We start from the raw sequence: 68,618 nt of genomic DNA, 5'->3' as shown, positions 1-68,618 counted from the left end.
TTTTCAGCATACAGAGCAACTGTAATCATGCTTCCAGAGAACTGGAAGAAAGACTGCATCATTCGTCAACCATGGGTGTCATGAAATGATTATACTTTTTTGGCTGTTGATTTCTCACATCTCTCTGCAAATGTCACTGGAGATTTCACACCAGTTTATTCCATTTCACAACAAATACTGTAGGAGAAAAAAATATCCCTTAATAGAGAAGTTTGAGATTTTCTCAAAGCACTCTGAAATGAAATTCAAAAGCAATTTGTCAGTTTATTGCGATCTTGGGCACACTTAGCCTGGGACGGGGCATGTTATTTACCTCTAGATGGTGCTCGCACGTTGAGATTAAAGAGTTCCATTAGCTTTTTCATTACAGCTTTCATAATTCTTTCAAAATCAACATACACCCTCTCAAAAGAGCAAGGAAAAAACTTGCTAGAATGCATACGAGTGTACCATATGTTAGTTTCAGATAACTGATATCCCCCAAATTGTATAAGGAAGTAATTTTAATTCTAGGAAAATCAGCACTGAAACCATGTAATACTCTTTAATATAAAGGTGCAAATTCTATAAAACTTTAAACCGTGTGATGAGCATTAGTTAAACAATACCTTCATGGTTAAATAATATCAGTTCCAAACAGGTAATAGTCCAGCATTACAAACTGGAAAACAAATGTAAAGGGATTACTTGTTTTGCTCAAAGTCTTGAAAATTGTGCTCAGAGTGTGTGTGTAGGTGATTTAACACTTGCTATTTTAAATAGAGACCACAGCTATTGATTTCCATGTTGCTAAAGTGTCCTTCCTTGATGTCTTTCCAGGGAGAAAGTATGACTAGGCTCTGCTTCGTAGCAGAGAATAAGTGTAGTGTAAGAGCACAGCCAAGGGCCTTCCAGCTGAGAAGCCGTATTTCTCCTGGCTGTCACAGCAATACCAGCTTGTACAGCTATGCAACATGTCCACATTTCATTCTCTTTCTGTCTACCACTGCCCTGGTGCTGGAATTTCTCCCTCACAGTTACCACCACTACTGGCTGCACAAGTGTGGTCTTTGAGTGTGTCAAACTAGTACAGGACTTGGGTCATAACTTTGGCATTTTAGCAATGAAGCTCAATACTTTCTTCTAAGAATGAATTCCGCTGTTGGCTGTGTGGTTTGTGTGGATCTGCACTTGCATATTTCTACTCAGCATTCTCCTTCACATTGGTGCAAATATTATGGCAGAAGGTAGAGGTGATTCATGTGTCTCAGAGATTTCTGACAATGTCCATTGTCTTTGAGCAGAAGGCAAGTTTTTACATCGTTTAGAAATGCTGTGCATTCTTTTGGGTTCTTCTTTATTTTCAACAAGCAACTCATCTTACTCTTGCATGTTCCTTCCCAGAGAGAGCTCTAACTGAGGTAGCATTCACCAGTAAGAGGCTGTCTTGATCCCACCATTTGCTTCCTATTTCTTCTGCCACATGCAGCTGTGACACACAGGAACATTTTGGTTAAAAATGAAACAAAAGAAGATTTTGGAGACCAGCACTGTCTTGCTGATAAGTCTGAAATTTAGGTTTACTCCTAGGGAATGAGTAGCTTTGCCTACTTTTTGTAGTAACTTAATATCCATCCTAAACTTTTTTCTGTCCTCTCTCCCCTGTTGTGACAACTATGCAGGATCCATCTTGTTCCTTTCATTCCAGGCTCACATTAGAGTAAGCCCTATTGCAACATACCATTCTTTATCCCTTCCCTTCTTTTCCTTGACGTTAAGTCTCTTTCATACAAGCTGTTCCAGTTCTAGGTAAAGCGGAGCACCCAGTTGTTCATGATGAAGATCAGGATGTCAAATTCTTTTTCAGCAGAGTCAGTGTTCCCACATGTAAAGAGTCTATTTATTTTCAGATAGCACAAGATCAGAGCTATAAATTATCCGAAGCTGGCATTTAGTGTGCCCTTTACCTTTAACATCCAAATGCATTGAACAAAAGCAACTGAGTCTCTAGTTTGTGCTAACCCCGGTTAGCAAAGAAAAGAAAGCTGAAACTTGGAGATTGCAACATGAGAGATTCTAGAAAATATTGTATGAAGCATTGTTTAATGACAGGAATGACTCAACAGCTGCTTTTCTAACCTTAATGTGACACTGTCAGTGAATAAAGCTATACAGAGAGAACGCTCAGGAATATTTGTTCACTGTGGTTCTAGTATTGGATTTTTTTCCTGTAAGACCTGATATTAGGAGTAACTTAGCTTCTGTTCTCTAGGATCTGCTTCATTAGCCACTTTTAAAACAGATCACTTTTGCTCTAAGTTTTTCTGCCTGCAATAATTTAAAATACTAAATCATTTAAACATAGTAAAATTGTAAAAACATTCCCAGCAAAGTCCCAAACAAAGTTACTCATGCATTAAAAAGTGTATGCTTCTTATGAGCATGATGGACATCTCCTTAACTCAACATATACAAATCTTTTTCATCTTTCAGGATTTAATCATGTCAGGAAATCAGTGCACATAGCATTGTGAAAGTCCATGCTCCAATATTAATATTTCTTCCAGGTGTGACTTTGATGTCAGAGGAGCTATTAACCTAACTTCTTTGTTTGAAAAGAAAAATCAAATGGAAGGTACAAATCTATTGAAGTATTTCCACCTCTCATAGTTTTATCTGTAGAATTACAGATTTAATTAACCAAGAAGTATTTTTCAGAAAACTTTGTTAAGAGTAAGGGGTACAGATTAGATTATTTTTAACAGTAATATCTTTAGCATGACATCAATCTATTGCAGGATACTCCGTAACAGTAATTTTATCAATCGTCTTTCAGAAATACTTTCATAGTCTTCTCTACATGAAAAACTAAGATGACAGATACCACTTATATGACTGAAGTGCTGATGCCACTTCCTTACCATGCTGCTTCCCAGATTTGCCTCTAAACTGGTCCTTGGAATATTATCCCAGGGTATCCACTGGCATAGCTGTTCTTGTGTTCCAGGCTGGAGTTTGGCCAACATTATGGCTTCTCTAATGGTGGTTTCTGTTTTATTAGCCCAACTATTTTCTCTGTCCTCATGTCCTCTTTGTCCTCTCTGTCCTCTGAGCTACAGCAGAGAACACACAGATGTCATGGGGTGAAAGGGTTAAATGTCAGTCACATATTTCTAATCTAGCAAGTAGACTTGGGAGCAAGTAGGCAGAAAGGAAGTAGAGGTGAGAATTGAAATTAGACTAGAAGGCTGTGTACAGCTGCACTTGTACTCACCATCAGAATTGGTAGGTCAGAGCCCATCATACAGTAGCTGTAATCCATTTTGCTAGCTGGGAAAGAGAGCACAGGTCTGAAGCAAGTATAAAGCTCATACATATAAGGCAGATGGACAGAGGTGAATTAGTAACTTAAAGATTTAAATTACAGTAAACACAGACTCTTTGCATCTCTGCCCACATACAAACATAATGCATTAATGTGTAAACTTCACGCTAGAGTTGCTTCTCTAGCTTCTTGCCTTAAGGTATCACATTGTGCAAAATATATACATTTATCTAGGTAAAGGCAGCGTGGTTCATGTCAGCGGCAGTTTCTTGCAGTTAACTGCTGTTAGGCTAACAAGTTGATTTAAAGTCAGTGGGAAAGAGGGAGCTGAGGCCTATAAATCATGTTGAGAGTTGTATGAACATGCTTTATGATATGCATAGCCATTTTCTGAGTCATCTTTGTGAATGGAAAGACGTTTCTTTTCTCCTCTCTTAAGAATGATGTTCATAATTTCCTTGAGAAAGATAACATTAATACTCCGTATTTAGTGTGACTCATACAGATATTCAGGTAGCCATTTCATTGGGTTCTATTTTCCTATAATCAGTACATAGTACAGAGCATAATTTATTGTCATTAGTATTGAGTTTTGTCATCAGTAACAATCCACAACATACACTTTGCTCTACTCGTAACTAGCACATTCATTAATATGACTTACAGTAGTCCTTTATGTGGATGGCTCTATCAGGTATATAACTTCTTATCAATAATAAATTGGACAGAACAAAATGAATTAAAGAAAACTGACGTTCCAGCTACTTTCCTGCTCTCTGGACAAAAACCTGCCCAGCACTCTCACCGTTTGCTGAGAGAAAGCAAATGTTTTCAAAAAGAATAACCTTTCAGACTGAGGCCAACAAAAGAAGAATACACATCTTGTGTGAGAGGACACACAGGATCAGTTTTAGACACACAGAGCAGAACTACCTCAGGTGCTGCACCATCTCTACAGAAGAGTCCTTAGATTTAAAGTCATACTATTAAAATGCTTGAATGTGCACTCAGCACACATAAGTTCAGTGTGACAAAGATATTCAGTTAAGCTACTGTGCTTCATGTTAGTCTTGTATAATTTTAGGGACAGAGATGATCAAAAAAATCAAGGTTTAATGCTATCACTGTAGATGCATCCATTTTGCTTGCAGAGCTCCTCTAATGTAATTTGGGCTATTGCTGGGCCGTGTGCTAGCCCCAAATATGGGAGAACTAAGATAACTGTAACGTAAACTATGTCCTCACAATCCTAGTTGTGCATAAGAACAAATATAACTGAAAATATAGACCAATATTTCAACAGCAGGTGCATCAATGCAGGGCACAACAGAATGCACAACACCCAGGGTCACTCTCTCTGGGAAGATTCATAAGTATGCTGTACATATTTCTTTTTTCTACACGCATCTTCTCTCCAAGGCTGTAGGACTTGGAGAGTCCTACAAGCAGCCTTTCCATGTACTCAGCCTTTCCATGTACTCAGCTTTTCTGTAGTCATGGCTATGTTTGCTGAAGCCATTAGATAAACTTAATGCTATAGTATTTCTATATGTATGTAGGGAAGAGTTGGATGCAGTTTGGCTTAGAAAGAAGAGCAGCAACTGTGGACTTAGGAGGCTGAATCTTATTAACCTTGGCAGGCTGTTAGCCTTCAGCAAGTCAGTTAACCTTTCTGTGTGTCATTGTTTAACTCCAGCTGGCAACTAAGCACCACACAGCTGCTCACTCACTCCCCCTGCGCTGGGATGGAGGAGAGAAGCGGAAGGGTAAAAGTGAGAACACTCGTGGGTTGAGGTAAAGACAGTTTAATAGGGAAAGCAAAAGCCACACACACAAGCAAAGCAAAACAAGGAATTCATTCACTCCTTCCATTGCCAGGCAGGTGTTCAGCCATCTCCAGGAAAGCAGGGCTCCATCACGCGTAACGGTTACTTGGGAAGACAAACGCCATCACTCCGAATGTCCTCCCGCTTCCTTCCTCTTCGCCAGCTTTATATGCTGAGCATGACGTCATATGGTATGGAATAGCCCTTTGGGCAGCTGGGGTCAGCTGTCCCAGCTGTGCCCCCTCCCAACTCCTTGGGCACCTGGCAGAGCATGGGAAGCTGAAAAGTCCTTGATTTAGTATAAGCACTACTTAGCAACAACTAAAACATCTCTGTATTATGAACACTGTTTTCAGCACAAATCCAAAACATAGCCCCATACTAGCTACTATAAAGAAAATTTACTCTATCTCAGCCAAAACTAGCACACTGTGCCTCAGTTTCACTATCAGTTAAACTAAAGTAGTAACCTGATTTCTTTATAAATGTTGTTGAGTCCAAGGAACCAAATATACTATAGCAAGGATAAATATTTGCAAGCAGTTATGTCCTGGCCATTGGAATGAAGTGCACTCTCCTCAACATGTGATCTTGTCTCATGCTTGTAGAGTGCAGCCCATTTGCACAGCAACTGGATCAGCTCTGCTTTTCTGCCTATGATGGGGAATCATTGGAAAGAGAACCATAAAAACACTACAGGAGCCTGTGATTTTACAAGCCCAAATAATTATCACATATCTAGAGTATGGAGTCTCACTGAAACTACAGTCACTGCGTGCTATTTACTTTCATGCAGAATGGATGAGTTAATAGAATACAATTTATAGCCCTGTTTATGTGTCATTCTTTTTGTAACACCAATTTCCCCAAGTTCTTTTTTTCTTAATGCGTAGAAGAAATATTTCATGCTTGTATAAACATCCACAATGAAATTGGTTTGTTTAGATATCCACAATGGAACCAATGTTTGCAATATGTGCAAACCAACACGCTCTAAAAAGCAGTCTCATGCTTTTTCTCATATGTACTATTTAATGAGTAGAGATGGCAAGTGTGATTATACATAGACACAAACACACACATGTATCTGTGACTGTGGCCTTGTTTGTATTAGCAGGTGCCATGGCACAGCAGGAATGGATCTGTAAAGTAAAACAGTTGATTCTGTGGGCCTGATTTCAGTCTGTATGTGTCTTGGGTGGGGGTTACTCCAGACTAACTCTAGTGATGTCAACTAAATTAGTTGTTGGGACACATGAGGAGGGCTCCCAGAGTAAATTTCTAGTTTCAGGTTGCTCCACTGCATGAACCAAAGCATGATAACTGTAGAGGATCAGGAGATTTACTTTGGAAGTGCACGCCTAATCTGAAGTAAAATGCTAATGTAGCTGCACTCTAAATCCTCACAACTCTTACTGCTTCTAAATTAACATCTGAAGGCTGTGCTGAACAAGATTTGTTTTGATCTACACTCTCCAGAGGAAGCCTAAATGTCACATGCCATCATCCTTCGAGCTATGAAATTATGCCCTCAGCTCTTAATAAGAAAATAGGTTTCCAGATATCAGAAAGGTAAGTGCTGAGTTCTAGGATACAATAAGCAAATCTTACTCAGTGGAGTTCCAAATACGCAGTTGACTTTCTCTGTTACCTTCAGTTTGGACTCTGGAACGTGGCTTTGGACATGGCATATAGGCTCCTTTTTGAATCAGTTGTGATATTTTTTTTTCCTCCTGGCAGAAGTAGTCAGCTTACTCTTGTTTTCTTACCTTTTAAGCCTGCCAGGAGAAACAAGAATCTGAGTCCTCCCTAACTTTGTCACTTCTTCCATCACAGAAGGATTTAAACAACTTTAGCTAAAGAGGAAACATTCTGTGAACCAAAAACCTCCTTATCCTCATGCAACAACTTGAATATCTAAGAAAATAACAAGTTCCAGCAACTTTCTAGGCTCTTTTATTGTTTAGAGCTTCCTGTATCAATTGTCTTCCCCAGGGTACTCTATGCCAAAGTTACATGTATATACCTTCCTTTTGTACCTGGCAACACTGAGAATTTCTCTGTGAGGGGGGAAGTTTTCTTCCTTTCACCTAGAATCAGCCTTAACTTCTTTATACTTACCTCAGTGTGAACTATGCCCATTCCATCACACAGCCATGAGCAAGAAAATATATACTGACCCATGACATTTTTCTAACTTTCCTTAATGAAAAGCTCCATGGATTTTACAAGAAAATTACATCAAGTGTTTTATTGAGACATTTTTTGGTAAGAATTACTAGAAAAATGTTTTCCTTCTAGAGAACTCCATTCAACAGTGATGAATCTTTTTCTGTGTTTTATGAGATATTTCTATAAACAATTACTGTTTTCACCCAAGATTATGTCTTTAATATTTACCAAAAGTGTGGCAAATAACAGCTTTCTGAGCGATCTGTCACACTCAAAGAAAAATATCTTCTATTTCAAGGGAGGAGTGCTTTATTTAACATGAACAGCCATCTGCACTTGGGTCACAACAACCCCATGCAATGCTACAGGCTTGGGGAAGAGTGGCTGGAAAGCTGTCCAACAGAAAAGGACCTGGGGGTGTTGGTGGACAGCCACCTGAATATGAGCCAGCAGTGTGCCCAGGTGGCCAAGAAGGCCAATAGCATCCTGGCTTGTATCAGAAATAGTGTGGCCAGCAGGACTAGGGACGTGATTGTCCCGCTGTACTTGGCACTGGTGAGGCCGCACCTCAAATACTGTGTTCAGTTTTGGGCCCCTCACTACAAGGAAGACACGCTCCAGAGGTGCTGGAGCGTGTCCAGAGAAGGGCAATGAAGCTGGTGAAGGGTCTGGAGAACAAGTCTTATGAAGAGCAGCTGAGGGAACTGGGGTTGTTTACCCTGGAGAAAAGGAGGCTGAGGGGAGACCTTATTGCTCTCTACAGCTACCTGAAAGGAGGCCGTAGCAAGGTGGGGGTCGGTCTCTTCTCCCAAGTAGCAAGCGCTAGCACAAGAGGAAATGGCCTCAAGTTTCACCAGGGGAGGTTTAGATTGGATATTAGGAAAAAATTCTTCACTGAAAGGGTTGTCAAGCATTGGAACAGGCTGCCCAGGGAAGTGGTTGAGTCACCATCCCTGAGGTATTTAAAAGATGTGTAGATGGGGGGCTTAGGGACATGGTGTAGTGGTGGACTTGGCAGTGCCAGGTTAATGGTTGGACTTGATGATCTTAAAGGTCTTTTTCAACCTAAACGATTCTATGATTCTATGAAGTATTTCAACAATATTCATATTTTCAAATCAAATTATCATTATCACAATCATTTTCAAAACACAGCATTTTCTGTTGTCATGTTGGTTTCACACAGGTGAGCCATCACTCTGAAAGTTTTAAAAGAAGCCATCAGATTAAATATGATCCAAGTGTGAGTTTTCTAAACACAAGCTTTAACAAATGGGAAAATCAGTATAAATGCTTCTTTAATGTGTTTTAAAATGTCAGTGGGAACAAATGAGTATTTTATTACTTGAAAGATGAACTCTTCAGCATTCAGCTGGGATTATATAACTTTAAATTGCATCTGAGCACAAGTCTTCCACCACTGTCTAGGTAGTAGAAATAGCCTAACTTGGGAATAAAAAAGACAGACCCTGAATCCCAGAAGCACCATATTGCCTGTCACAAGGAAATCACAATCAAAAAGGGTTCAGGAGCTGCAAATGAAGTGGCTTCACAAACAATACAGGATTCTGGTGAACGCTCCAGGGTATGGTAAATGTGTCTGAGGAACTAGAGGATTATGTCTAGAATAATCAGCCTGCAGCTCTTATTAAAAGAAAGAATGTAAGAAACTATGAAATTCAGACAGAAAGACACAAGTCCTAAACAATATAACATCCCGGAGAAACTGAAGATAGCAGTTCAGGAAAGGACAGAGGATGCTAATGGGTATGGTAAGATTCCTCCAGAAACTGGAATAAATGAATGTGTAAGAGTTGGTAATTTGGGTAATCTAGTAAATTTTGCAAAGTGAGTCTGACCCTCTACTAAAGGATAAGGCTGAACATATCAGATATAGTAGCCTTGACTACACTGAGAACTGCAGTATAAAAAGCTAGCCACTAATGCACCAGGGACTAACAAAAAGGGTTACTGCAGCTAGGACAAGCAAAGCAGTGCTTGTAAAATTAATGCCCTGCTATAGGATAAATCCTTGCAGAACCCCAAAACCAAATGCATTTGATGAAGAATTAGGATATGGCCCCAGACATAAATTATAAGCAAGATTAGCCTGCCAAAAAGTAACATAAACACAACAAGCAGTAACACCTTTGACTGGAGGGAAACAAACAACACTCATGAAGAAATACTGTAATGGCTGGGACAGAGTAACTGCGAGTTGCCCCAAAAGAAGATTAAAGAGGCAGATGAAAGAGAAGATGGGTGAAACCATATGTTGCATATGACATGTGAAAACCAAAATGAAAAAAAAAAGAAAATCCAACTGTTTCTCAGCCTGGAAAAGCTAAAGCCCTATAGCAGAAACTCAAAGTCTTTTGCTTAGAGTAGGGCTAAAAATAAGTTCTTTCATATTGAAAAGATGGTCCTGTATGTATAAACAAGGGAAGAAGAATAAAAGCAGATTTTCCATTTACATCTTTGGAGAACTTTTGGGTACATGAAGACTGGAAATAGGCTTTCATAACTATTCTGGAAAACTGGAAATTAGTAAAAAATACTAGAAAGGAGCTTCTCTGTAGGAAGAAAAACTTTAAAAGAAATGTGAAGGGAAAGCCATGGAGACCGTTTCAGAAGTCTATATTGAAGATGTGCACTGTGGTTGACCTCAGAGTCCCTGTCCCCTGACCGCATAGATAGAAAAGTTAACGAGTGCTGCAGCCTCTTTCTAATGCATAGTCCCTGATTTTATTCCTATGTAAACCAAGGCATGAGAAAAAAGTACAGAAGTGATGATGTATAGTCAAGTCACACACTGATGTGGAATCAGGATAGAACTGGAGCTCACATCTGTATTTGTGAGCCCAAAGGCATTCCCAGACCGTCTACACATAGACAGAAAGACTAAGAATCAGCCAAACCTTCTGTATGTCCAGAATGGAGCAAGTTTGATCACTGGGGAAAGCCTAGCACCGTTTCTTAGTTCCAGCTAACTCTGTTATCTATTTTTTTCTAGATTCTGTCATATTGAAGAGAATATGTGACTTTGTCCAGAGCATAGACTTTCGGGAGTACAACTCTTGATTATTTCTCCTGCAGCATTTACAATTAAAAGATCGCCAAAAGTGTTAAGTTTTTTTCAGACTTTCAGACAAAAGGTAGTCCTTTGACTGGGTAAAAATTGTGAAGGGAGATAATTAGGTCAGTGTCCCTTATAAGGTGACTATATCTGTGTCTGAGGCAACTGAGATATCAGATAGCCCAGCTGGCTGTGCTAACCCCAGAACTGGAATCAGTATCACTGCATCCTCATGGCTCTGCACTCAAGCTAATTAGCTGGGCGATGAGAGATAGGGCTTTTTCAGCTTGCCATGTGATTTATAATATATTATAGCTTAAGCTAAATGTCTTCACTCTGCTTGCTTCTGGGACATGTGTCTCTGTTAGCCTGCTGGGAGTTTGCTTAGGGGTCTTTGCATGCTACCTCCTGTGGGGTGCAGTCAGGCCCTGAGCAGACAACACTACATGATTGGGTAGGGCCTTGGAATGGAAAAAAGCCTGTAAGAGGGAGTGCAAGAAGAGCACATGGTTGCCTGTGCCTTCAACTGGAGGCTGCCCTGGTTTCAGCTGAGATAGAGTTAATTTGCCATAGGGCTCGCTTTCCTTACTGTATATTAGAGTCTGGGGCTCGTTAGTGGCTGCTTTTTGCTTTTGCTGCTTGCTGTGCTGCTGTACTGCTTATCACCTTACTCTGCTGTACCCGGGAACATTTTGATAACAGCAATGGCCGTGCGCCTGGGCTGGCAGATGGCCAGGGTAGCGCTGCTGTTTCTGTGCTGCTGTACTGGGCAGGCTGGAACTCTGGTGTGAACTCGAGTCGAAGGGACTGTGACCTGTGGATGAGTCCACATGGGAGCAGGACACCCTGAAGTGTCTGTGCCCATGGGTAAGCCCATGCCAGAGCAGGTATATCTTGAAATGTCTGTGGCCATGGTTATGTCTGTGCCACAGCAGGTATACCTCTGAAGGGATTGTGGCCCAAGGATAAGTCCACGCTGGATAAGGTGCACCTCGAAGCATCTGTGGCTGTGGATGAAGTCCATGCTGCAGCAGGTACACCTCGAAGCATCTGTGGCTGTGGATGAAGTCCATGCTGCAGCAGGTACACCTTGAAGCATCAGTGGCTGTGCATGAGGCCACGTTGGAGAAAGTTTACTTCTGAAGGGACTGCAGTCTGTGGATAAGTCCAAGCCGGAGCAGGGGCAAGGGGAGGAGTTCATTGCAATGTTAAACCCAATGGTCTGGTCCAAAGGGAGCAGGGGTGGAGACTGTAATGGAAATAACTTTAAATTGTTGTAACCCAGGATTTGAGTTGCATGTTGTGGGAATTACTATAGCAGGAACCCCTTGTTGCTAGCCAGGCTAGGAGCAAGGGGAGGAGTTCATTGCAATGTTAAACCCTATATCCTGGTCCAAAGGGACCAGGGGTGGAGATTGTAATGGATATACCTTTAAATTGTTGTAACCCATTATTTGAGTTGCATGTTTTAGGAATTACTACAGATGGAACCACCTGAACAAATGGAGGAGAAGCCTTACAAGAAGCAGTGCAAGTGCAGCAGTGACCCGACCTGAGCTGGCTTTGGTGCCCAATAAGTCCAAGAAACACACCACCTCTCCTGTCCTGAGTAACAACCATAAGAGATGGTGCCCAAAGGCATGGACTAAATGAACTCAGTGGACATCTTGTGGACATTTATGGACATTTTACAGACAATTTATAGGGGTGGTCCATAGACTAAGGGAATGATATGTGTGTATTATATCAAAGGATGGGAAGGGTGATGGTGGGTAATGAGAATGTATTGGATAGTGTGAGACCTGAGCATGACGTGAATGGTATAGAATAAGGGGTGGATACTGTCCTGATTTCAGCTGAGATAGAGTTAATTTTCTTTATAGTGGCTGGTGTGGGGCTATGTTTTGGATTTGTGCAGAAAACAGTGTTGATAATACAGAGATGTTTTAGTTGTTGCTGCACTAGTCAAGGACTTTTCAGCTTCCCATGCTCTGCCAAGTGCAGAAGTTGGGAGGGGACGCAGCCGGGACAGCTGACCCCAGCTGACCAAAGGGATATTCCATACCACATGACGTCATGCTCAGCATATAAAGCTGGGGAAGAAGAAGGAAGAGGGAACATTTGGAATGATGGTGTTTGTCTTCCCAAGTAACCATTACGCGTGATGGAGCCCTGCTTTCCTGGAGATGGCTGAACACCTGCCTGCCCATGGGAAGGAGTGAATGAATTCCTTGCTTTGCTTGTGTGCGTGGCTTTTGCTTTCCCTATTAAACTGTCTTTATTGCAACCCACGAGTTTTCTCACTTTTACTCTTCTGATTCTCTCCCCCATCCTATTGTGGAGGGAGTAAGCGAGCGGCTGCGTGGTGCTCAGTTGCTGGCTGGGGTTAAACCACAACAAGGCACAGGTCCATTTAATGACATTTCTAAGGGGAAGAAATAGATATTGATCTGCCTGTAGCTCTCAGCATAGCTGGCTACTAGTCTCCTAACTCACTGACAAGCATCTGATCCTGGTAAAAAAGCCACCAGGTCAGTGCTGTTGCTATGCTTTGAGAACTGTTTGCATCCTTATCTTCCCCCCCCATCAGTGATTTAACAGACAAGCAGAGGCATTTCATGCTACTACATGAAATTTAACCAGAGATCACAAACCCTAAAACGTCTTTACCTGCCACTCCCATAATTTCTGCCTGGTATCACCACTGAGTGCCAGAGCTGTGTTGCTCTATCCTGACATAGTTTGATTTTCTTTTCAAGATAACCTTTGTTCTGAACTTTCTTGTTTTGTAATTGTCATGGTTTAACCCCAGCCAGCAACTAAGCACCACACAGCCGCTTGCTCACTCTCCCCTGGGTGGGATGGGGGAGAGAAGCAGAAGGGTAAAAGTGAGAACACTCGTGGGTTGAGATAAAGACAGTTTAATAGGGAAAGCAAAAGCCATGCACACAAGCAAAGCAAAGCAAGGAATTCATTCACTCCTTCCCATGGGCAGGCAGGTGTTCAGCCATTGCCAGGAAAGCAGGGCTCCATCACACGTAACGGTTACTTGGGAAGACAAACGCCATCGCTCCGAAGGTCCCCCTTTCCCTCTTCTTCCCCCAGCTTTATATGCTGAGCATGACGTCATGTGGTAGGGAATATCCCTTTGGTCAGCTGGGGTCAGCTGTCCTGGCTGTGTCCTCTCCCAATTTCTTGTGCACCCCCAGCCTACTTGCTGGTGGGGTGGTGTGAGAAGCAGACTCTGTGTAAGCACTGCTCAGCAGTAATGAAAACATCCCTGTGTGACCAACACGTTTTTCAGCACAAATCCAAAACATAGCCCCATACTAGCTACTATGAAGGAAATTAATTCGATCCCAGCCAAAACCAGCACATTTTCCACCCCTTATTCTATACCATTTATGTCATGCTCAGGTCCCACACTATCCAATACAACCTCATTAACCACCATCCTCCTTCCCATGCTTTGATATAATACACAGATATCATTGCCTTAGTATGTGGACCACCCCTGTAAAATGTCCGTAAAATGCCTATAAGATGTCCACAAATGTCCACTGAGTTCATTTAGTCCATGACTTTGGTCTCCATCTGTTATGGTGGTCACTCAGGACAGGAGAGATGGTGTGTGTCGTGGAGTTATTGGGCATCAAAGCCAGCTCAGGTCGGATCATACCTGCATTTGCACTGCTTCTTGTAAGACTTGTCCTCCACTGGTTCGGGTGGTTTCTGCTATAGTAATTCCTATAACATGCAACCCAAATCCCGGGTTACAACAATTTAAAGGTATATCCATTACAATCTCCACCCCTGGTCCCTTTGGGCCAGATTATAGGGTTTAACATTGCAATGAACTCCTCCCCTTGCTCCTAGCCTGGCTAGCAACAAGGGGTTCCTGCTATAGTAATTCCCACAACATGCAACTCAAATCCCGGGTTACAACAATTTAAAGATATTTGCATTACAAGCTCCACCCCGGTCCCTTTGCACCAGACCATCGGGTTTAACATTGCAGTGAACTCCTCCCCTTGCCCCTGCTCCGGCTTGGACTTATCCACAGACTGCAGTCCCTTAGGGGTGTGCCTGCTCCAGGTGGAGCCTTATCTGTGACCCACAGTCTCTCCAGGGATATACCTGCTGTGGCATAGACTTATCCACAGCCACAGTGGCTTTGAGGTGCACCTGTTCAGTGTGGCCTTATCCATGGGCCACAATGCTTTCAGAGACAGACCTGCTCCAGCGTGGCCTTACCCATGGCTGCAATCCCTCCAGGGGTGTACCTGCTCTGTCATGAGCTTACTCATGGCCACACACTTTGAGGTGCTCCGGCATGACCTCATGCACAGCCACAGATGCTTCAAGGTGTACCTGCTGCAGCATGGACTTACCCACAGCCACAGATGCTGCGAGGTGTACCTTCTCCAGCGTGGACTTATCCTTGAGCCACAATCCCTTCAGAGGTATACCTGCTGCAGCACAGATATAACCATGGCCACAGATGCTTCGAGATGTACCTGCTTTGCTGTGGACTTATCCATGGCCACAGATGCTTCGTGGTGTCCTGCTCCCATTTGGACTCATCCACAGGTCACAGTCCCTTCGACTCGAGTTCACACTGGAGTTCCAGCCTATCCAGTACAGTAGCACAGAAACAGCAGCGCTGCCCTGGCCATCTGCCAGCCCAGGCGCGTGGCCATTGCTGTTATCAAAATGTTCCCGGGTACAGCAGAGAGAGATGATAAGCAGTACAGCAGGCAGTGAAAGCAAAAAGCAGCCACTAACGAGCACTAGTCTGTAATATACAGTAAGGAAAGCAAGCCCCAGGGCAAGTGCAGGAGCCTGCCAATTAGTAGCTAAACAGCAATAACAGCTATAAATTAAATCTAGCACATTCCAATCAAACCTGTCGTTATCTTGAACCCTTCAAGCCCCACATTGGGTGCCAAAAATGACTGTCGTGGTTTAACTCCAGCTGGCAACTAAGCACCACACAGCTGCTCGCTCACTCCCCCCGCACTGGGATGGGGGAGAGAAGCAGAAGGGTAAAAGTGAGAAAACGCATGGGTTGAGATAAAGACAGTTTAATAGGGAAAGCAAAAGCCATGCACGCAAGCAAAGCAAAACAAGGAATTCATTCACTCCTTCCCATGGGCAGGCAAGTGTTCAGCCATCTCCAGGAAAGCAGGGCTCCATCACACGTAATGGTTACTTGGGAAGACAAACGCCATCACTCCAAATGTCTCCCTCTTCTTTCTTCTTCCCCCAGCTTTATATGCTGAGCTTGATGTCATATGGTGTGGAATATCCCTTTGGTCAGCTGGGTTCAGCTGTCCCAGCTGTGTCCCCTCCCAACTTCTTGTGCACCCCCAGGCTACTCGCTGGTGGGGTGGTGTGAGAAGCAGAAAAGGCCTTGACTCTGTGTAAGCACTGCTCAGCAATAACAAAAACATCTCTTTATTATCAACACGGTTTTCAGCACAAATTGAAAACATAGCCCCATTAGCTACTATAAAGAAAATTAACTATCCCAGCCAAAACCAGCACAGTAATACTTGGATTGAGGATTAATTTCAAGATCTCTGTAGTGTATTTTGTCCTACATTACTGCTGGGTGCACTTAGCTGCATTGTAATTTAGGGTTTGGAAATTATAGAGCCCTACAGTGGTGCAGTTGTACATGATCCTTTGTTCACAGATGCATGGCAGAACTCACCACCTACACACTATGGCAAAGAACAAAATGAAACACCCAAATTCTATGCTTATAGTGTGTCTAGGTTAATTGCAAAACAACTACAGCTCCTTTATCATGTATAAGCATTTATAGAAACAATAGAGATGAGATCAGTGTAAATTCGAGTAATAGAAGGAGGGAGGGTGAGCAGCAGATTTGTCTTTGAAGTTGGTCAAGCCTTGGAGTTGGCTCTGCTTTGAGTGGGGGGTCGGACCAGATGAGGTTCCTTCCAACTAAAATTTTTCTGTGATTCTATGATTCCAAGAGATTCCAAGATACTGTAGCACCCAGCCTACTAAGGCAAGGAGAAGATACGGGAGTGAGGAAATAAGAATGGGAAATGGAGGAAATGAAAGAAAAGGTTAGCCTCTTTAAGACAATATGGAGGCTTGATTTATTCCAAATTCTGTCTACCAAATGGATTGCTGTACTTCAGGCAAAATTAATGGTACCAAGTGCTACAGTTTTCATTCCCATGAAATACCAAGGAATGTGAAGGCATTTAGCTAATGGAAATAGTTAAGGTGAATGCAGTTGATTGATATAGTATCAAGGAAACCAGGATTTGATAGACCAAATTCACAGTACAAAAATGTTGTAATTTTTTTGTAATTTTGTGCCGTAATTTTATTTTGTAATTTTGTGCCGTAATAGTTTTGGCAAAATCTGTCCTGCATTGAGCAGGAGAAAAAGAAAAAAAAGATTTAAATTCCAACTGTGCCCTGAATGTCAGATCCAGAGTATGGCCAAAGACTGGAGATCCTGACCCATTGTCGAATAAGCTTTTTTGCTTATGGATTTATGGAAAAAAGGATTTTTCTAATTTTTAATTTCTAATCAAGTTCCAGGTCATATCACTCAAAGAATCACATGAGATTCTAGAGTCAGTCTTAGGCAGGTGGAAATAAAGTAAAAAAATCTCAGAATGGGTACTGGGACCGTGCCTAAGAGCCAGAAGATGAGCACATACCAGATTGATCCTTTCTTCTTCGTGCTGCTATATCTGCTGCAGTATCATTTAGGGATAGTTTCCAGGCTCTGGCCAGAGATGCTGGCAGAGTAACCATTTCACAATAGCAATAGGAATCACTTCAACATAACACTTGCTTCATCACGATGTGCTTTCCTAAGGCAGGATTTGCATTTGTCCATACTTTAATGTGTGTTACAACCTGGTGTCTTTGGCAGGGATCTTGTTCTCATTCATCTGTTGAAGCTGTAATTTGCCATGAGTCTGAGGCTGTTCTTATGGGCTATTTGTGTTATGCCAGCCTGAAAACCTTGATGAAGAATAACAAAACTTTGCTCAGTAGCATAACTACATCACATGAGTGCTGACAGTGCAGCTGTGAGATAAGACATGTATTTTTCCTCATCCCATTCAAGGATTCACACTCAAAGGAAAGTTTCCATGATTCTTCATTTCCATGCCTCGTGGCTTTTCTAAACACCTTTCTCTACCTCCACTGTCTGAAAAGTCAGTGGCACATCACAAACCCATTCAAGATTCAGGTGTCATGTCAACAACTGCATTTGCTGTTGATGGCTAGTCTTCAGCTCTTCATCATGCATCTACACATCTTCATGTTTGAAATCCTTTTCCCTGCCCTGCTTTCTGTTGCCATTGCCCCCTTGCTGATGCCCTTCTTTCTTTTATTACTTTTCCTTTTTTGCTCTTTATCTACTTGCTTCTGCCATGTCAACAGCTATCTTTCCAAGTTCAGGGAAATTTCAGAGAGGTGCAACCAGGAACCTTAAGAAAATGACACTCCCTGTGTCAAAAGAAAGCCACATGCTTCTTGGGTAGCAGGATTACTCCATGGCCGTATCAGAGGGTTGCTAACCTCACAACAACTGCTGGGTTTGAGAGGACTGTTGCCTCAATAAATTTGAATGAACAAGGGCAGTGTTCTTGAAGACCAAGAATGTTAACTACACTTTGGGACCACAACAGATGCAGCAATGACAGAGAGCTTGAAGGCATCCTCAGGTGGGAACACTCTGCCAAGCTGGCAGCTCATCTGGGCTTCTGCACTCTCAGTCCCATGGTTGCTACACAGGAGAATGTGGAAGAGTGTGTACCTTCCAGCATTGCTCTGGGTATCCAATTCCTAATCCCACAGAAGACTCTGCAAGGGATATGTCTTTAACTTTCTCCCCACCACAACCAGCATCAGCAACTCCTTGTGTCAGCACACCTGATTAAAACCAAAATAACTGTAATACTTTTTGAACGTGTCTCTAGGGTGGAAAGCATGGGGCTTCTGGTGGAATAACAGCAATTAGCTCAGAGCTGTGGAGAAGTAATATACATTGCTGACCTGATCACAAGACTATAGTTCTCTGGGCTATCCCAGCAGCACAGAGTTTGCACAGGCAGTAGCATTGTATGAGCAAACTGATGGCCAGCAGTCACAATATACCTTGTCTGCACTCAAAGGCCTCACCCAGTAACTATCCCTGGGGTTAACTGAACAAGCAGGAGTTTATTGACTCCTGCTTGTAGCCTGCACTCTTCATTCAGTGCAGGCTACAAAAAATAAGGGATCCCAATTCTCTGCTCTCTTTTCTCCTCCTTTGCAGATGCCTCTTACCATTCCACATTGCTCTGCTACAAGCATCCACAGGAGACTTCACAGGAGACACAGTCTCTTAGGTCAGCATGCTGGCAATGGCATCAAGGTAACTTATCACTACTAGGTAGATCATCATCTTCAGAACATGACTTCACCCATCCTTCTCATCAGATAGTCAAGGCAGAAATAGCTCTGTCCCATTTCTTCCAATACTGAAACCTGTTCTTGAGAACCTGGGCACTGTGGGGACAGAGACCATAGGCAACAGAACAGTACCCTGTATTTGACAGGCTTGCTTTTCTCACCTCCGCATATGCCTTTGGTGAAGAGGGGCCTCAGCACTGATTGCTTCAGTCTTCTGATCTGCCCCTGTCATGCCAAGTTGCAATGAATATAATGCAACATTATCAATCAAAGGATAAAAGATCCAATAAACACCTACAAACTGCAAACTTTTGAAACAGTGATTATATGACTGAGGAAGAGATACTGTGCTATTTCACAGCTGAAATAATGTGTGCTGGTTTTAGCTGGGGTAGAGGTAATTTTCTTTATAGTAGCTAGTATGGGGCTATGTTTTGGATTTGTGCTGAAAAACGTGTTGGTAACACAGGGATGTTTTCATTACTGCTGAGCAGTGCTTACACAGAGTCAAGGCCTTTTCTGCTTCTCACACCACCCCACCAGCAAGTAGGCTGGGGGTGCACAAGAAACTGGGAGAGGACACAGCCAGGACAGCTGACCCCAGCTGACCAAAGGGATATTCCATACCATAAGATGTCAAGCTCAGCATATAAAGCTGGAGGAAGAAGAGGGAAAGGGGGACCTTTGGAGCGATGGCGTTTGTCTTCCCAAGTAACTGTTACATGTGATGGAGCCCTGCTTTCCTGGCGATGGCTGAACATCTGTCTGCCCATGGGAAGGAGTGAATTAATTCCTTGTTTTGCTTTGCTTGTGTGCGTGGCTTTTGCTTTCCCTGTTAAACTGTCTTTATCTCAACCCATGAGTGTTCTCACTTTTACCCTTCTGCTTCTCTCCCCCATCCCACTGGGAGGAAGTGAGCGAGTGGCTGTGTGGTGCTTAGTTGCTGGCTGGGGTTAAACCACGACAGCATGAAATGGCTTATTTTGGACAGAGTAAACATGGGAAATATATTCATTATTTTGAACCTACAAAATCAGAAACACTAAGCTAAAAATAAATTGCTTTGGAGAAAATACCATTGAGGCAGGATGTTCTGATTATATTAAAGGATATTATTAAAGTGCTTAATAGAACAACAGCAAAAATTATGAAGTAATCATTGTGAGCAATAAGACAAGAACTTGTATAGTTTATATAATTTTACAGGTAGAGAAACGACTCTTCTTGTTTCTGTGAGCTAGATGTTGATTTTGTGTAATCAGTCCTTGAGGACCAATTATGAAGCTTATGCAAGAAAAGGGTAACTAAAACAGAAATAGAAGGGAGAATTGACCATGAATTCAAAGGTATCCAATCTCAGGGTATGTTATGTAATTACTAAGCAAAAGGAGTAAGCAGATTTCAACATTTTGATATGAAAAAACTAGTAAGTAAGATAAAGAGGAAAAGTGAAGCACGAAATTAGCTGACACAAAAGGAAATGGCTACAAGTAATGTTGACATGTGGATATGTGTTAATGAAATTCACTGATAAAGTGAAGAAACATCATCAACACAAATAATTAACGATTCCCAATTAGAATTAAGACTAAAAGAGCCGTTGGCCTAGACTAATAGAAATGAGAAGAAATTTCATGTATATAGAAACGTGTAGTTTTGTGCTTGGGAACAAATAACAACACTATGTTCTAGAACCTCAACAGTTTGACATGACAGAAGAGGAAACCAAAATATACTCATCGAAGTCACACTTTTTATGAACTGCTGACATAAGGTAGTTAGGAGAAAAACAAATATAAGCCTAAGCTGCCATCAAGAGATCTGTTTTCAGCAGAGGTACGAAAATATTTTTGCTGTGTAAGATCTCAGTAAAACTTCATCTGGAGTATTGTATAAAATTATTAATTGAATCTAAAAAAGATGCGAAGATGGGATCCTGGAATGATTAAGAAAGAGATTCTCTACACAAGAGAAAGCTTGCAGAACATGGCTCTTCTAGCCCAACAAAATGAAATCTGAAATGGGATAAGATTGCTCTCTACAAATGTATCACTGTGGGAATGGATTATTGGATAAAAAAGCAAGTGTTGGCAGGGAAACAAAGGTGTATATTGGTAAATGCATTTAGACTGCAAATTAAAGGACAATCAAAAGAAGGTTAGAAGAAGCAAAATACAACTGTGTTAAAAATGGAACATAATCATTTTACAAAGGGACTTCTGTGGCCCAGTGCCTGTGATAGCTGGGCACCAGATCCATGGGCCCATTAGGCTCCCTTTAATCCTGTGTTCGTAACTGGGCTACCTGTCTTACAACTTTTTTCAGCCAGTCTGTTGTTCCTAATTGAGCAATAACTTTCACACCTTTAATATCTGGTTCCTTTCAACAAATCTATCCTGTACAACATTTGTTCTTTACTGAGCTGTTTTATTTTAGTCGTATGATCCAGATAGCCACATTTCTTAAATGGTGTGATGACCTAAGCCTTACACTATCAAGTTGTAACGAAGCCTCCGTCCTTCCTCTTAAAGGATCAGTTCACCCTACAGCACTCCTCACAGATATCAGCCATTCCTAGCAACTGTTCCTACCACCCACAGGTTTATTGGTATACTCAGTGTACTAAAATGCAATTAAATGTATTGATATGCCAAAATGCAATTACACCAGAAAATTTAAATGATAAAGAAGAGAGAAAATATCAAACATAAATATCACTAATATCGAGCTGACAGGACTCACCACGGTAGCCAGTACAGTTAAGAGGTGTTTTAATCAGTTTTTTCAAAATAAGGAGTATGAAATTAAGTTTCATACTTTGGATCTCATGACAGGTATTTCTGCTGCTTTTAAGTGCCGTATCAAGAATACAAAAGGAAGAATTATGTTTGTGTGTAGTCATGCAGCAAAAGAGAGTCAGCCAACAGGAACCTTATGAAGTTCAGCAAAGGGAAATACAAAGCCCTGCCCCTGGGGAGGTGTGCACCTAATGCACCAGTACAGACTGGGGACCAACCAGGTGGAAAGCAGCTTTGCAAAAGCAGCTTTGCAGAAAAGGCCCTGGGGATCTGGGTGGACAGCACATTGACCATGAGCCAGCAGTGCGCCCTCATGGCAAAGAAGGCCAGCAGCCTCCTGGACTGCATCAGGAAGAGCATTGCCAGGAGGTCGAGGGAGTTGATCCTTCCCCTCTACTCAGCACTGGTGAGATTTCTGGGGTACAAGAGAGTACGGGGACATACTGGAGTGAGTCCAGCGAAGGGCCATGAAGGTGATCAAGTGACTGGAGCATCTGTTCTGCAAGGACAGGCAGAGAGAGCTGGGACTGTTCAGCCTGGAGAAGAGAAGGCTCAGGGGGAACTTACCAGTGTGTGTAAATACCTGGTCGGAGAAGTGAAGAAGACGGAGCCAGACTCTTCTCAGTGGTGTCCAGTGATAGGACAAGAGGCTACAAACAGAAATACAGGAAATTCTGTTTAAACAAAAGAAAAAAACTTTTTTTATTGTGAAGGTGGTCAAACACTGGCACAAGTTGCCCAGAGCGGGTGTAGAGTCTCTGTCCTTGGATACTCAAAACCCAACTGGACACGGCCCTTATGAACCTGCTCTAGGTGGCCCTGCTTTGAGCAGGGGGGTGGACTAGACAATCTCCAGAGGTCCCTTCCATTCTGTGATTTGGTGTTTCAGTAATCTTTACTGAATATACATTGTAATCTTAACAGTTGCTACTGAAAACCAAAGAATTAGCACAATACCATGGAAAACATACAGAAGGTAGCAGAATGCATTCAATTGCAAACAATATATTCATTACCCATCCAGTTTGTACACTGATACCTAATATGTGTTAAATATATTCAGGATTAAATTTAAAAAAACACCCAGAACACTAAATAAGTATGCTCAATCAGTTAATTCATTAGTAAAAGACAAAAGCAGCACTTGACCAAAAACTGTATTATTTCTTTGGAGAGTAAAATTGTACGTTTCCTCTCATGAGGTGTTTGCTCTGTTTTGAATCCAAGGATATCTTTAAATATTCTAAGTAGCTTTAATACACAGCTGAAAATAAGTTCCTGGACTTTTCCTAAACCGGTTTAGCTAGTTTTGATCAAACCCTTGTCTTTGAACCATAGTATCTCAAATTAGAAAACAAACAGTTTTAACTGTATTAGTTACTGCTCATAGAAAGCCCCTGTTTTTGAGCTCCAGTAGAACTGTATCTTGGGTATCACATCATGTACAGAAGTAAGTTTGCAAATTCCAGCCTATATTACTGTGACTGGAATGCACTGTAGCTTGAGGATAAGAGCTGTTAATGCTCAGAACATCATAAATACACCCTTTATAAACACCCTCCATAGGTATGGCTGTTAACTCCTACCAGCGTGAGCACAAATGAAATATTGTGAGAGTGTAAGTTTGCTGAACAGAAACTGCCTGTGCACATACTTCTGGCAGCACAGAAAGTAAATTTTTTGTTGACCAATCCTTTCATTAAATGGGTTGCATTTACCAAGAAATAGAAGTGAGCATCCATATAGCCCTCACAAGTAGCTAGCTTGTGGTAAATACATGCCTTAGTTTATGCAAAAAACCCCACTCTTCATAGTATGTCCACAGCCTACTGAAATAAAGTTACATGACTATTGTTTGCATAAAACCAGTTCTGCTTCTGAGGTGTATAGTGACGAAGCTATACACAGAGAAACAAAGTTTCTATATGAACAGGGTGTTCCTGTAGCATGGCTGTCATTTCTAGTGATACTTAGGTTTTTGGTCTGGCACTTGTCCTCTCTCACTTCTGCCAGTGACACCTTTTTCAGTTTCCAAAGCAGGGAGACTGGGGAACTTGGTCCAGGCAGTGGATGCAAAATCAAAGATTTCTATGAGTTGGTCAATAAAAGGCACAAAGTTTTTACAACTGTTGGCCTTGCTTAAAATTGGAGACACACAATGAAGTAATCTCTGGAAGATTCCTGTGAATGAAATAATGTGCTAGTATTGCTTAGAAACGTGGACTGATTTAAAGACATGAACTGGATCTCTCTATTTTTTTTTAATCTTTTTTCTGGTTGTGAGTATACAGGCATCTGTTTTGTACTCTCACAGATAACAAACCAAGATTTGGCCTTGCAGGCGCTTGTAGTTATTTACCTATAGATTTCCATAACCTTGTGTCACACTACCTCTTTGTCTTGGGTAACAGAGTTTCAAATACTTTTTTTTTTAATATTAGCTAATGCAAGCCTATGTTGGTTTGTTTTTACAATTTATTCAGTGTTCCCAGACTAGAGCACGCTTGTGTTGATATCTTCTCAGTTTTTCCTGTGATGAAAAATTCACAATGCTACCTTGAATAACCAGTTTGGTAGGTTCTTTGAAAAGCAATCGTATGTTACTACATTAAAATGCAAATGCATCATGACACTACATCACCATGATGTTTTCCTGCTGATAAATAATTTAGGAGGGATAAATTAATTGTGACTTTGAAAGAGTAATCTGGAAAAAAATCAGATCATTATGTCTCGCAGTATCCCCACAATTTCTGAGGCTCTTGAGATCAGCGTTGTGCACTCACGCTGTATCATTGTGATACTCTGCTTTATCAAGATGTTTTGTCCTAGTGCAGTATAAGACTGATGCAGACAGATAATAGTACATTGCAACATGTTGATATTTTGAGTTCACTGAACAGAACTGTATACTGCACCGATGATCAACACAAACCGACAACAGTGTGCTCTGAATACTCTATTTTATGTTCTGATGGCATCTGAAATAATTTTGTGATACTGTGCTCTGCTGTGTTGCCATTAGGTCAGCTTGTGGTAATGCACATATTTGATGTATGGTGATGGCACAGTGATCTTGTCATCAGAGGTATGGAGGTCATAGAACCCACAAAAATGAAGAAAATCTGTGACTTTCATGCTGTACTTTGCCACTCAGTTAGAGACCACACTGCTTAGGTATTTTCAGCCTACAGAATACATGCTTGATAACTTTTACATGTATTTTTCTGGTTTTCCCCTATTCTGATACCAAAATTGCTTAATTATTATTATAAACAACAATTTATGTTGAGTGCATCAGTTAATGCACTGTCACTGCATTATAACTTATTATTAATGAGCTATGACAATCATCAGATGATACACTATTTATTATAGACAGGGTTTAAAGCCCCACCATTTTTTAGCTGTTTCCAAAAATGAGACTGGATAAAATACACTGCTGTGCCCACATTGAAATATTACTGGTATCTTCCCCATTACTTCCATTTGGTGTCACAGACACATTTTACAAAGTGACTTCTGAAAAACACACCCAAATTTAACTTCTATAGTAATTTGAGAAACTTTAATTTGCATATACCCAATAGAGATTTTTTAAAAAATAAATTTTCTGAAGAGTCCATGTGCACTGACTGCAATTCTGCATCTGCATCTTTCTGCTGCAGTGGACTCTTCCATACTGGGGAATCTGAAATGAAACAGCTTCATCCCTATAGTCAGTAAGGCTGCCTACCATGTGTCAGGATTTCACTAGAACAAAAAAGGAAACGCTGGTGCCCTAATAGCGTACAACAAAGTAGTGAAACCTTTCAGCGGGAATGTGGGAGATTTGGACTCAAATCTTTGCACTGCCTGAGTTGGTTTTCCTAGATGATCAGATAACGCTTCAGCTTCAATGAGCAGGTATTTTCCGAGGAATAGTGTCTCTGAAAAACTGTCCACTATCAGTTATAATAAAGAGTTTAGTGATTCTAAGTACTCTGTCAAGAAGTGCTTAGGTACTAGGTTTAACTAGTATGGAGTAGATACATCATGAGAGTACACATCTAACAATAAGGATAAAATCATTATTGAATCGCTGCGGATTATGTGAGCACAGCTCCCATTTTCATGGCCTGGATCAGGCAGAAGCCATTCTTAAACAGTAACATGCAGTTGCATAAGCAAAGACTGTACAACAGTTCTCATAGAATACTTTATATGCACTGTAATCTGAATTAATATGGCTTGCACAAGCTTATATGGGGTGTTTCCTAACTTTTGAATGCTTGATTATTCTTTTTTTAATCTGATGCATGTCCATCTGTGCAATATTTAGTTGTGAAACAGACGGCGTATGGGGACAGGGCATGGCATAATGGTGTGTTGCTTTGTAGCCTAGCAGTATTTACCTCACAAACGGTGAGGTAAGTGGAGTGCAATGATTTTTGTAGCACAGGTACAACGTGTATCAGTAATATGCCGATAACATTGACATTGCACAGGTAACGCTGCATGGGGTCCTCAGGCTTTGGCTTGGAGGTGCACGCTGCTGAAAATGTTTCCAGCGTTGCTGCTGTGGAAATGCCAGCCTAGTGGGAATGGCCCACCTCTGCCCCAGGCCCTCTCTAACTCCTCTAACAACTGGGCTCGTTTTTATGGAGGCTGTGGTTGCTTTATAAAGCCTCAATCGGTTTTGGGCCTTTGGGCCGATTTCATCCGAAATTGTATCTCAATTTCAACCGGAAGTATCTCAATATTCAAAGTTTTAGACATTTAACAGAAACAAGTGAAATCACTGTGGCAAGTGACGAGTCGTTGGGTACCCCTCTCAGGTGTCAGATGTACAAAGCAGCCACGCACATACGGGCATACGACAGCGTGATGGGCCCGTGTTTTGCTCACGGGTGGCGTGAAGCGCGGCAGAGCCCCAAGGAGGTAGGGCGGGCTCCTCCGGTGGCGGCCTGCGACGGAGCAGCTCCTCCGGGTGGGCCGGAGGTGGCGCGGCGCAGGCCTGGGGACAGCGGGGCGGCCGTTTCACAGCGCCACGGGGATGGAGGCCGCCGCGGGGGCGGCTGGGCACCTCCCACGCCGCCCCCACGGCGGCGAGGCCGCGCCTGCGCTGCCGGGGGCGCGGGCAGGCGGCGCGGCGGCGGCGGCCCCAACCGCCGCGCAGGGGGGCGCGGGTGGGCTTCAGGCCGGAACCACCGCCGCGGCCCCCCGCGCCGCCCCGCCCCGCGAGCCCCCCGGCACGCGCCCGGCCGCCCCACCCGCCGACCCGCGGCACTGGGTGGGGCTCCTGCAAGCCGCCAACCCCCGGCGTCCTCGTCCCTCCGAGCGGCGGAGCGAGGAGCCAATAGGCGGGCGGGTACCGTGTGCGCAACGGCCAACGGGAGCGGCTCTTTTAGGACCGCTGATCTGAGCCCCTCAGAGCAGCGGGGGACGGCGCGGCGAGTGGGCGAGAGAGGCTCGGCGGGGGTCGCCGCTCGGAGCAGGTAGCGGTCGTCCGAGCTGCGGCGGGAAGTCGGGGCGAGCCGGCGCGGCTGGGGGCCGCGGGCTGAGCCGCTCCATCCTCTCCTGCGGTCCGTGAGGGGGGCGCGGGGGGAGCCGGCCGCTGTCGGGCGTTTCCGGGAGGCTGCTGGGCAGTGAGGGCGGTGGGAGCCGCGGGGGGGGGGCGGGCGAAGGTGGGGGGGGGAGGGAAGCAGGCAGGCAGGCGCTGGGGACGGGGAGCTCTGAGGTGCGTCGTGGTGGCGGGTAGGCGGCCAGGCCGGAGGCGCGTTACAGGCGGAGGAGCTCGGTTGCTGGGATCGATGCTTAGAAAAGGGGGGGATCCCCAAACGCTCTTCCGGGCGACTGTCTCGGCACCGCCGCGCTGCGCTCTCGCGTGGGCGAGGCCGAAAGCCCTGGAGTCCGTGGCGGCCCGCTTCACCTGCCGCTGGGCCCGGAGCCGCAGGGTACCACCCATCTCCCCGCGCTCTTCCTCGCCCGCCCGCCTCTCCGTCTGCTTTGCCCTCCCGTCGCTGGATGGGCCTCTTGCGAGCAGCGGCGCGCCGGCTCTTCCTGCGAAGCAGCTCTGGCTTCCCCCAGCTCCGGCTGTACTGCCACGGTAGTTCCCCTTTCTCAGAGCCCGTGTAGTTGCGGCTAGTGCAAGGAAGAGCCTTACAGGAAAAGGCCACAAGTTTCTCTCCCGCTTAGAAGAATGTATGGGGAGTTTCTTCAAACAGGAGTCCCAGTTCAATGGGTCCATGCATCAAGAAATAGTAGATTGAGAGCTGTGATAGCTCTTAGTGCGTGCAGCAGCCCCTGACTCTGAGTAGAGGCTTGGAGTCCTTGTGGAGCAGAAGCTGCCTGGGTTTACAGAAAGACTTTCTTGAGTGAAGTTTAAAGTGTGGCTAATAGCAAAGATACACCAAATTGGTAGCAAACTTGTAATTGAAACCAGCTTGAATCCCATGGAAATAGAAACCTTTAATTTCATTTAACCTACTTCACAGCTTTAGCAACTGAAAGTCTTTAGTACTTTAATAACTGTTTCAATAATAATTAAACCAGAAGTAGAGCATGTAGGAGTTTTACTATCTGTGACATTTATCTATACTGTAGCAGGCTCGAATTTCTTGACCCCCCAACTTCCCTGACTTGTGTATCATGTCTGTGCTTCATATCTGAGATACATAATCTCCAAATTGCTGAAATAATGGTATTAGGTATGTATTTCTAGGCTCTCTACTCTTCAGCTTTTCTACCCTGTTTTTGTACCCTCCCCTCAAATATAGGTGGCTTAAAAATCAGCCCTTTCCCCACCCAAAACCTCCCAGAACTGAATAAGAAAGACTGACTTTGCAGGTTTGGTGGTGGTTTTTTTTTTTTCCCCCTAGCTGCTGCAGAACTATAAAGTAATATGCAAATCTAGATCTGTAACTTTTTACTGCAACTACTTAGTCTTTATTTACCTTATGCTGGACTGCAGGTCTAATGAAGATTTACTAGAGACAATAATTTCAACAGTAAAAGCACAGTGGAGCAATTGTTTTCCATTAATTGTGACTGCCTAATGTAGAGGTATGTTTTGTACATAAGTACTTTTCCTTCCTATAGTTACAAAAAACCAACCTGTTGACATCTTAATCATCCTAAGCAGCTGATACTTGTCAATAAAAAGTTAGCATTGAAGCAAAACTATCAGTTATAATAGCAAAGGATTTCTCCTCATTTGGTATTTAGTGTTACTCAGACTTTGAAAATGTATGGGATATCTACTAGCCAGATGTGAGCAGAGAGCATCACTAAGTGTCAGTTTTATACTGCAACTCCTGACAGCGTATGCCATGATTCGACTTGAGAGTCATCTTTGAAAACTGGGGTAATAGATGTCTTGAAATACCTGTACTAACATTTCTCCTACAAATGGAGAATCAGGCCATCCATAGAACCTCTTAGCTCCTGAGAGGCCAAACTGAATCTCCTCCTGACTACTATAAAGCAAAAGATCCTTTGTCATCTTCCTGTTCCTGAGTTCTAGCTCTTGTAGGAACTCAGAGTTCCTCACAAGCACCGTGCTTCCAGTGCTTGGAAGGGATGTATAACAAGCTAAAATGGTTATGCAGCAATTTGGAAAGTTTAAGCAAGTGCTAAAAAATATACTAGATGTTGTTGAAGATGTGGCTGTATCACTGCAGTGATTTCAGGTTTGGTTAGCTTCTCCAGCCAGAAATTGCATGTTTTGTGTGTACGTTTCAGTTGTTTGTCACAAAATAGTCAGTGTTTGAGGAGGGTCTGTGTTCAGTACAGTATGCCTGTTACTTATCTGCAGGAAGCAGAGCTGCTGGGTAACTTAAAGCAAACAAAAACTTCTGAAGAGGAACCAATATCATCAAAATTTGTACTTGGTTAGTTGGTACCTTGTCTGTAGGTAGAGGACTTACCTCATGTAATCCTTTAATGGCTGGGCATGGTTAGTACCTTCATGTACATCCATAGTGTTTCTCCCAGTTGCTAATTCTGAACCTTGCAGTAATACAGTTCTCCAGCTATGCTTTGTTTAGCCTCAACACGTTTAAAAGTTTGGGAGTTGCAAACAGTCCTAAGAAATACTGTCTCTCTGAAGAGACTAGGTATTCCTATTTGCCTTTTTTCTTTTGAGTGTCTCCAACCCAGGGTTTATAGTGAGGCCCTCTTTGTAAAGCTGCTGTTCTTTGCCTTTGTTAAGCTTTTTCCAAACTTTCTCAACGAATGTGTGACTTCATTGATGTACCCTATTACTTTCTTCCTTTGGGTGTGGTTAGAAAGAGTGCTTAGTAGACCTTGCTAAGCTGCCATTTGGTGTTGGTAGCTGTATATTCACTACATCATACCAACCTTTCCATGTCATTGTTCAGCTTGATGTTTGTAAATTTGTAGGGCTTCTTGTGCAATAGGCATAAATGATAGATCCAAATAACGCATCTATTAGCATAAACAGGAATTGAGCGTCTACATGATCAGTATCAGCTATAGGAGTGGAGTAAATACCTCTGTCCTTCTAAGAAGGAAGAGAGAAGCCTCATGCATCCTGTTTAACTGGCGTTCACTCTTATTTGTCTTGTTTGTAGGACAGGTAGGCAATCTGTTAGTAGAACTTGCTTTAACTATGTGTTAAAGCTATTTCTAAAGATAAAGTTGTGAAAATGAGCTTTTAACTTTTTGACAGGGTTTTGTTGTATGTGTATTGGAAAAAAGGAATGGTAAACTTGTGTGGGTTTGTGTTGGGTTTTTTTTAAGAAGGTGATTAGGCTGCAAATACAACTTGATAGAGCAGTTGTCAGATAAAGGAGTTATTCTTAGGTTTCAGAAGAATTATTGGGAATTCTGCAGGAACATAATGAGAGAGGAAATATCTTTATTGATTTGCATTGGAAAGCCATTGAATTGCACAGTGTTAAGAAGTTATATTGTGTGACTGCGGTTCTGCATGAAGAATTTTGAAATGGCTCACCTAAACATTAAGGAGTTAAGTTCTTGGTTATGGAGGACTTCACTGTAATTTTAAGGAAGAGTTCTAAAACTTGAACCCTTTACAGCTGTTCAACAACCAGCTCACCAGCTGTGAGTATGCTTACTATGGGTGTTCTTTACTACAAAGGCACTAGAAGTCAGGATTTGGGGAAACATGATCAAGGGCATTTGAGGATCTTCTTGCAGAAGTATAGTTAGTGAATTAGTATTAAACATTCACATGTATCTGTCAAATAATGAATTATGTCCTGTCCCCATCCCGTGTCTGTCCCCCCTTGCCCCCCCCCGGTAAATCTTTCTTAAACTGCCTGAAACTCTTCAGTTGAGAGGATCAGCAAGGTTGATAATTTTGGAATTTTTTTTCAATTGTAAAATGTATGGGAAAGTATGGAAGGAGTCTGGAAGTGTTGATTCCTAGGATTTCAAATTCATTGTGTAATGTCTGCTGTAAAATGTGACTCAAGCCTTCTAACTCTGTAATAATATGTATAATTTAAAACAAGGGAGGAATAAGAGTTGGGTTTTTTGTTCTTAATATTAAGTATTCTGATTGTAAATGCTTTGTTAATAAATGTAATTGCACATGCCTAGGCAATTGTAGTAAAAGACTAGCTCAGATGGCTTATATTGTCCTTCTAATGTTTTGAACAGAATGTAATTGCAGGTACAGTTTTTGGGTAGTTACCTTTGTCTGGTCAGATCAGTATGAGGAATGTGCATCTGGGTTCTAATTAGATTTGTCTCTTACCTGTGAAACTAAACAAACTGAGCCACTTGAGTGTTGTTTGTTTTCCCCTCCTGCCCCCTTCCTTCTACTTGGTTTTTGGCTTTCCAAAATACTTTGAACTGTAAACCTCCCCCCACATGCCCTCCCAGTGAAATTACAGTATCACAGTAACAACTGGAGCAATAATCCTGCTGCTAAGGCTTTTCCTAGTGATAACCTGGACTGGATATCAGTGTGCTTGTATGAAGGCTAAATTGATGCCTTGGCTTGCTTGCTTAATGCAATGAATAAGAATTGAGTGATCTTGTAGCTTCAGCAGTTCATGTAGTAGTCAACTGTGAATGTTACTCTGTTCATTATGTTGTAGGTGGGTTCTTCAGAAAGGTTTTGCTCTCCTTTCAAGGTTAACTCGAGCCATGACTTATGCAACTAGCTTGATAAACATTGAGGCTTTATCTTGTAATCCTTTCATAACCAAAAGCACAAGTGGTATTTCTAATGCAGATTTCTAATTAACTTAGATAAAATGATCTGGAACTATGATCCTGTTCAGTGAATCTTGAATCTGCCTGCCTCTTGTTTTCCTAAAACTTGTTTGAAGGTTCTTTGGATACAAGTGTTAAACATGTTTCCACATGAACTGGAGATGGGCTGTAGTAAATGTTGTTATGTGGTATGTGCTTTACTGTAATAGCTTAATTTCTAGATTGATCTATGCCTTCTGTGCAACTTGGAGAAATGAGGTTAATTATACCAAAAGATATTTTTTTCCCTCAACATGCACTTGAAGACTAAGCTCAAACAGTAAACAATTTGGAAAAACATCAACTTATGACCTAATTATAAAGGGATAGTAAAGGAGGAGAATTGTTTTTTAAAAGCAAGTCTACTTTATTTGTGGACATAAGGCTATACACTTAGTTACGTAAACTTTGACCTAACTATATTAGTTACTCTAACTGGTATTGGGTTTCAATAGAGAAATGGTTTAAAGTAGACAAATCTCTTAATTGGTACTAGGTTAGTCTCTTTGAACATCTTTGAGATTGAAGAACATAACTAGTTTGAAAAGCCTGTTGTTTTTCAGAAATTCTCTAATATACTGAGTGTCAGCCACAGGTTTGCCATATTCCACATACAGCTTTAGGTCTTCTGGTGGCACTTATACTGCAGTTGTGATGACTTAGGTATAATCTCTCAGATTGATTTTGTTTTGTTGTGTTTCACTTGTTTGTAGAGATCATCAATAAAGGCATGTTTGGTGTACATGAGGGAACTTACTATTACCCTGAATCCACTCCAGTTACTGGTCTGGAAGGTGGGTAGTGAGACACTTGCCATCTGGCATACTACCAGGCAGGAGGCAAAGACTGGCTACCTAATATTAGTGGACCCATTTTGGTAGTTCTTCAAAACCTAGTTGTTCTAATTAGCTTCCAAACCTGGCAATGTGTTTTTCAGCTCCTGGAGATGTGTTAAATTTTCTTGGCAGGTTTATCCTGCAGGGGACTGTGGCTTACAGCCAGTAAAGAAAATGACCTTGCAGAGAGTAGATAAGAACGTTGATGAAGTCTAAAACATGGATAAGCTTGTCTTTCTGCTAGCTGTGGGAAGAATTCCAAGTCTTCCACATGATTTTGAAGTTTGGAATAGGTATGCTTTAAGGTTAACTTACACCAAAAGCAGTTTATAACAGGAAATGCTCTGTTCCATCCCTTCAGTCTCTACTCATCTTCTAAAACAGTATCTTTCACAGATAAGGTTTCTCAATGGATATAACCTTGGACCGTGAAGACAAACTGTCATCCTTCGGTGATATGCTGGATAGGTATTGTCCAAATAGGGCATACCATTGACCCTTGTGGTGGTTGAAAGTGTGGACATTCTGCTGATAGCATTCATTGATTTACTTTTGTGGAAACAAAGCACCAAATGAAATGAGACCTGATATCATGATATGACCCAGACTTGTCTTTCTGGCAGTAACCTTGTTTACATGAGTTAAATATTACTTCCTTTGTTGCCTGAATCTCTCCAGTGCCTCCAGTTCTTAGATTTCTTTTTTTTGCTTGCTAGAGTGTCCTTGCAATGTGGCAATTGAAGCTCTATATGAGGGACTTCTGTAGTGACTTTTGTCTGGTGTGGATGCATGTGTGTGTGGTATTTTAAAAAAATATTTGGTGCATTCAGACTTGATGTTTAGGTGGACTTCATCTACTGAATGTACATAAATAAAATGTTTCTTCCACCTTACTCTTAGACCTTTTTTCTGTTGTACTGCTGCTAGCACTAGGCTCAAGCTGTTGGAGGGAAGGGGAGAAATTAGTTTGTCAGGCTGTATTTTTGCAGAACTTTGTGGCTTGTTGCTGAAGCTTGAGAGGTTGGGAAATACATGTTTTGTATTTCCTGTGAGTGATAATCTTAATATGATTGAATTTGGAGGGAGCATGTTGACCTAATGTTTGTCAGCGATAAACTAGAAAACAGACCGTTTAATCTCTAACAAGGACATACATGCATACTCTTTCTAGTTGCTGGATTTAGCATTTAAACATTCAGTGGAACTGCAGCAAGCTTTCCTGGCACTTGGAAAGCAAATCTTTAAGCATCTTGATCTGTGTTTGGACAAATCTGAGAATTGATCTTTTGCCTGTTAAAAACAGGCCTTCTTTTGAGAGTCAGAGACCTCTGTTTAAAGCAATGAGTTAAATATTGCTGCAGTAGCTCTGAAGGCAAACAGAGCTGCTGTTGTTTGCTCCATAATAGCACTTGCTCAGCCTTGGACACTAGAATTTTTTACAAGATGGGGAATGTTGGCTAGGATCCTGCACTGTGGGATTTTTTTACTGAAGTGCTTAGGAGCTCTTGGTTTGTCAAAGGACAGCACCCTTCAAATAAGTTATATCTTTAAAGTGTCACCATTGGTTTAGCTCTGAACCTGTGAATTCAGAAGTATCCTAGCATCAGTTTCTCTGTAGCAGCTTAACAGAAGCTTCCTCTACTAAAGGCTGTTTATGCCTACAAGTCACCTGGTAATTTTGATCATCCCTGTTCTAGAGCAAGAATCCTTTACAGAACTCTTATTACTCCTTTCAACTGCCAGATTTTTTTCTTGACTGTTTTTACTTATTAGCTCAAGAAAGTAGCTATGATACAGGGATTTGGATATTCCAAAGTATGCATTAGACAATTTTGTGTTTGATAGGAGTTACCTGCCTGCATATTTGAAGAAGTAGCTGTTAACAAGTCATTGGACACCTGGTGAAGATATGTATTGCTGATTAATAGCTACAATTCAGCTATTGCAAACATGCAAGAAGTTGCACTCTAAAACTAGATAAAATGATTGCTGACACTTAAATATCAACCTTAAAATGGTAAATTTGACTTTGCTATGTTGTCTTGCAAGGTTTGGTATCTTTTTCTGGACCTACTCCAGCCTGTTAGGTGTTAGAGGTCAAACTAAATTTCTACTGGGAACTGCACTTATTTCTTAATTATTTTTTTTTTAAAAAAACAGTTATGATGTAGTCCTTCAGTAATTTGCTGCCATAAATAACTTCAAAAGGTAACACAGGTAATATTATACCTGTGAGATAAGTCCCTTCTGAGCTTGAAATTAGGAGTTGCCAGTAATGCTATGCTAACTGGCATGTGGAGATGCATTTTCAGAGAAGGCAGGGAACGGTAGGTGGAGAATGGAAACATTCTTTCCTTTTCCTGCAGTTGAGGTAACCTCTCTTTCTAGTAGGGCAAAACATAGGCTGCTTATTTCAGGCTTGCTTTGTTCACATCTAGATTCCATACATGGTTTTTTATCCTTTGTTCAAATTTGGTGCTTCTAGGCAGTTCCCTCACAATACCAATATTTATTGCTATAGTTTTGGCAGCAATGTGTACTTCTGGAAAGGTCACCAATTCTGTTTTCTAGCTGGAATCTTCTAGAGGAATGGAAGTAGAGGACAAATGTAGTGTGGAAGATTGCTATGAATAAAGTCTCCAAGAGGCTAGTTGTCGGAGGGTGGGGTAAAGGGAAATGGTGTTGAGAGTTTCTCAAACAATTCTGTCAATCCTATTTAAAAAAAAAAGAAAAAATAGCCTGCAAACATAGAGATGTTGCTGCCTCTCAAGTGTGAATATGAGTATTTATGTATGCTTGTGGTTTTTTTAAGTGGACCCATTTCATCATTATACTTAATCATAGCTTTGGATCTGGATGTTTTGTAGGTCTGGTATTCTGTAAGAGTTTCAGGAGAATAATTATTTTGATCTGATATCAACCTCATACTCAAAGGAGCATGGTCAGAAATAACTGAGGCAGGAAACTTTCTGATCTATTCCGGCTTCTAGTTTTCTTTACATCGTATGACCCCTATATATTGTCAGATTTTTTTCAGTTAGCAACACAGATATTTCCACTGGCCCTGTGATTTTTTTTTTTTCATTGTTTAGGCTTTAGAAACAGATGTTGGACTGTAGCCCATATACTGGGTGGTGTAGCAAGGTTCTTGTGTTTACGTAGCCAAAGACTGTCTGTGCCCATGTGAACAGGTTTGCAGACTGGGGATACGGCATTATGTCAGAAGTAGTATTAAGCTTTCCGTGGAGGAAGGGCAAGTGAACTGATGGTATGAAAGTACTGTCATAGTCTTAAGGAGTAAAAGATATGAATTATGGCTAGGCAGGTAAATTAGTAACAAGATTATGTAGGAACCATAACAAAACTGAATCTTGGTGACAAAAATGGTATGGTAATGGTTGCATGGGTTTTCTCTTCCTTCTTTGAGGGAACAGAAGTTTTACCCTATATGTGGGAGCAAGCATGCAGATTTTTAGGAGGAAATTGAGTTGAATGGTGTATGCAAAGACCAGGAAAATGAAAGTTATGGTGAGGACATATTGAATAGTAGAGAGCATTAATTGTGACTTCAAGAGACGCAGTGAAGACAATAGGCCTGTATCTTACATTGAACAGGAAAAATGACTCATAAGCATGCTGTATCTTGCTCTCCATGCTTTATTGCAGGAGGTGTGCTTTGAAATTTGCATTAAAGTCTCTTAAGTATGTGGTGAAAGTGGTTTAATGTAAATAGCTTTTTCCCCTCCATCCAACTCTTTTGGTCTCATCAACCTTCAAATAAACAATTTTGGATGATGTACTGTGGCCAATGGAAATAGTAGTGCTTGTTCTGTTCTAAACTTGCTACTGTATCCCCCCATTAGTTTTTTAGATGCTTCACTAATAAGTGCAGGAGCTAACCTTGTCAAAGAAGGGAGTAAAAATAAGATTTGGAGTGTTGGACAACAAAACATAATACTTTGTACCCAGAGTGCTGAAACTGGGGCTTGTGCAGGTCATAACTCATTTCTGGCAAGTAATCATTTAGAACTTGTTCAGAGGCTTTGTCATGATATGAACACATGAAAAGCACAGCACAACTGCTTTAATATGGCAGGTACCTGTGGTGTAGACAAGTGTTCCAAAAATATTGACTGACTTTTCAGGCAAAAAATGCAGATTAAGCCTGTAGTTGTTCACTCCTAACATACCACATCTCATGTGTATTCCCTGATAAGTTCCTGCTTGCAGTAGCCTGCTGTTTCAAAAGAACTAAGCATATTTAGAAGTTGCATTCCTTTATTCTTGGGTGGTAGGTGAAGAAAGGCTCTCATCCTGTTTAGGTATTCGGTGTTGTAATTTTTACTTGCTTAAGAAACACCCTCCATCTGTGTTTAAGGAGACTCATTTTTGTTGGGGTTTTTTAGTACCATGGTTTTATGGAATCTGTCCCTTTTGGTAATGTTTTGGTTGTAATGGTTTGTGTGACGATCTGCTATAGGAGACTACAACTAGACTTTCATTATACCAGCTTGTTATTTTTATAAGTCTGGTTAGATTGGTACAACATGGTGGAAGTGTATCCACATGCTACAGTCTTCTACAGGAAAAGTAAGCTGTTTAGGGGTTATGGTAAAGATGTTGGTATATTGGACTTAATGGAATGGTTTGAAGTTAGTCTGTGGCATAGTTTTCCTGAGGGGAAAGAAATAATAATTCTCATAGTTAACTTCCTAACTGAAGCAAAACATACAACACTTTCGAGCTTTGTGCTGGATTTGAGTAACAATCCCTTGCCCTTCGTTTCATTAGGAGGCATGTTTGTGTGAGAATTCTAATCACTTATTTGGGAAAAAGAATACTTAATTGATGAAAAGGTTGGAAACCTGTATCATCTGTGAAACTGTATGGTTTTCTTGTAATCAATGTAGAACTAGCAGGTCTCATACCAAGAAACTGACTATATCTTCTCTCTGGCCTAGCAGTGTTTGTAGGAAGGCTCAGCTTGACATGACAGGGGATTTTGCTGACACAGGCAAAATACCAGGGCCAGCAATTGGCAGATGCCTGGCTCCCTGTCTTCTGTCAACGTATTTGAAGTATCTACTCGTGATTATATTTTAATGATACGACCTTTAATTTATGTGGAACAGCCACTTAGAGTGGTAAAGGACCATGCACATAGAGATAAAAATAGACTAAAGTTGAGCTATTCTACTAGACTGAGTGGGTGTCTAATTCCTTGAGCCACTGTTAACAGGGGCAGTTTACAAGAAGATTTGAGATGACTATAGTGACCCTGTGGGACTCTTTTGGAATGTGGTGGAAAAAAAGGCATCTTTACGTACTGGTTATAGGTTAAAAAAAAAAAAGGGCTGTTAAGTGTTTGTTTCAGGTATGAGGTTGAATGTTTGCATCTGTGCCATTTATATCTTCTGTGAATCTGAACTCCTAGAAGTTCTTTAATATACTTTTGTCTTTAACTTTTGTTAAGGTCATAATGGTTTCCATCCCTGAATACTATGAAGGAAAGAATGTCCTCCTGACAGGAGCTACAGGCTTCATGGGAAAAGTGCTTCTGGAAAAACTGCTCAGATCTTGTCCTAAAGTGAAAGCAGTGTATGTATTGGTAAGACACAAAGCAGGGCAGACACCTGAAGCACGAGTAGAAGAAATTACCAGCTGCAAGGTATGTGTCATATGCTCACAAAATACATTTTTGTCCTTCTTTATAATGTTCCCATTTCATTTTGAGACCAACTTTGGTTTGTCTAAAGCAAAATAATTGTCATTAAATGTTTTTTGTTCTAACAGAAATATAAAATCCAAGACGTGGCAGTGCTTCTATGGCTCGTTTTCAAGCTGTTAGTCTCTAGTAAAGCTGGTAGTGGAAAATTATCCTGTATTTAATTCAGGAGGAGGATGTAATGCAGAACTGAGAAGTAAAACACCTGAGTTAAAACTTGTTAAGAGAATGTGCAAGAGGTGGTGTGGACTGGGAGTTGTAAGATGGGGTTGAGTCCCTTCTGAAGATCTCAAGCAAGTCAGTTTTTCTCCTTGTGCCTTATTTTCTTTTCTGTAAGATGAGGCTTAGTACTTCCTTTTTCTGGAATTGGATCTACCAGTAAGCAAGAATATGTGATCTAACAGGTTGTTTAAATAGCTTCTGTTTATAAGCAGAAGAGAGATGTTTCTTAACAGATTCTATTACGGATTTCTGTTAGTCATAGAGATTACTATAAACCTGTGACAATAAAGGAAAGGCACTGAAATTCTGTGGTGTGGAAGTACCAAAGTGGTTATCTAAAAGACTTTCTGTGCATGCTGGGTGGGATACTTTCTTCCTGAAAAGACTCATTACCTTAATACTCTAGAGAGCTAGGCTGGGCATTTTACTACATGCAGAACCATCCATCAGAGTTGCCCATTTCTAATACAGAGTATCCTGTTTATGATGAGAAGGATGAACAGAAAGGGGAGAGATTTCTAGGATTAACTTGGTTAAAGCAGGGTTTGTTTACTTCTACCCAGGTCTTTCTCTTATGGGACGTGGGAGTTGGCAGTTTAATTTTTCAGGCTTAGGAAGTATGTTGAGATGCAATGTAATCTCTACAAAATGTGTGCTTAGGAGCTGCTTAAAGGGAATCAATAAGAAAGTATGAATGCATGTAGGCTAGGAGGGGTAACTTGTTTAAAGTAAGGCAGTGAATTTCTACGACTCTGGTTAAGCTTACAGCAGACATGAGGATGGCTGTGTCCCTAGTAAATTATTTTCTGTAACCATGTCAAAACTCTAGCTCATAGCTCAAAAGCACCTGCTTGCAGTCCTGTGCAGTGTCATAGAATGCAGCAGAATGAGTTATCAGTGGGGTTCTGTCTTAAATAGAGTTGCAAATTCTCTCTACATAAAACCCTCAATTTGTCACTCCATGAAACAAGGAAAAGATCTCCAAACTAAGCTCCGAGATGAGAATGGAAAAGTTTCTCAATCTCCTTTTTTGTGCATACTATTACCCAAATAAAAAGTGGGGAATATTCAGGCAGGGGGGAGAGTAACAGTAGTGTGGGCTGACTTAAACTTCAATAAGACTTAAGCCTCAGTATGGCTTTTGGGAATCTCATGTGTTATAAAAGGCTTTTAAATTTGAGTCCAAATCTTCTGCTTGTAGTCTGTTACCTCAGCAGGAGTTGGTATAATCTGATGTGTTTTATGAGTCTCGGTGAGTACTTATTGCTGGAACAGGTTCACAAAGTCCTGGTAAGCAGGGCTACTGCTTGAGGTAGACCTGCATCTTAGTCCCTAGAGTGAGAGCATAAAGGGATGGTGTTGCACATCTATGCAGTGATGTAGATAGGGCCAGATATTTGTTCTGTCTTCGTCATATGGTGAGACAAATTAGACTGAAAGTGTATTGTTTAACTGGCATTAATGTAATCAAGATTCCTCCAAAAGACTATGAAAATTTTGAAAAGGATATGTTGTTGTAAGTTGTCCAGTTGTAAGGACCCTGCCAGTAAATTTTCACCATTTGGATGGGCTCATTGTGTTCTACAGACACTTGGATATTCTGTTTCTAGAAGTGTTGAAAATCTAAATGGGTGAATGATAATTAAAATAAATTGAGCTGCAAATGGCAAAAAAATGTTGAAGTTTCTACTTCCTTTGGACTTTAGATATCTAATTCCTCTGTTAATTTGCCATATGTATTGCATGTGCTCTAGGTGTTTGTTCTTTGTACTGGTGTCAGTGCTAGTATGAGGTATGGAGGAATAATGTATGGCTGTGGATGTGAAAAAGGGCAGAACAAATAAAACATACTACGCCAAACCGGTTCTTTGTTTAAGTGCTTATCCATGGGGCTGCTTTTCTATTATAATGCATACCATGCATTAATATGGTTACAAGGTAGTTGCTTCAGTTCCCTGGAGGCAGGCACCATCATTTGAACTAAAACCATAGCAGGTTTATTTGCAAATGACAAAACTTCCTGCCCATAGGTAAGCACTGTTTGCTGTACGGTGTGAACTAAGAATTGCAGAGGCTTTAAATGCTGTCTTGGCAGCTTTGCCCTTTAAGGGGAAGCTGCATTTTTGGGAAATCAATTCAAGACCTCTATCCCTGGAGATGTCCCATATTCTCACTATAGCATTACCACTACTACTTTAGGTGGCCATACAGTGAGCTGCATTAGCTCTCAGTTGAGCTGAAAAAAAAAATTCAAAATCCTATCTTTTTTCAGCTGGGACCAGCAAGCTTGTATGCTTACACAGCCATCAGGCTACTTGCTATTTCCAGTGCGGGAGAAGCTATGTGGAAATGGAAAAGTTAGGAGAGGGACCAATCTCTTTGGTAGCGGTACAAACTTATGTTGCCTTAAGAGTCATGAAACTGTACCTTTAGGTGACTTAATTTATAGTTGAAAATGAATTGACTTCTTTCTGTAAGAAAATGTCTTTTAACTATTTGTATTCAGTATAACTGCATGCTTGGAGGGGGGAAAAGCACTGCTGTGATTTTAATACATTTTAATTGACTTGTGTTGAGTCATACAATGCTAAGATATTGGCCCTGTACAATTAAGAAGAGAGGAGGTCTGCTCTGGTGAAACTTTCAAGTGTGTCTTATTCCCGCAGTACTACTTTGCTCAGGAAAACTTGCATACTAATGAGTGTAAATAAGATGAGGCAAGAATTTTTCTGTGTGCGTTAAGCCACATGGTTAGAACCCAGTTAATTATGAGGAGAATATATAATGGATTATAATATGGGTGAGATTTTTTCAGTGAGAATAGTTGAAACACCAATTTGATTAGACTTGATCAGATGTTCTAACACAGTATGCAGCCTTTAACCCTGCCTTTTTCTTTTACCTAGCCAGAGAAACAATTTTTTTTCATCTGGAAGTTCCCCAAAACTGGCATAATTCCAGGACAGCATTTCTTGAATCACTGGAAATTTTTAAAGCTTGATGAAAGCTTTCTAAACCTAAAAAAAAAAAGCATGACTCGTGCAAGTCTACAAGAATTTGAATAGTTATTATCAAGCTTGGGAAGTGGGCAGACTTTTCCCTTTCCTTCTGTTGAAAGAAAAGAGATTACAGTATTTAGACTGCTACTTAAATTTTTTTAATACTCATCCCTATCCTTAAAACAAGATGTCTATCAATATTAGAAGAAAGAAGGAATGGTCTCTATTAGACATCAGGACTCAAAGAAATTTTAAGTGCAAATTGAAGCCTTACTACCTTCTATATAACACATGCAATGCTGCTTTCACTGTATGGGATAAAGTGTGCACAGCTTCATCGCTAAATATGTTCACGGGAAGTCAGTAACATGTTGTTGTAATATTCCTAACACACTTTCCTAACTTACCTCCTTACTTCTCAGGATCATCAGTATAACTCTGTATAGGCAGAAAATGGGGGGGGGGTTCTTCACTTAAATGAAATGTATCTCTTGGCTTCACTGGCTATTAGTTTGAATTTTTAATCCTGTTTTTTTGACAGCTCTTTGACAGGCTGAGAGATGAGCAGCCAGACTTTAGAGCAAAAATAATAGTAGTTACGAGTGAACTTACACAGCCTGAACTGGACCTTAGTGAACCAATCAAGGAAAAACTTTTAGAATGCATTAATATTATATTTCATTGTGCTGCTACAGTCAGATTCAATGCAACACTAAGGTAAGTCTCAAATTCTGTACACTCTGATCTGGTAAACCAATGATATGCAAAGGGAGGGGGTAAAGCAGGTATCTGCACAATCTTGTGACTATTCAGCCTGTCGGGCTACTTCATGTACTCTGAAGTTTGTGTGCGTGGTCAATTTCATGATGCCCTTTAAGGTAATCATCTTTCCTCTAAACTTATCTTAAGCTGTTGGGTTTTCATTTGTTCTTGGGAAGATGGAAGCATATTATTTAAACCTGCTTTGCCAGAGGTTAGAATTACACTATTCGACATGGAAAAGTTCATATCTTTTTAAAGCTTTAGGCAAAAAGATAAATCTATTATTAGTGCTTAAACTAAATAAATTGAAGTTGAAGAGACTAGGGAACGTGTTGCTACTCCAAGTCTTCCTAACATCATGTGGTGCTCTGATATCTGGGATGGGTAGAAAGGATACAAATAAGCTGTAGCTGTACATGTACTGTGCTCACTAGTAATGTTAAAGCGCTTTTTCCTGGTATGTAGAAGGGAATACAAGCTATTCCTTTAGCCTTCCTTGTTAGAAGGGGAACTCACATTTTCAGAGGATAACTTTTGGCAAAACTGTGGGGAAAGTTCTAGCACTTGTTCTCTACCTGCTGAACAAACAGGAGACTAAACACTGCTCAGCTTTCTCCATGTCTTCAGAAAGTCCTTCATTAAGAAGAATAGAGGTTTGCAGGGAGTAGGGAGAACTAGATGCACAGGGAGAAAGGTGAAAACTAAAAGTTGAAAACTTCCATGTTGTACAGAAAATCTATTAAGGAAATGCTACAGAAAGGAGTACCAGAAGCAAGAAAATATAATTTTTGTCTTTTAGCAAAAACAATTACTTGATTTAGTGTTTAAACACTTGAAGAAATATCCAGTTTGGGTAACTGACTCGGAGGAATAGCTCCAATTTTGAGGGGGGTGGGGGAAGTAAAGCAAGTTTGAGATAAAACACTTCTCTATTCAGATTTTCTTTGAGTTGTTACAGAGGTTGGCACTACCTCTCTAAGAATGCTGTACAGTATGCTGACATGTCATAAGGTAGCCCATGTTTATCACTGTTTCATGGTCTTGAAATGTTAAAGAGCTGCCAACCTGACAAAAGCCTAGAGGCACTTCAAAACAATTTGAAAGACTGGTGGAATGGGGTCTTGGTACAAAAAGCCTCTGGCAGTTTCTGCTTTCTTGGCAGGCCCAGTATTTTGTTTAGCAAAATAGAAAATGTGAGCATTTCTTGGATGCTCTGGCCTCAACTCTTTCATAACAGATGTGCTGGAATGGTTGGAGGAACCTTACAAATCTGAAGACCACCTAGAGCAGCCTTCATCAGATATTTAACAGGAATAACTAATGTAAAGTTCAAAATACTTGGCTTGGGGCCAGTGGTAGGAATAAAGTCAAGAAAGCAAAATACTTGAGCTTATTTTGGAACCTTTCCTGGTTTGTATTTGCTATACACTTCTGTATCTTAAAATGGTGCGTACAGCTCTGATTATGAACTCCTTCCTTTGACTTCTTGAAAGAGGTAGTGAAGACTGACAATAATACTTTCTTTCTAAGATAAAAGAAATTTATTGAGAAGTAACATTTTCCACTGATTTTAATTGCTTTGGGATAGTGGTCCCCTCTCTCTTGTCCCCCCAACACTTCAGTAATAATGTGTGATAAAGTAGTCTTAAACTTAGTGCTTATTGGGGGGGGACCAAGATTTCTTTGTTAATGTAACACTTCATTGCAAAGACTTTGATAAAGCTTTATTCAGCTATATTCTTGAAACTTAATCGATTAGTACACTGTGTACAAGAAAACTAGTGCCCATATTAGATATTCTCTCCAGCCTATAAAATTTGAATTGTATAAAATAATCATAGTAGTTGGTCAGTAAGCTGTGTTCTTGTGGTAATCGTAGAAACTTGCATACTCTTCTACAGTGTCCTTAAGGACTCTATTTTAATGAGAAGCAGTGAAGTTGGAGGATGAAAGTGTGGTTCTTGGTGGTTTTCCTTTTTTTTTCTTCTTTCCTGTAATCCTGTTGTGCTATTGAGCCTTGTGCTATCCTACAAGAAGATGCCAGTCTCCAACTTACTAGCCCTCTGAGCCTTCCGAGTTGTTGACCTAACTCAACTTGAACTAGAAAGTTTAAAACTGACTCGCATCTCATGTGGCAGCTAGGTGTTGTGTTGCGTTATTTCCTTCACCTTTTATTAAAAATATAGGATTGGGATTTATCTTGAGGAGATCAAAGGTATGCTTACTTTCCCACTCTCTTAATGGAGCATGAGGATGACAATAAGAATAGGGTAAAACTTAGGAAAATTATCCTAAACATTGAGAGATGGTCTAGATTAAGGCACTGGCATATTGTTCTAAGCAGAAAGTTAGGACACTGTCTATGATGCTTTTTTGAGAAGGGTGGAGTGTTTAGGAATACTTTATATACCTATCACTGAGGCATTTAGGAGTGAATTGACTAGTTATTTCTTTTTGCTTGTTTTTGTCTTGCTTTCTGCTAATCAAACTTCTGCTTAATCAACAGAGATGCTGTTCAGTTAAACGTGATTGCCACACTACAGCTCCTCTTCTTGGCACAGCAAATGAAGAATCTGGAAGTGTTCATGCACGTTTCGACTGCTTATGCATATTGCGATCGAAAACAGATTGAGGAAATTGTTTATCCACCTCCTGTTGATCCCAGGAAACTGATAGATTCTCTCGAGTATGTGTTATGTTTTATGAAGCTACTTCAGTAATCTGTGACCACTTGCTTCCTAGTAATGAAGTACCAAGAAATGGTTAGAAACCTGAAAGATGAAGGAATTAGCTTATGCTGTTCTGTAAGTCTGACAGCATGACTGATGCTTCCCTTTTCTGTAAAGGAGATGGGCTAAGGTTTTATGGTTGCTTTCAGCTGAGCTGGGTGTGGAGTAGTACTGAAGGAGTGGGATGCTGGTATCTATTCATGATGCCTCCTATATGCTGAGTGGCAAGTTTTGCAGCTGTATGAAGAGCTGAATCAGGAGCTATTAAAAACAAAAAAGCTGGTCTGTTACAAGTATGCTAGCACCAGCATTGTGAAGGAAAGGGATAAAAACAAGATAGTCCCCTACAGCAGCCTGCACTACATCCACCTAAATGCCATAGCAAGATCAGTCTGAGGTACTGAAATAATATTACTTAACTCTTCAAACACAACAGTAGAAGGAGTTCCATTGGGTATTCAGAGAGCGCAAACATTAAAAATCTGTTTCTGTACCTTTTTAGTTTTGATTTGGGCATTACTGGGGGGAAAAGAATTACTCGTTCTGTATTTTTTTCTGCGTACATTAGCTGTCCTGAGGTCTTATTTAGTAGCTGTCAAACCCTAACTGAAACAGGTGGCAAATATGGGATAAGTCAAGTGTAATGTAATAAATAATAATCTCATCTCTAAATCAGTCTCTCCCTTCTTCCCTGTCATACAAAATATCACCCCTTGTAAGAGAAGTACAAAACCAAAAATAACTAATTAAAAAGTAAAATATCTTCTTTAACTTGTTATAGATGGAAGAGCACTAACATTGAAGACAAATGAGCTACTACCTAGAATCCACATTGAGACAACCTGTTTTTATAATGTTGACTTTAGATACACTTTCAAATGAGATATTCTGAAATAGTAATTTTTGTCTATCTTTTCTTTTCACAAGCAGGATAAATACAACTTAAACTTTGGGCTTGGACAGCTGTCTCTATTTTAGAACTCATGGCAATGAGGGAAGGCTTTTGTAAACTTATGCAAGAGTGATCTCTCTAGCCAACAGCTGACTGAGACACAGAAACAGATTTGTGTCCCTTTCTGGGCTTTTCTACTTGTTGTGGCTTAGCCCCAGCTGGGAACTAAGCACCACGCAGCTGCTTGCTCACTCCCCCATGGTGGGATGGGGGGGAGAATCAGAAGAGCAAAAGTAAGAAAACTTGAGGGTTGAGGTAAAGACAGTTTAATAGGTAAAGCAAAAGCCACACACACAAGCAAAGCAAGGAATTCATTCACTCCTTCCCAGGGGCAGGCAGCTGTTCAGCCATCTCCAGGAAAGCAGGGCTCCATCACACATAACAGTTACTTGGGAAGACAAAACGCCATCACTCTGAATGTTCCCCCCTTCCTTCTTCTTCCCCAGCTTTATATACTGAGCATGACGTCATGTGGTATGGAATAGCCCTTTGGTCAGTTTGGATCAACTATCCTGGCTGTGTCCCCTCCCAGCTTCTTCTGCACCTGGCAGAGCACGGAAAGCTGAAAAGTCCTTGACTAGTGCAGCAACAACTAAAACATCTCTGTATTATCAACACTGTTTTCTGCACAAATCCAACACATAGCCCCATACCAGCCACTATAAAGAAAATTAACTCTATCTCAGCTGAAACCAGGACACTACTCCTCTTCCCACCCCAATTCATATCATCAAGGCAGTCTGATGCACATCAGCTTTGACTGTAATGGAACATTGGTGAACGAGAATAACAATGTTGGCTAAATTCCATTTATGTTAAGATGCTGGGTGGCTGAGGCAAATAAAATCCAAATCCTGTTCTGAAGTGGAGAGCACCACAGTAGCAATAGTTTAAGGCACATCTCTGTTGTGCTTGTATGCTATGACTGAAGGTTATTACAATTTTAAATACAAACTGCTGAATGAATTGAAGCAAGATGAAATTGCAAGACTCAAGTACTTTAAGTGGAGAAATATGGTGATCCAGCTTGCTTCAGAGGTGTGAGATTGCATAACACCACAAAGGTGGAGGTGATGCTTGTAATGCAGTGGCAGCACTTTCTAGATCACTTAATGCTAACTGAGGAGCAGCACGCCTGTGTCCCAAAGACTAACTTGCTGTGTCTGCACTTCATGTTTGAGAAGTTAGTTGATAGAATTAGGATTATAGTAAAGAAATGTACTATTTGCTCTGTAGTTGGTGGGTAATAAATGAATTACTTGGGCAAAAAAGTAAATAGCAGTATGCTTCTTTCAGTGGACACTGAATGTGTAACCCTCCTCTCTCTTACTGAGAAACTCGTTTTCATTTCAGTCTGTATCCCTTTTTCTTTAAAGGAGAAAAATTCATGGTAACTTTAACAACAAAAGAAAAAAATCTATATTTAATGAAGTTCATAAACATACATACTTTCTACAGTACACCATATGAAATAGTTCCAAAACACTTTGGAACTGGGCACATGTTCTGGTGAAAGATTTGTTGTTGTTTGTGCCATTTACATTCAAATGTTAGATTTTATGGTTTAACTTGAAACAAAATGAGCATGAAGTCAGTATAAACAGTCGTCTTTAAGTTGGTTGCAATGTCCTTAAACCAGCTTAACTATAGTGCTGCTGTAGGATCTCAAATACAACATTCTTCCTTAAGATCCCTTTTCAGAAGGGTTCTACATAGGCAGTTGCCATCTTAATTTAAATACTATTGTATAAGCAAAATGAGTAATAGACAGGCTCTATTCAGCTTGATTTTTCTGGCCTCTGGGATTGGCCTTCCCTAACTCTTGATGAAAGGTATTTTAGGAGGTGGTGTAGTTTAGCCCCAGTCTGCAATTAAGCACCACACAGCTGCTTGCTCACCTCTGCCTCCCCCCCGCCCCCCAGTGGGATGGGGGAGAGAATTGGAAGAGCAGCTTACTTTCACTCAATAAGAAAACTTGTGGCTTGAGATAAGAACAGTTGTGCTGGTTTTGGTGGTTACTCTTCTGATTCTCTTCACCCATCCCACCGGGGAGAGTGAGCAAGCAGCTGTGTGGTGCTTAGTTGCTGGCTGGGGTTAAACCACAACAACAGTTTAATAATTGGAACAACAACAAAAAAATAATAATCATAAATTGTAATGAGAAGAGAGATGAGAGAGAGAGAGGGGAACAAAACCCAGGGGGAAAAAAAAAACCAGTGATACAACTGCTCACCACCTGCTGACCGATGCCCAGCCAGTCCCTGAGCAGTGATTGCTACCCCCCTGGCCAACTCCCCCAGTTTCTATACTGAGCATGATGTCATATGGTATGGAATAGCCCTTGGGCCAGTTTGGATCAACTGTCCTGGCTGTGCCCCCTCCCAGCTTCTTGTGCACCTGGCAGAGCATGGGAAGCTGAAAAGTCTGTGACCAGTGTAAGCACCACTTAGCAACAGCCAAAACATCAGTGTGTTGTCAATATTATTCTTGTACTAAAATCCAAAACACAGCACTATACCAGCTACTAGGAAGAAAATTAACTCTGTCCCAGCCGAAACTAGGACAGGAGGCTATGTGATTTTAAAGTTAAGCGCAGTATAAGCTGTCAGCAGACATTTATTGTTTGATACACAGATGCTTGTGGAAATATTTTACAACTTCTAGCTGTTTAAAGTAGAAGGAAATATGTGACAGGCTAACTTCAGTGGGAGTTGGTATTAAATTCTGAAAATCAAGCTGAGATTTAAAGTGTACTAGTTTAGTGTTCGATACTGGGGTTGTTGCAGAAACATGAAATATAGAACTGAGTTTTTAATTATTGCTTAAATTTCTTCACAGAATTTCTTGTTCCACTGTGCTTATGCAGCTTCTAGGGGAATGATAATGCTTTGGTGGTTTTAGTGTGCTTTTTTCATTGAGTGGTGTTTTGCCTTGGGTGGTGTTTTGAAGAAGAGATTGGATTTTAATTTTACTTTCTGAAGTATTTTTAATTTATCTGGGTTATCTTTTTTACATATTGCTTTTGACCCTGTGCCCCCCATCCCTGGTGAAGCAGCATGCAGTAATTTACACTTGCCTCTTATTTTGTTTCTTTAGGTGGATGGATGATGGTCTAGTGGAAGATATTACTCCTAAACTGATAGGCAACAGACGTAATACTTACATATATACAAAAGCCTTAGCCGAATATGTAGTACAACAAGAAGGTGCAAAATTAAACACAGCCATCATAAGGCCGTCTATTGTTGGTGCTAGCTGGAAGGAGCCTTTTCCTGTAAGTCATTGAGTTTTCACCTGATGGTCTTGCCTGTAAACTGTAGTACATACTGACAGCCTGTTTATCTAGTGACCTTCGTAGAATAAAATCTTTTAGAGTATGAAGTTGTGGCTTGGTTGCTTCTGGATAACAACTCTGATACAAAACCTGCCAAATACAGTATTCTTATGTGGGAAGTTTAGGGGTAAGTTACTTCTAGTCATAGAACAATACACTTCTATCACAATGGGAGATACTATTTCACACATGAAATAAATGGTCAGCTTTTTACTTCATGATTCGGTGTATCTTCATCTGTTTTTACCTCTTCAAGATGCTTTGGTATGTCAATAGCTGCAAAGGATGACTAAGAAAACTGGGGACTGCAGGACATAAAGATGTTTTGGCTCTGCTTCTTTTAGTCAAACCCTGTAAGCTTTGCAGGGGATGGCATAAGTTCTATGTACTGTATGCTATATTGATATATGGCTTATATGCTATATACTTCCTCCTGTGTGGGAGCTTGGTGTTGGAATAGCTTTTCCAGTTCAAGACTGAATGTCTCTCAAGCCCTTAAAATCGATATAATTGACTTTGCATACCTTTTTGAGTATGTACAATGTGTATGTCAAACCAGTAAGTATATACTGTCTAAATACTGTCATTAAAGATGAGCAAGAATGTCTTCTGTTTGAAAAATGAAAAAAATAATAATCAATAGCAAAACTGCTTATCTGTTTTCTATGAGTTGCTAGAAGCTAGTCTAAAAATACTTGTAAACTTGAATACTTTCAACATAAACATATTTATACAGACAATGCCCTGCAGTTTATTCACTAAGAAATGAACAAGCTAGCATCTCACTTTGAAGGACCAGTGAATCTATGGGTAGATCTCTTGTCTGAGTCATAGCAACTCGTTGCATCACCAGATTTTGCTATGGAAGAACTTCATTTAGAGATATGGAAATTAATATCTCTTTCCTCTTTAAGGGGTGGAGGGAGAAGAATACACTTGTAGAAACTTCTGAAATTTTCGACTTGAAACTGCTGACTTCAGTATGCTCTAACCAAATCATTTCCCTCTCCCCTGTTCATAATAGGGATGGATTGATAACATCAATGGACCTAGTGGTTTCTTCATTGCTGTAAGTAATGAATATACTTACTTTTTTTTTTCCTCCTTTTTGAAGGCAACAAAGCTTCCTATGTCTTACTGGTGGGTCTTCTGTCTCTTTTTTGTTGTTGTTGTTGTTCTCTTCTTTAAGGCAGGAAAAGGAATTCTGCGAACAATGAGAGCTTCCAACAGTGCAGTAGCAGATCTTGTTCCAGTAGACGTTGTTGTCAATATGACACTGGCTGCAGCCTGGTATTCTGGAGTTAATAGGTATAACAGGTGACAATAGAGTATTAAGTATTTTGAAATTATATTGTGTATTTTAATAAATCAGTTTTCTATTGAACTTCTAATCAGTGTCCTGCTGTTCCCCCAGGACAAAGGAATCTAAGGTTCTAACAGTGTTAGTTGCTTAAAGTGTAACTTCCTTATGCCAAAGACGAAGACATCACCTACTGATATGTTGTACAAGCTATGCCTGAAAATTCTTTCCTGGGCCTTGTTGTAATCAATACAATCTGCAGTAATGTAGGTGACACTTTCTCTGAAAGAAAAGGAATATAATAGTTAAAGAAGGAGAAAAATACTGGAAGATTATATAGGAAGCAAAAAATCTAACACAGGACTGACTCTTTCTGCTTTATGTAAATGATGCTGTTGCGGGAAAGGATAACTTTGGGTATGTCTTTTTTCTGTGTTTTTAAAAGGTTGTTTGTATTCTAACTTGCTCTTTTGTCTTTTTTTCCCCCCAGACCAAGAAATGTCATGGTATATAACTGTACAACAGGTGGCACCAATCCTTTCCACTGGGGTGAAGTTGGTATGTCATGTTTCTTTTTTTTTCATAAGCCTTAATAGAAAATAAGGTCAAATAATAAAAGCACAGGCTATAATCAGTAGGTCATATTATGTAGCCATACCTCTCAATTTTGCAGTGTATTGTGCTTTTTCATTATCTTCCACTGTTAATTCTCTTCCCTTGTAGCATTATCACTGTTTCATTTTGTTCTTGGGTTTTGTTTTTTTTTTTCATTCTGTTATATTAAACTATGGGAGAACTGATTTTTCTGTTTTGATGCTGCCATGACCAAATCTTCAGAGTGTGGGTAGTGTGCAGAGAAAAGCATTGCTCAGAGGAGCAGTAGTGATGTTGGGTTTAATGCCAACTTTACTAAATACATATGGATAAACAGCCCACAATTAGATGTTTTGTACATCTGCATTATTGAGAGGTATGATAATACTTTTGCACATGTGTAGCTCTTTGTTATTTTTGGCTTAAGTTAATTGTTGGTTGAGGTGGCTTTTTTAATTTTCAGATAGCTACATGAGACTTCAACTATTCATGTACAGGGAAAAGTAATCTTTAAGAAAGTATGGCCACCTCTTTTCAACTCTTAGATATCCAGACTAGAGTGTAACTGACATGCCAAAAGCTTTGTAATAGTTTTTGTTATAAATAGCAATACAAGCTGACTGGCATGGTAAAGCTGTTTATTAGCTTTCAGTTTTTTTAGAAATAGAGTTCTTAAGATCAGATTATTATTTTTTTCTTTCAGTTAAGTACTTAAATCTATTTTACTTCTCTTGACTACTTTCTTCATGCTTTTTACTTGCTTTTGCCCATTTTACACATATCTGTATTTATAAACGTTATTACTTCAGTCAAACTTGGAATATTGCTGACTTAATTTATATCCCAATTTGAATCAGGGTATTTAAACACTGTCTATAACAACAGCATAAAGTTACAGGAGATGATTACAAAGATGAGGTGAATTTGAACATAACTTTTTAAGACTCTGATCCTGCATCTGTCATGTACATAATTTTCAGGTGTCAGCAGGAGTTTCTCATGGAGTCCCATCCTAATTACTTTTTTCTTAATACTTAAATATGGATAAGTTGTTTAAAAATGTCATTTGAAATACACTTCAGATGCTTGCGGAGTTCTAAGTCTGTTTTTAAATTACTCTTCACACAACAGATTAGAATAGTCTTCTTCATAGCCTTCTTCATGAAATAAAGATGACTATTTAAATAGCTTTACATGGTATATAAACTGAAATTGCTGTGAATTTTTGAAATCAACAGCTTCTAAGGTAGGGAAGAGGAACAGAAAGAGAGAAGCTACAATAAAATATACTGAAGATGAAGGCATAAAAGACCTCTTGATTATAATAAGAACCAGTTTAACAGTATTTTAGCTTAAGAGCTTATGACTTTGGTTTAGTTTCTGTGGATTGTAGAAGAGTTAGGGTGGCTATTTAAATAACATACTGAAGTAAATATTGTACACTGTAATGTACTTTGAAAACCATTAAATTTTACATGGTTATTATCAAAGCTGTTACACAACTTTTCTTTCTCAGAATACCATGTAATTTCTACTTTCAAGAGGAATCCTCTCGAACAGGCCTTCAGACGGCCCAATGTAAATCTAACTTCCAATCACCTTTTATATCAGTACTGGATTGCTGTAAGCCATAAGGCCCCAGCATTCCTGTATGATATCTACCTCAGGATTACTGGAAGAAGCCCAAGGTAACGGTGACTAGCTCTGTCTTGTCTGTTCCTCTGACTTTTAAACAAAGCTATGCTTATGCTATTATGTATATTGATTCCCCCCCCCCCCCGAATGCTTTGTGACTAAAACTCAGCCTTTTTTTCCTGAGAACAGGTCCTTGAATTCAAAGTGACTTTGAACTTTCTAGCAACAATGAGGATGTTTTTGTTGGATAGTTTGGGGGCTTAAGTAGTCCAGGTAAACAGAATTACAAGATCTAGCAAGTGATTTTTGTATTTGAATAATAAATATTCAAAATATGTTGATCCTTATTTTTTCCTCCACACATTAGGATACCACATTAATTTGAATTTCAAGATAAATCCATTAGAAGGTGCAGTAAGTTGCCCTGGCTTAAGATTCCATTCCATCCCCTTGAGTCAATATTGGATTGCAGTCAGAAATACAGTGCCTGCATTTTTTCATGATCTTTTGCTCAGATTGAGAGGTCATGAACCATGGTAAGGACGACAGGGCTAAAAATATCTTGCTGTTAAGGTGGTGGAGACTTGTGAAGAAGACATGGCATAGGCACTATCTAGATTTACTAACTATAAGCAATAACAATCCAGTGGTGGTGTTTCTAAGGGATTAACGACTGGCTCAACAATGTTGTCCAAGATATGTCTCGGATCAGAATCCTAGTCAGTCGTTAAACTCTAGGAAGTGGCTTGCATTAAGATTGTTGTTGCTATTATAAACTGAAAATGGAACGAGAGAGAGAGTTGTTAATTGCGGGTTATTCCTGTAGATGATACAACTTGATCTGCTATGTTGGTTTTTAGCATCTCAACATTCCATTCAGTTTATAATATTTACACTAGTCTCTGGCTAACTTCTTAAGTGGCGAAAATGGCATAGCCCTGCTAAATAGGCTAAACTAAATTACGTAGAAGGAATATAAGATGTCACTTCAATTTGTTCCAGATTTGCCAAGCCATATGATCTTAACTCATTGCATATGTTATGTTTTCAAAAGTATTTTTCTTCAGACTCTAAAATCTCCACTGTGGTGACAGTGTATTAACGCATGTGAGTATTCATTCATTGTCCTGTAGTCTAGGTCTGTCTTACAAGGAGGGGAAAAGTTATGTAACAGACTTGGCACTGGATCAGTAGAAGGAAGACATGTAAGTGGTTTGTAGGAGAAAAATTCTAAACTGCCTGGATTCTGTTGTTCCAAGCCTACTCAATAGTGTAATACAGCAACAGTAGTGGCAGGAGGCTGTGCCTGTATAGTAATCTTCCCCATTAAAAAGATGTAAGCTCTTCAGATCAAAAGAAGGTATTGAATGTACAAGTTCCTAGCTTTTAGATTCTTCTGCAGTTTTAAGTTATTCTTAATAAAAATTGATAGAAATTCTGTGACAGATGTGAAGACTTCATCACTCACTAAAAATAGTTACACTATAAATGCCAATCTACTGTCTTTCAAATGGTTAGGAAATAGTACTGCCAGAATCTTGTCAGTCTTTAAAAGGTGTCTATTCTTTTAAGTATTTGACCAGTAGGAGTAAAACAAGGCTGTGAATAATCATGTTGTTCAGAATGCTCTTTGCAGTTTTATGTTATAACACTGGGAATGTTGAATCTTGGTTTTGCTTTTCCTGGAATTCTTACTTGATCTCCAAAGATGGAATTTAGAACTTTAATCAGTACTAGTACAATTGGTGACATTAAATATGTATTTTCTAGCCTGTGAAGTATTACCAATAGGAGTATTCCTAATTAGTTTAATATAACAGTGCGTAGGTGAGTCTCCTATCATGCACAAGATTTCCAGTTTGGAGGAAAGAGGAGAGATTCAACTAAAACAAGCTGTTGTTCAGTCACTAAGGTCACTCAAATGCACTTGAAAGAAAAGCTTTTAAGTCTGATACACAGCCCACTTACAGGAATATAGCTTTCATTATATAGTGCTCTTTTTTTTTTTTTTTTAAAGCATTTAAAAAATGGGAGCCTGCAATAGGAGCAGTAGAAGCAAATAAACATAGATGCAAGCAAGACATGCAGTGTTAAATCCTAATGGGCTTCATGTGTTGTTTAATAATAGAAGAAATATGAGACTGATCTTTACTCTTGACTCTTTTCTAGTCTTCTGGCTCAAAAGCTGCTTTAACTGATGGGCTGGAGACAGTCATGGTGTAGGGATGTACTACTGTTGCTGTAGTCATTCTGTCCAGTTGACAGAATGGTTTTAATTACCAGGTGGCATGTACTAGGAAACTTCTAAAGCCTTGGAAACATTATTGGAGATTCTTAAACTCAATATAATGCTGTTCTGAGTGAAGAAGGGCTGGCTTAATCTACAATGTGACCTTTTCCACCATGATTCAGCAGAAAAACTTGAGCAGTATAGTAAAAATGTAGTAAAATCAGCACAAGAAAATTCAAATACTGTGCTAACTTGACTTCACATGGTCAATAGTCTGCCCTCTGTGCTGAGTCTGAATACACTTCCGAGGTCTTTATTGCATACAATGTAGGAAAAACTCTTAAGCAATGAAATTACTGTGTAGGTTTAACTGCACTGTTGTCATACTGTCAGGATATTGTACTGCAACTGAATGAGAAATTTTTAACAAGTGGAAGAAATAGATCAGGCCTATGACCCTTCAGAACTAAAGGATTATGTTAATTAAAAAGAAAATCTTTCTGTTCAGGATTTTTTTGAAAATTTATCTGTTGAAATCTTTCTTCAATATGAAATAATTCTTTTTTCCACCTTACTTGTGGAAGCAATATGTTTAGTGACATGGAAGTCTTTTTGCTGTTTTTGCATCTAGTTGAAGGTTACTCGATTTAACAATTCTCTGATAATATTAACAATTAAGGAAAGGGATGGAAGAAATAATGCATATAATATTTCTTCCAAATTTTATAGAAATAACATGTACAATGGAGATTGGCATAATGAAGATTTAATATTTTATACTAAATACTTAAGACTATTATAGCATTGTGCAATTACACAAATAGTGGTAATAATCCTTAGCATCCAAGTTTAAGGATAGTGTTGTCAGTAGCTTGCCATATATACTTTGTTGCGTAGCAAAGCTTATTAATTGTCTAATTAACTTTAATATAAGGCATAGTTCTGTCTTAACTTTGCATAGTGCTTAGCACAACAAAACTGTATGTTATTTGAAAACAATTTGGTATATTTGAAATCTTAAAGCCTTTAAAAATACACATGCAGATCTTTCCAATTACTCTGGAAGAACAGAATGTGGCATTAAATATTTAAAGTATTGCTGGAGAATATTTCATATTCTTCAGCAATTCATTTTTTGTTACTGCTTCTTAGAAAGCTGAAGGGAAGATGTGGTTGATGTATGCAGGGAGGTGTAAAGGACATAATTTCATATCTATCATTTCAATTTAAAGCTTTTAAAAACTTAACATGAAGCACCTTTCACATAGTTACTGTCTTACAAACCAGAAATGAGTAAAGAGTACACTTTTATTGAATAGATTAATATGGTTTTTCCTCTTGGAAGTACTTTTAAGTTGTGCACTTAAAGGAACCCCAGAGCTGCTGGGAAGGTAAGAATTCCAGTAGTGTGTCTTACACTTCAAAATTTACAGCCAAATGAAAATCTGAACAAAGACAAATCCGAAAGCTTGTTTTATGTATTTTAGAGGAGACTTTTTTTGAAAAAAATATAATTAACTATCTCTAATGCTTATGCAGAGACATGCAGATTGGCAGCCTGTAGATCCATGGAAGGATCAGTCTGTATTTAGCATCAGAACTGTTTTTAGCCTGGAGACAATAGGTTGTGTGTAAGACTTCTTCAAAACACAGTCATAGCCTTAAGCCAGGTCGCTTTCAATTGTCTGGTATAGAAACATGCCCACCTAACTTTTGGATAATTGAATTAACTATTGCTTAAAACTTTTAATTCCTGTGATGTGCTTCTCAAACTGTTGTAATGTATTTTGTGTTAATGGCAGTAAGGACTGCCTAGTAGAGGCAAAATTCTACTTAGTATCTAGGTGAAAGTCTTGCATGCTGTCACACTGACTAGCTGACTGCTGCTGATGTTCAATTCTTTATGATGATCAGCAGGTCTGACTTTTTTCTGTCTTCAGCTTATGAAGAAGGTGTGATGCAATGCTTGGTATTATACTGACTGGTTATATATGGCTTTGATATTTATGACTTGTATCCAATGGCTATCTCTGGAACAACCTGTGAAGTATATATTTCAAAACTTCAGGTTGAGAGATAAAGTTCCATTATGTGTATTCATGCTCTTTTTTGAGTTGTGTGTGTATTCCCATTTGCAGGAGGAATATGGTGCCATTGAAGTTATAAAACTTAGTCTGCCAGAGCTACGCAAGTGTCCACTAAATGACACTCATTGACATCTCTGAATATGAGAGGCTGTCACCATACTTCTTTTTCTTCTCAAAAAAATAAGTGTAGCTTCATGTTGATTTAGTGCAAACTAACAAGCTGTCACCAAGAAAGTTGGTCCTTTTCTGCCAACTTTGTAATTGATCTAGCAGTTTAGAGAATTTGGAGACATTTGATTCTTTTGGCTGATAGATCAAGAAACTAAACCTACAAACTAAAACCCCAATTTTCCACTGATGAATTGAATCAGCTGGTTCTGTGGCCAGTTGCTAAATCCAATTTGAGTTGGAGGGAGGGAAAAAAATCTGCAGCTGAGGTAGAACTCCTCTTTTTAGCCACTTGATTTTTTTTTTTACTTTAAATCAGCTTAGCTATGCTCTAAAACCATATCTGTAAGTAGAGACAGCAAGATTCCCAGCAGAGGTTAGTCTTTACATTAGTTTAAATTTAGTTTAGTTTTTATTTACAGAAAAGAGTGAAAACCAATGTCAGTGGCCAGTAACAAGCTCAAAATCTACACTTGTCTAATCAGATACTCATTTGCACCATTTAGTATTTTGCAGGGGCACAAGTTTTCTTAAACTGTAGCAGTCTAAACACTCTAACTAAAACTCAGCTGCTCTTCCAGCTTAGCATAAGAACACAAATTGGGGAGGCACAAAAGGGCAAGTCAACTAAGTTAAATAATCTTAAGACTGGCTGGGGACACACCTCTGCAAAAAGGGTAAGCATGTAGCCACCGTGTCCTCTTTGGCACTGTTTTTATCCAGGCCATTTTGCTATGAGGTCTTTCTGGCTTATCTTAATGTTCAGTTCAGTCTTGTTAGCACAGGATATGGTTTGGATGCACAGTCTATATTCCTACTTATTTTTTAATCAGAGGAACTCTGGTTCAACTCAGCTCCCACTGTTGCCACCTTCCCCAACTGGTGAAACTATAAACAGGTGTTTGAAAGCATCTAGAAATGTCTACTAATAAAATTAGCTGGTGGTCTAAAATTTGAATACAATTCTGAATTTTAATCTGTAGATAGGTTCCTCTGGGGGTTTAAGAAAAAATATTTGTGCTTTTTGTGCTTTAGAGATACTCTACTTTTTCAGTGGTCTCTGCAATTTGTATGACTCCATTTCATGAGAAGAAAAAGAGGCAATTTTGATATTCTCTTAGATGCTGAGATGCCAGCCATTAGTTGACAGTAGGGGACACTAATGTGATGCAAAATACTTTCTTTAGAATAATTTCTGGGACAATGTGCTATATCCCTTCTACAAGTATGAATGCATCAAGGCAGCTTTCAGAGAAAAATCAGTGTTTTTTTTTACTTCTGTGAACTTTATTGAACAAAACTTACCTTCAGAAAGACATTTCCTGTTAGTGCTGGGTTGTTCTGCTTTTTTTGCCTCCTGCCCCCCCCCCCCCCCCGCGCTTAAAATAATCAGTGTATCCTGCTATAAGGATCAAATTGGAAGCAGTTCTGCAAGATGGAAATACTTCAAGCACCCAAAGCAGGAATTTAATAGCATTAGGTTATGTGGTACTGGTTAGTACTTATTAAAATTAAGTGACCATATGTAGCACTGTAACACTTGAAACAATTTTCTTGTCATAAATGTGGGAACTTTACATCTGAGACACTGGATGACTCACATTTTTTGGGTCCACTTCAGGTAGTCTGATCAAAGAGAAACTTGCCCAAATTGATCCTTATAACATAATTTCTCTGTATTCCATGTGATGGTTTTGTAGAGTTGCTTCCTCTGCATAATAAGGGATGATGGAAGGTATTTCTGCATATTTTGAAGTAGCATAGAACTGATCACCTAACTAGCAGGATCTGCTGTGGTCTATCTGTGCCCTTAAGTATTTTCCTGCCCTTTGCTACAGAAGCAGTAGGGTTAAGGGGCTAAGCCATATTTCTGGTGGTTTTAAGCCTTGATCTCTTAGTGACCATAATAAACCTATTTTGTTTTCTTACAGAGATCTGGTCTTGCACAGTGTGCAGGAAGATCAGGGAAACTTACTCCCTTGCTTAAAGTTGTCATGTGCATATGTTCTGCACTGTGCAATTTGACTCTTTCATCAAGTCACATTGTTCAGTGCAGCTAGATATTTCAGTATGCTGAAGTGAAGTGTGTTCTGTGACTGTGTCCTAAAATAAGAGTTACCAGCAGAAGACAACATTTTACTTTCTCTTCTTTTTTTTAGGGAAGAAACTTACTATTGCACTGGGAAGTAGGACTAGGAAAAAAGCACTGTCCTGTAATTTCTGATTCTATATAAATATTGGACAGCCAAAGTCCACTTTAATAATATGCAGAAACAACCTGTTGATCTAATATAACATGCTTTCGGTACAGAGCAAGATGGGATATGTTAACATAGGGGTGTGGGGTTGGAGGGTAAAAAATTTACAATCTTACTGTCTGGTTTTGTTTGAACTAATCTTTACCACTGTAACCTGCACATTCCATGCCTTGGACTGTAGGATGATGAAAACAATAACACGTCTTCATAAGGCCATGATGATGTTAGAATACTTTACAAGCAATTCTTGGATCTGGAATACTGAAAATATGACTATGCTAATGAACCAGCTAAACCCCCAAGACAAAAAGGCAAGTAGCTCTGTGATGTGGGTGTGGGGACTGAAAGTGAAATATAAGCTCATTCATTTAAGATTGAATAAGGACATGAACTGGTAATGCTCCTTACTATAATGTAGAGCTAAACCTAGTACTAACTCAGCACTGGAGATTCCTGTCACATCCTTTCAGTTGTGCCAGGGCTGTGTTATGAGCTCTATCAGTGATGTGATCAGAGATGAGGAAGGGCAGGAGCCCCTTGAAGGAGAGCTTATGTAAAATATGGTTGTCTTTGGAGTGGCCTGATCATGTGATCTGGTGTTGCCCATATATCAAGCAAGTGGCCAAGCTGTTACGGTTTTACCTATATCATGAATAAAACAAGGCTTTACTTCCTGACCACTACCTCTTCTCTGAGGAACAGGAGGTAGGTTTTGAGGGACTCTTTTGCTTGTTTTTAAACTAGTAACAACTTTTATATACCCTTTTCATGGTTTGGCCACAGAGCCCATGTATTCAAAGAAATGTAAGTGTAAATTCTCTCACTTCTTTCTGAAGTACACTCTTGCTGTGTGACTAAAACTGCTCTGTACAAGGAGAAAAGTGTAACAGAAGCAGGATGACAGAATAGTCCTGAAAGCTGTTGAGGAAGAATGAAGACTGTTGTTGAGTGTAGGGTCTGAGTAAGAATGAATGAAAAAGCTCAAAGGAAAAGTCTTCATCTTCCCACTGTGTGTGGTGGTTGACCATCTATGTGAGTCTCTATTTTTGTGCTGTGTTTACCAATCCCTAACAGAAATGCCTGGATGTGGCTAGCTGGTTCATCCTGGTGACTAGTACTGACTGAAGCTACCTTTTTTTCCTGTATGTGTGCCTGTGCTGCCAGATTCCCCCCTCCCCACCCCTCATATGGCTGGGAAAAGTTATGCAAATCTTACTGGATTCATTCCAAGTTATTCAAAATATATTTGTGCAATAGTGAAGCTGTAATGGAATGGAGTTGTTCTTCCCTTCCCCTCTCCCCCCCCAGTGTGTCTCACAGGAAGATACATGTAGGCATTAAAATAGAGAAGTATTGCAACTGAGATCAGTTTCTGTGCCCCCCACCCCCCGCATTTAACTGAACTTCCATTCTGCTATCATTTTTTTGGTTAATATTCAGCAGGATAAAAATCATAAAAATCATCAGTTACAGTTTTAAAAACTCAAACTCCCTTATGCATTTGGAACAGTTTTGTCATCTTTAAGATGTCTTTCCTATTCAATTGTTTTCCAGAATCTAGTTCTATAGTTAAGTTGAAGAAAAGCTGCCAAAGTTCTAAATAAACTGTCTAAAGTAGGAAATAGAATACCTTTTGTGATTCTTGTGTGGAGAAGATTTCCACCCCTTCCCCCCCTCTCACCTCCCCCCAGCAACCTGAGTTTGGGAAAAGTTTAAAAAACAAAACCAAAATAACCCCAGAGCTTTGGACTGTTAGTATTTTTGAATAGCTGAATTTTCGATAAGATGTGCATACAGCAATAAAGAACTAGTTGAAATAACAGTTGAAACTTCACTTTCTTTACTTTTACATTCTTGCTATAATGATATATTGTGGAAAATAGTTTGACTGAGAGAGTCTGATAACTTACATGCTACACAGCCTTCTAGTACTGGTATGTATTATGTCATGACTAGAACTAAATGCTGACCTTTAACTTACAAACAATGCTAAACTACAAAGACTCACTGTGAGGGATTGTCTTCAGAACTGTAATGGGTTTATTTTTCATCATACCTTGTAACACACCTGCCATGCTGTTGAGCAGCTTATTTGGAAGCATGGACTTGGGGATTTAGTGTATGTATAACAACTTCTAAAGCTGAATACAGTTTCGCTGCGCAAAACTGTTTACTTATCTCTTGTTCCTGTAATGATCTTGGTTATTCTTTTACCTGAAACAAAATTGGCAGAGTTAAAAGCCTGCTAGGAATATCTTGGTATTTATTGGGACTTAAATGGCTGTTATTGTAGAATCTTGAGATGAGGAAATCAATACATCAGTGAAAAACCTGTGTTGTGAATTTACTGTAGTAACTTCCTCTCCTGAGGAAGATGCTCACATGGTTCTTTTTAAAATATAGCTGTACAACTATAAGCACAGCTAAAAGAACTCTGCATTTATCAAACAGTGAACTTGGCAGTGTTCAAAGCAGTGTTTATAGCATATTAGAATTATTTTGTTGCTTAAAAGGAAACAACATAATATAAAATAGTTATTTCTAGAGTAGAATTCCTTACAGACAGATGAAATGGGAGAGTAGTGCACTTGGAAGTGGAGGGAAGAATATTACTGCTGAGGAGGAGAAATAAGGCATGAAATGGTTGAAATTTGAATGAGATGGTGTAAGAAGCTGGTGGTTGAGTCAGAAATGGGATCTAAGTCTGGATCATTCTTATGATTAAGGACAAGATAACTTTCTTGCATCAAAGACAAACTGGAATTATCTGGTATAAAGGCATTTATTTTCCTCTGTTACATATAGCAGGTGAATTTTTAAGCAACTAACAGTGAAAGCTTTTATTTTATGCAGACATTTAATTTTGATGTTCGACAACTACATTGGGCAGAATACATGGAAAATTACTGCATGGGAATGAAGAAGTATGTGCTGAATGAAGAAATGTCTGGCCTCCCTGCAGCTAGGAAACACTTGAATAAGTAAGTATAAATTTTTATTTTCCTCTGTTTATATTTTTCGTGTTTTCCTGCCCTTGTCAAGTTTTTCTTTTCCATGTTATGACTTAATTGTTCTTTATAGCACCTGCTTAGGTCCTCCATAATTCTTCTGTTCCAGTCCAGTGATCTGAAGCGTTTTCTAAAGAAGTGAGATGTCATCTTTCTTGTTCTATTTGTTGCTCCTGAGTTGCTCTCAGTATTAATAGTTACAGTATTAGTCTGGGATTATGGTTGTAGCTCTGATCAGTAGTGTATACTGTAATCCAGGTTTCTGATTTTACCCAAGTATCTTTTGGAAGGTAAAAAGGTACACAGTAACACAAGGTCAGAATGGCTTGTTTAGTTAAGGAGATTTAATAGAACAATAGTTGTTTCTTCTGGGAATGTGATCTTTTGAAGCAGGTGAGTAAACAGGCATGGACTCTCCACCTCAGAGCAGGAAACTTTGATGTGGTTGCTCTAAGATGACTTCTCTTAGCCTTTTACCTGTGGCTTAACTCCTCCAATTTGAATGCATTGTTATTGTCCAGAATTTTACTGGCACAGTTGCCCTTGTTTTGTTCTTGGCTGATTCATAATGACAGTTGTAGACTTATTGATATGTCTCTTTAAAGAGTGAAATAAAAGTGATTTAATCACAAAGAGAAGTGATCTAGGTCATTACTTGTGTCATTCTTCTAAAGACACGGATTTTAAGTTGTAGAGTGGATTGGCATCATATGTTACAATTTCAAATATACTTTTGAAAGATGGTAATCTTTGATAATGGTGAGGATGGCTGAAGAGGTGTCCCCTTCTGATTTTTTTAAATTTAGATGCTGTTAAAAAAATGCATAGGAGTTATACAGTTGCTATCCTATGTACAAAGGATCATACCAAAAATAACCTGAGAAATAGTCTTGTATTGCAACAGCATCTGTTTGCTCCCAGCTTTCTTAAGTGGATTGTTTTGCAAGAGATTTAGATTCTAACATGTATTTACTCTGAGGTGTTAAGTTGGTCACTTCTGTTACTATCTAGCTCTCAACTCTATCTAATCCGAACTTGAGTCCATTGCTTCAATATCAAACAGATGTGGCAGCCTAGGGAACCTGGCTTCTCTACGAAACTACCGAGTAGAATTTTACCTCAAATAGAAAAGTGGGCTTTACTTTTGTAATACAGAAACTTAGACTGTTTTTTCTATGAATAAGGTATGTAGAGGAAGGTCTGGTTTGGTAACCCCCAGACTACCTGTAAAACAAGATAAGGGCAGTGAGTATTTCCTTAAAAAGAGCTGCCTTTAAAATACAAATTGTCATGATCCACTGAACCAAAGAGATTGCTCTGTTTCAAAGAAATCTGAGCAAATTCTGGTTGCCGTTTGTCTTGAAGCTTCCACCTTTACATGTGAGAAGGTTGCCAAAAGTCACAGGTGCCCTAAAAGGACACTCAGTTTCTCCTAATCTTTAAATATAGTTCCCTGAGAAGGAATGAGTTTAAAATTGCAGTGAAGACTCCAGGCTCTGTGGCTGGAAAATCCTATGATGTGGGGCTGCTTTTGTCAGCAGCAGTTCAAGTTACTTCTACATATATATCAAGTTTTAAATACATGGAGGGGAGGAGGGGAGTTCATAGTGTTAAATATTTCCTTAGTTTTGGGGTGGATGGCAGCCTTCTATAGGTAAGTTACTGTGTGTGACCTTGGCTTTAAGAGTTTTTTATCAAGCAGCTGTAAAGCAGAAGTACATGTGGTTAGCTACAGGGCTGGCTCTGTTCCTTAGTTTTCATGTGTTCCACTTTTCAGCAGTGAACTATGGAAAAGCCTTTTTTGTTTGGTCCTTCAATTACCAGTTTACTTCCGTCATTCACTTAATACCACTGATAATGTATCTTGAGATGAATAGATGAACAAATTAAATTCCACAAATTAAAATTAATTTTTAGAGTGTTCTTGTTTCCTGTAAGTATTGGTACCTTGGCTTTTAATTATTTATTTTGTTTTTCCTTAGGTTAAGGAATATACGCTATGGCTTCAATACCGTTCTTGTGATCCTGATCTGGCGTATCTTTATTGCAAGATCACAAATGGCAAGAAATATCTGGTACTTTGTGGTTAGTCTGTGTTACAAGTTCCTCTCCTACTTCAGAGCCTCCAGTACTATGAGATACTGAAGAAGATAATTTAGCATTAGGACATCTATGCATATGGTGGTCTAACTGCACAGAGCCTGTAACATGTAGTCATCTCACGTTTTGTAAAAGCATAATTTCATCTTAAATTGGAGTATGAAATACACGGTATGTTATATGTAATGTTAGTTGTGTATCTTCCTGAAAACAGAGGAAAATAAAATGGTCAAGTGCCAGGTTGAATTGGCATTAGACAAGCATTTAAATAACTTTAACTGTTTAACCTGGGGAAAACATTTTAGACCACTGACCAACGTAACTGTGCAATTTGGAACGTGTTTGATTTAAATCTGCCTTAACGTGATTTTTTTCTTTTAAGTTTTACTCCACATTGAGCAAGATAGATATTGACTTAGTAGTTGCTAGTTGCTGTAGACCTATTTATTTGAAATTCTTCTAAATTACAAAGGGTTTTACAAGTCGCAAAAGTGTATAAATGATGGTGGATCTCCTGAAAAAAATTATTTGAGGACTTTTTGTAATTTGTCTTTACTTTTTGCCACTTCTTCCCTTCTCAAAGTAGGGATGCAATAATGGTGCCTACTTTGCTTTGAAAGAAAAAAAGGAGAAAAAAAAAAAAAACAGCCTTCCTTAATTACTGAAAGGCCTTTTGTCTGATCTGGTCTTCAGAATGCACTTAGGGATTCAGTTCTGTGCTCGAAACTGGCTGCATCCAACTTGCATTTATGTCAGCATGAACAATTTGCTTCTCTGAAAGCAGAATTGATCGTATCATTGACTAGATAAAAGGAAATATAACCCTGAGGGGGGCAAAAATAAAGTCATTGACCGTCCTCTTTTTTTAATGATTTTTATTGAGAACACAGAGCCAGCACTTGATTGTTACACTTCTAACTTCAAAGGTAGATGTATTTGAAAGGAATTTATTATGCTCAGTTGCTATTTGTATTACTGGTAATAGTAGTTGGACAAACTATAGGCATTTGTTAAGCGATATACCTGTTTTTAAATTCTAAGCAATGTTAGCAAATACTTAATGAATTAATAATTTTTTAAATCTCTGAGCTATGAAATTTGATGCGTGGACAACACCAAGGCATAAGCACACTTTCTCATCCCTGCCCCAACAAAACCTCTCGTTTCACTGGGCAAGCAGAGCAAGATGCACCTTGCTTCAAAATGAAAGTATGTTAACAATTCTTCCATCTATCTTTTAATTTAAATTATTAGGTTTAAATCTGAAGAAATCTGTTTTTTCTGCATGTTACTTTGTTTCAGTAGGGAAAACATTTGTAAAAATAGCAAGTTTTAAGAAAAGATTGAATCCTTGTTTAAGGCAATACATGAAGATCCCTTTAAATTTTGGTTGCACAGAATTCTATCTGAGAACACTGTAATGTTCCTCTAATTGATGCACTGACCAGCACCCTTGCCCAGTGTTCGTTCATTAAAATTAGTTTATACTGATGAATATGTTCTTGAATCTGCTTGGAAAGGCAAATAATGACTTAATTACACAAGAGCTACATTATACTTGCCCTTCATAGTTTTTTGTCCTATTTGAATTAAGTATGTAAAGAACTTATTTTGCTATTCTTGTGAGAACTCTTAAAGAGAACACCTTTCCTGCAGGTGTATATCTCATTTTGAAAAGATAATGGCTTCCTTGCTGAAGCTAAATATTCTGTAGTAAGTAGTTAAGTTGTAATTCCTTTTTAAAATTACCTGTGTATATATAAAGCTAGTGATGAAAAGCCTAAATGGTCTAGGACCACACCTTGTGTGAGAGACCTCTGACTGTGGCTGAAAATAAATTATGGCTTCCATGATTGAAGATGTTACACTTTAACAAATACATTAGGTGTATTACATCTTTAGTTGCCTCCCCAAGTATCTTACTAGACCTGAAAGTATGCTTAAGCATCCCTGCATTGTAGACTTTTTTTCCGAGGTGCCTACTATCCACCCTTGTCCCATGTTGGCATGTGGCTGAAGTTTGCAAAAGACAAATACATCATATTCTGAAAATGATTCTGTGAAGCAATTCACTTATGAATTTTGGTTGTTTATAACTGTTATACATGATACTTTTAATGCTGATTTGTTAATACCAAGAACTATGAAGCCAGTGAACTGATTATTTCTGGTCCAAAACACTGCTTAGAAATCTATTCTTTTGAATAAATAACAAAGAAAAGGATTACTTTAAACATAAGGATATTTAACCTCTACTCTTTAAACATTTTTCCAATTAGAAACCCAAATTTTTTCCCTCTTTGGAGACCGTGGTTCTGTGCACTATTGGTATGTTACACAAATTCATCAGTCATCCTATTTAACTGACAATAGATTCAGTGTCACATTTATTACATTAGTTTTGTCACTTCCTGTGGTCAGTCTGTGAAATTCTATCTGAAACTATGGGTTTTTTCCATATCAGAACCCTGTTCTCTTGCAGTTCTTCATACCAGTGTTTGCACATAACAGGTGTTGATCAAAAATATACTGGAACTATATTTTGATACAGTAAGCTAGACTCACTGTACTGACTAGCAAGTTACAGGAGGTATTCCAGTTGGTTAAATAGGAAGAAGAACAGTCTGAAACAGCATGATCACTTAACAGTTATTGGTATTTAGATTTGCAACCAGGGAAAAAATTACATTTTCCTGTAATGTTTTTCTCTGCTGTAGGAACAGATGTTTGGAAAGAAATGCTAAATCTGTGAGCTTTTATAAGACATAAACAGAAATATTGGGTGCCTTTGTTTGTAAACCAAAAATAAACAAATCCCTTGAAAGTGTTGTTACAGTGTTTATTGTATTTTTGCATGTTTTTAGTCTAATTTATGGAAAATAACTGGATAGTGTAAATGCCATCTTAATACACATGAACATGCTCTTTCCTTTGTGAGAAACTTTGAAAATCAAGTTAATGACTAATACTGCATTTTAAAAAAACAAAACAGAAAAACCTTCACAATCACAAAACAAAAAAAACAACAAACAAAACTCCCACAATCTAAACCTTCATGGGGTGATTATCAGAACACATGGTGAGGTATGCTTGGTCGTGGTGACTTTCTTGTATGTCAGCTATTAAATAGATGGGTGCATTTTCATATGGTTTAAAAGGGTACTGTGGTTTTGCTAGTAGCTTTTGGATTAACATTTCAAGGAACTGCAAGCAACTACAGCTATTTGTAGTATCTACATTTTGTGGTGAGGGAGGAAAAGGTATCATTAAGTTAGTGCATCACCAAAATGGCTTGTGGGGTTTTTTTAACCTTAGTTCCTTGGAATCTTCAGATTTCATGGATTCTTCCTCCTTTTTCAAGAGCACAGTTCTGGAGATCATGCATGATCTGTAAGTTGTGGTTTGTACCACAAGCTGGTTTGTACCAGCTTTAAAGCATAACTTTCCTTTACCTGACTTTAAGACTTAAACTACCAAATGTAGACAGTTTTTGTTGGTCTCTTTAGTTGATTCAAAATTGGAAGCAAGGAACAAAAAAAAGTTTTAAGATGTTATCCCTTATGTGTCTTTGTGCTGCTAAACATTTTGCCCTTTCTTCATAGTGCAGTATTACATCGTATGTTGTTCAAAAACAAAGCACATGTTTATAGAGGTAACTTGGGTCTGAGAAGTACCCTGCACAGAGCTGGGAAGTGTAACTTTTCACAATATTTTTACATATTTCACAATCTGCTGAGCAGACTTTAAAACAGAAATGAAGAAAAGTCACGAAGAATGGCTGCTCTGGAGGAATGTAAGTGAATTGCTTTAAAGTGTATT

General features: G+C 39.7%; 1 protein-coding gene across 2 annotated transcripts; it reads left to right on the top strand.

Annotated features, from left to right (window-relative positions):
• Positions 1–26,840: 26,840 nt before the first annotated feature.
• Positions 26,841–67,621, top strand: FAR1 (fatty acyl-CoA reductase 1). Of its 2 annotated transcripts, none has more exons than XM_072863836.1 (12): positions 26,841–27,110; positions 38,170–38,364; positions 42,184–42,359; positions 44,911–45,090; positions 49,182–49,359; positions 50,444–50,488; positions 50,609–50,736; positions 51,210–51,277; positions 52,830–53,001; positions 59,873–60,002; positions 62,545–62,672; positions 64,682–67,621. In XM_072863836.1, exons 2-12 carry the CDS (start codon positions 38,176–38,178, stop codon positions 64,842–64,844), a joined length of 1,557 nt encoding a protein of 518 aa, XP_072719937.1. In that variant the 5' UTR covers positions 26,841–27,110; positions 38,170–38,175; the 3' UTR covers positions 64,845–67,621. The 2 variants fall into 2 exon arrangements, with proteins under 2 accessions (XP_072719937.1, XP_072719938.1); XM_072863837.1 differs by having other exon boundaries at positions 26,844–27,110; positions 50,609–50,727.
• Positions 67,622–68,618: the final 997 nt, after the last annotated feature.

This window comes from Ciconia boyciana, chromosome 6 (genome assembly GCF_034638445.1).
Source record: "Ciconia boyciana chromosome 6, ASM3463844v1, whole genome shotgun sequence".
NCBI lineage: Eukaryota > Metazoa > Chordata > Aves > Ciconiiformes > Ciconiidae > Ciconia > Ciconia boyciana.
Note: the sequence above shows the minus strand (reverse complement) of the source record. Positions and strands in the feature narration are given on the sequence as shown.

What these genes read in the sequence shown, in the direction of transcription:
- FAR1 (XM_072863836.1), top strand. Translation starts at nt 38,176, where the DNA reads ATGGTTTCCATCCCTGAATACTATGAAGGAAAGAATGTCCTCCTGACA. An exon ending in AAGAAATTACCAGCTGCAAG is followed by an intron (nt 38,365 to 42,183) that starts GTATGTGTCATA and finishes TTTTTTTGACAG; the next exon opens with CTCTTTGACAGGCTGAGAGA. An exon ending in TTTCCACTGGGGTGAAGTTG is followed by an intron (nt 51,278 to 52,829) that starts GTATGTCATGTT and finishes TTTCTTTCTCAG; the next exon opens with AATACCATGTAATTTCTACT.